Here is a 72,089-nt window from a genome sequence, read left to right as displayed (position 1 = left end):
TGGAAATTTGTGAAGTTAACCCCCTTGTAGGTTATTTCCTATTGTTTTAATCTCCGGGTTACCTCCTTAATTGCATTCCTTTTTGCTTCCTCAAATTTCTCATGATTCATGTTACTTAATGGCCATATTAGGTCCCAACATACCTGCCGCCCGGGTGGTCCATATCCTTGGCACTTCTGAGCCTGGTAGCCCCTAGTTCCCTGCATAACCCCTGTCCAGTAGACCTTATTATTCCAGGTACACAGCCTTGTTTGGTTTTACACAGTCTGGTGGCATGTCAGTACTATAGGAAAAGGGGCTTCCTTCAACTACATATGATACTATACCCAAGAGTCTTATTTTCTCTCTCGCGGTGCTGCACTGGCACTGGGGAACTGTGATAACGGCAGGGGCGCTTATAGGAAGTAAACTATATACCCACACAAACAAGCAAAACTGAGGTATAGTCCCCCAAGGGCTACCCGCCCCCACAGGTTCCAGTCCTGAGGTGCCGTCGCCGCCAGTCCTACTCCGAAGATTGTAGCGAGGAGCCCAGCAGCTGCGAGCTACCATTCTGGACAACGATCCATTCGTGGGTCGGTACTTTCCTTAGCTTCAAGGAGGGTAGCCGCGGCTGGGGCCGGTCCTCAGGTTCTCCGTTGACCTCAGGATCAGCTGCCCTCTTGACTCGGGTGTGATGGACCCAGGGCGCTGCTCCTGCAATCTTAAGGGCAGTAGGGGTTGTTAATATGACTAAGTGGGATCTGGTCCAAGCTGGCTGGAGTGGCTCCTTCCTCCAGTCCTTAACCCACACGTAATCTCCTGGCCTAAAAGGGTGCGCTGGCCCCCCTCTAGGGACTGGGTCTGGGCCTAGTCCGGCCTTGTGTACCTGTTCTAGTGTCTTCCCCAGTTTCTGGAGATACCTAGTCTGATTGGCTTCCCCGATTACTTGTAGTTCTCCCCTCAGGATGGGCAATATTGCTGGTGGTCGCCCGTACACGAGCTCGAAGGGTGTGTAGCCTGTGGAGTTAGGAGCGTTTCAAATCCTGAACAAAGCTAAGGGGAATAAATCAGGCCATGGCAGGTTAGTCTCTTGATGGAATTTTGCTAGTGTCTCCTTCAGAGTTCGATTCATCCGCTTCACCTTCCCTGAGCTTTGAGGTCTGTACACCGTGTGTAGCCTCCAGGTTATTCTTAGTTGCCTTGCTAGCTCCTGGATGACTTTGGCGACAAAGGCTGGCCCATTATCACTGCCGATGGAGGTCGGCAGTCCAAAGCGGGGAATTATTTCTCTTAAAAGGGCTTTTATTACCTCTCAGCTTTTCTCAGTCTGGGTGGGGAAAGCCTCTACCCACCCCGAAAAGGTGCAGACAAGGACTAGCAAGTACTTGTAACCCTGGCTTGGCTTTATTTCTGTGAAGTTGACCTGAAAGTCCTCAAAGGGCTGCTGTCCCCTGTGTTGAATGCCGAAGGTCCTTTGTGGGTGTGGAGCAGCGTTGTTCCGAGCGCAGGTTGTACACCGGGCCACAGTTGTAGCGCATATGCTGGCCAGGTTGGGGAAATAGTAATATTTCCTTAACAAGGCCTCCAGGGACGTTTTCCCTAGATGAGTCAGGGTGTGGCATTGCCTCACTAGATTGCTCGCCTGGGTCTTGGGCACATATAGCCGCCCATCTGGCAGTTCCCAGATGCCAGTCGTAGTCTGAGTACACCCCGTCTGGATCGCCCACTTTTGTTCCTCAGAAGTATAGTCCGATTGCGTAGGGCTGAGCTCTAACATGGCTCCTTCTAGAGCTGGAGCACTGGCTGGGGCACTTGCACCCTGGGCTGCTTCCTTAGCCGCTCGATCTGCCCGCCAGTTTCCTTTTGCTATTTCTGTTCCTTCTCTCTGGGGCCCTCGGCAATGGATTACTGCCACCTTGGCCGGAGCCCACACTGCCTCTAGCAGCCTAAGTACTTCAGCCCTATTTTTAATGTCCTTCCCCTTGGCGGTAAGCAGTCCTCTCTCCCAATAGATGACGCCATGGATATGTACAGTGGCGAAGGCATCCCGAGAATCTGTGTATATATTGACCTTCTTCCCTTCTGACAACTCTAGGGCCCTGATTAATGCCCACAGTTCTGCCCTCTGCACCGACCACCTGGCTGGTAGGGTTTTTGCCTCTAGTGTTTCTTTACCACTTACTACCATGTACCCAGCCAGGCATTTCCCGTCGGTCATGTAGCTGTTGCCGTCCGTATACAGAGTCAGGTCTGGCTGGCTTAGGGGCTGGTCCTGCAGGTCTGGCTGGCTGGAGTACACTTCCTCCGTCACTTCTAGGCAGTCATGGTCTGGCTCTCCGAGTTCAGTAGGGAGGAAAGTGGCCGGGTTCATCCGCTGCACCGTATTAATCTTTACTCGGGGGTTCTCATGCAATATTCCTTGGTACTGGGTCAGCCGGGGGTTTGACAACCATTTGTGACCTTGTCCCACTAAAAGGTTAGATACAGCATGCGGGACAAATAGGTTGATTTCCTGTCCCAAGGTTGATTTGTCCGCTTCTTGTAGGAGTATAACTGCAGCGGCTATCGCCCGTAAGCACGAGGGCCATCCAGCGGCGACATTGTCCAGCTGCTTGGACAGATAGGCGACTGGCCTCCACCATGGTCCTACTTTCTGCGTCAAGACCCCCCAGAGCTGTCTTTTTCTTTTCATGCATGTACAGTTCGAAAGGGCGACTAGGGTCTGGCAGGCCTAAAGCGGGGGCTTGACCAAGGTGGTTTTTGATGATCTGGAAGGCGTCTTCCTGTTCTGCCTCCCATAGGAAGGGGGCTGTGTCCGGACCCTTCAGTGCCTGGTATAGTGGTTTTGCGAGGGCGGCATATCCAGGTATCCAGATGAGGCAGAACTCAGCTGCTCCTAGGAACCCACGTAGCTTCCTTCTGGTTGCAGGGACAGGCAGGGCCTGGATCACCTGCTTCCTCTCCTGGCTTAAGACTCACTTTTCTTGGGAGATTAGGAACCCCAACTATTTTACCTGGGGTTGGCAGATTTGGGCTTTTCTCCACGAGACTCGATATCCTGCCTGGGTTAAAAGTTCTAGTAATTGGCAGGTCCCTTCCCAACATCGGTCCGACGTAGCCGCTGCCAGTAAGGGTCGTCTACATACTGTAGTAGGGTCAGGTCAGCTTCACTGTCCATGAACGGCCTTAAATCCCATCCTAGGGCTTCCCCGAAAAGAGTAGGGGAGTCCTTAAACCCTTGGGGCAGCCTAGTCCAAGTTAATTGTGTTTTGGCCATTGAGTGCAGGTCCTCCCATTCAAAGGCAAAGAGGGGCTGACTCTTCTTAGCTAGTCAGAGGCAGAAGAAGGCATCCTTCAGGTCTAGGCACGAAAACCAGGCAGCCTCTGGAGGGAGTTGGCTGAGCAGGGTGTATGGTTTCGGAACTACTGGATGCAGGGTGGCCGTTGCCTCGTTTACGGCCCGTAAGTCCTGTACTGGCCTATATCCCATCCCATCTGGCTTCTTTACCGGGAGCAGCGGGGTGTTCCATGGGGACTGGCAAGGAATGAGTATTCCCTCCTTCAGGTGCTTTTGGATAACTTCTGCTATGCCAAGCCATGCTTGCCACGGGATGGCATACTGGCAGATCTGCTTTGGCCCCGCTCCAGGCTTCATATCTATGATGAGGGGGGCATGGTTTCTGGCCAGTCCTGGTGGGTTATCTTCAGCCCATACTTGGGGATACTGTGTGCGGAGTTTGGCCATTCTTTCGTCTGCGTCTGGGCCTCTTGCGCTTCCTTCTAGTTTCTCATAGAGGTGGTACTCCTCTCCCCTGGGAATGAGGACTGCCATCACAGACAGTGCCCTGACCTGTAAGTGGGCTTCCCCTGATAGCTGAAAGGAGATCTGGGCCCCTAGTTTGGCCAGCAGGTCCCGTCCCAGGAGTGGGACTGAGCACTCTGGGAGGTACAGGAATTCATGTCTTACTTGATGGCCCCCTAATTCTACTGTTAGGGCTTGGCAGAACCTCTTCGGGCCACTCGATAGTCCGGTTGCCCCTACAATGGAGATCTCACGCCCTGACGGGGGGGCTATGGCAGTGGTTACCACGGAGTGCTCAGCTCCTGTGTCTACCATGAAAGGGAGAGTTTGACCCCCCACAGTTAACTTGACCATGGGCTCGTGGGGGCCAAGATTCAGGGAGCCCGGTCTGTCCTAGTCTGAGTCCATGCCCACCAGGCTGAGGACAATTGGGGTGGGAGTCTCAGGCTGAGGAGCGCCCTGAATCTGCCTCTTCTTCTTCCTGTTGGGGCACTCCCTTTTCCAGTGGCCCCTCTCCTTGCAATAAGTACACTGATCAGCTTCTACCCGGTGGTGCCCAGCCCTTTCTTTAGTCAGGGGTCCTCTCGGAGGCAGTGCAGGTCGTCCTAGGGCTGCCGCCAGGAGGGCTGCTTTCTTCTCCATTCTCTTTCTGGCCTCCCTTTCAGCCACTTCCTCCAGTTGTTGTAGACCTTATTGGCGATTTCTATGAGCTGACTAATGTTCATTCCTGCAAAACTTTCGAGCTTCTGAAGCTTCTTCCTGATATCCGAGGAGGACTGGGAGACGAATGCCGTATTTACCATCCTTTGATTGTCTGGCCCCTCGGGGTCAAATGGCGTATAAATTCGGTATGCCTCACACAATCACTCATAGAAATCTCCCAGGCATTCATCTGGTCGTTGGGTCACATTGGCGACTTTAGACATATTGGTGGGCCTTCTGGCTCCTGCTCGGATGCCACGGAGGAGGGCTTCTTGATACCTCTGTAGTGCCACCCTGCCCTCTTCAGTGTGGTGGTCCCATTCTGGCTGGACTTCAGGCGCAGCCGTTCTGGCCCACTGCGCCGGATCTAGTGTCCCCACTAGTGCCGTGGTTTCTAGGTATTGGAGGGCTCCCTGGAGTATGCGCCGGTGCTCCTCTGTATTGAATAGGGTGAGGAGTAGCTGCCCGCAGTCGTACCACGTGGGCCGGTGAGTTTGTATAATCGACTCCATAAGGTCGATTAAGGCCTGTGGTTTTTCAGAGTATGAGGGAGTGTGATGTTTCCAGTTGAGGAGATCTGTAGTAGTGAAAGGCTGATAGTAGACTATCGTACACCCTGGTAGCTCAGTCCCATCGGGTCCGACTTGCGGGGACCCTTGGGTCTCCCTTAAGGGTAGCTGTAGGGCCTGCTTGGGATGGCGTCTGGTTGCCATTGGTGAGGCTGGGACTGCTTCCGCCTGACACCGCTGTGAAACTGACGGTGGGGGGGTTTCTAGCTCGGGGGCCTTTGGTTCTGGAGCATTCGGTTCCGGCGCTCTTGGCTCTGGGGCATAAGGCAGGGATATGCTAAATGGCGGCTCTTCCTCTGGGTCACTCTTGTAGATTGGTGGGTGCTGGCCTTCCTTAGGGTGGGCCACTAGTATTCGGGAAGCCTTCTTCTTGGCCCCGGCGACCCCGATGGTTCTGGGCGTCCATTTCTGGCACTGGCGAAGCCAACTCGGTAGCTCCCGGGCTAGTTCCTGCCACCTGTCTATGTATATGTATTGGTCGGGATGTCCTGGCTTCCCTGTAACTACTAGGTGTACTTCCCGGATGTTTCCCAGATTAAGAATTCCCTCAGGGGGCCAGCCTACCCTGAATGAAGGCCACTCAACCGAGCAGAAAGTGTCGAGCTGATCCGGGGTCATTGAGGGGTCCTGTCCCCTGAACCGGTCAAAGTCCTTAAGCATACAACCTAATACTGTTGACGAGGTGCCCCCCATAGCCCTTCCTTCCCACGTTGGTGCAGACAAACAGGGAGGGGGTATTCAGTTCACCCGCTTGGCCGCTCCCCTCGTGGGGATTTAGGTGCTTCTTAGCTTTGGCAGGTCAGTATAAACCCCTGACCCGGATCAGACTCGCAAGGAGGGATGGGGTCCCCCAGAGTCTGACGCTGCCCTGAGCCATATGAGGTGCACCACGGAACTGCAGGTTGGGGCCCACTCAGACTCCGTAGGCGAGTGCCAGTGGAGCCACACAGACATTCACTCACTCACACTCACGCTCCACTCAATGGAGTTTAGACATTCCCGCCTGATAGGATGTCCCTGCCTGTGGCCAAAGGGCCAAGAGAGGTGATCAATCTCTCTTTCCACCCATAGGGTGGGCCTGATCTTGGGCTCCTGGTCCACGGGGCACTCACCGGTTCTGAAGAGATCTCGTCCCGTGTCCGGATCCATTTGTCCTCCCCTGGCAGCCCGGGTGGGTGGACTCCGTGAGTGGCTGTCCGCCGGAACTCCGGACGGACTGGGACCCGAAAAGACTGGGGCTTGCACTTCCCTCCCGCCTCTGAGCTCCGCAGACCCCTGAGGATCCCTCACCAGTGGCAAAGCACCTGCACGCATGAGTTGTTTCCCGGTCAGAGAACCAAAATGTAGCAGAAAAGACTCAGGCTGTACACCAGAGGAGGCTAAAGGATAACTTTATTTAACGCATGCCATCCCAGAAGAGGCAGTCTCCAAATTCTGGGCCCCAAACAAAGGGCTTGGGTCAGCTTTATAGGGTCGTAGGTTGGGCCTGCTTTTTGGCATGAAAATAGTGGGTGGGGTTACAGAGGTTAGATAAGGTTAGATATACATTCAGGCAGGTAATCTGATACCTGAAATGGGGAAATCTTCCTAAAATGGTGGCGGTTCCTACCTCATTACTAAATTTCTGTTTGTTTTTATTCTGTTATCTGTCTTTTATTACAGAGAGGGTCTCAGCCAAGAGCCCAGAAAGATAAAGGGAAGATTAATTTTCCTCCTCTACATAGGGATGTCACAGAACTGCAAAGGGCCCTGACTTGCATTAAGGGTTCTCCTTGACACACCCAGAAGGATGAATGTGAATGTGCAGAACTATGGATCCTCTCCAAATTTTTATATTTACATTCTAAAATCTTACTAAGTCACTTTCTCTAAGATAACCCAACACAGACTCACACTGGTTTGCACACTTGATTTGGAGTCAAACAGTCCTAGTTTCAAATCTCAGTCTGATACCAGAATAGGCAAATTACTCAAACATAAAGGAACCTTGGTTTTTTTGTTTATAAAGCTGGAATTATATTAATAATTCATAGATTTTAAGTTTTACATGGAATAAGGAATGTAAAACATGTTAGGACAGCCCCCAAAATGACAGCTGCTATTATTACTGTTCCTATTATTGCTAGTATTATTAAAATTATTATGCCTACAGACTACACTTTGAATATACAATAGAGTGGGTATACTTCATGTCCTTCAGATAATAACAGACAGTTCTCTAAAAAGTTATGTGGTCAAGGATTGTATGTTTCTCAATATACATAGGTTTCACAAAGTTTAAACCCCCGAAGTTGTATCCTTTCAAGGATATGTTTTTCATTGATTCTAGAGAGAGAGGGAGAGAGAAACATGAATGTGAGAAAGAAACATCGATTATTTGCCTCCCATATGTACTCTGACCAGGGATCAAACCCGCAACCCTGGCATGTGCCCTGATGGGAAATTGAACCCATGACCCTTGAATGCACAGGAAGATGCCCTAACCAACTGACCCACACTGGCCAGAGCTCCTTTTGCTTTTAAGAATTCCATCCTACTTGTCCATGAGATGTGCCAATGAAATATTTGAATCTAAGAGCAGTATTATCTATAAAATATCATTCTGGATAATTTTTCTTACATAGGTATAAACAATATATTAAACCTACCAATCCTCTATGATAGTTTATGGCTAAAATGATTTGGTCTTTGTAAAATAGGTAAGTAGTAGCCTGAATGGTGGCCCATAAAAATCATAAAGTATCTAAATAATGCTATAATAAATATCTGATTTTGAACAATGGTTTTCCAGGGAACTCATTTGCATGATCTGGGTGCAAAATACATCTTTAATGATAACACGTAGTAATCTGGTACATTAGATTAAAAGAAAAACTTATTACACTAATGGCATCACCTGGAATTCTTTTGTTTTGAAGTATAAAGGACAGATATAAAAATAAAGAAAATAAAAAATAATTTGGTTTTGGAAACTTTATGATACTACCCCTCACTCCACAACTCTTGCATTCCTCTACCCACCCCCCACTGTTGAGCAAGCCAGATGGCAAAATACTAATGTTGCATGAAATCATAGTCAATTTGCACTTGGCATTCTATGCAAATTTCTGTTTGTACCATATAAAAGTGAGCTTTCAGAAGTAGAGGAAGTTTAGGAGAGGACAGTTCAGTCAGATGGCAATAGACTTCTTCAAAGCAACATTGTCTGGAAGCAGTCTTAAATATTTTGCCTCCATTGTATCCCTTTTTAAGTAAGCAATGGATGTGTTCCACCAAATAAGTGAGGAAAGCTAGAAACAGAAATAAATGGGATCCAGAAAGAGGGGATCATTGAGAGAGACTAATACTTAGATAACAACCAATCTGAGTGGACATAGAATGATGGAGGGGTCTAGGAAAGGTATCTCCAAGAAAGGGATAAAATTAACAGATTACCAAAAGTATTTGTATGTATTGAAAGAAAATTTGCACTTCCTTTGGAGAATTAGTCATAACTATATAAATTTTTAAAAAGGAAAGAACAGTGATTCTAGGAAATCCAGGAAATGAAAGATTGTACAAAGAAGGATGTGTAATTTTTCTCAGTTCATGGATCATGTATAATTATTCTCAATTCATGTGAATCTAATCTAATCATAATATTTACACCTTGAATGCTGAAGTAACCATGCCAATAGACAATATTGGTGGAGAATTTCATATTTAACCTAGTAGAAGTATTTTACTTTTTAATTATGACTTTAATAATTTAACAATGTAAAATGTCACCCAAAGAGTTTAGTTCAGAATTTCTGGGTTTCTACATTTAAGAGTCAAATAGATTTGCAGTAGAGATCAAACCCACAAAATCTTCTGTCGTTCTGGCTCAGGGTGATTCTGCCTTTTTAACTAAATACATTCCATATCATTTCTATATAAAAAATAGATTGATCTGTGTTGTTATTTGCTTTAGAAAGCAGAAATTAATTTCAAGACAGTTATCATCTTCCACCGGGGCCACTTGGCTTTGCTTTGTTCTGTTTTTTTCCCTATATATTTTATACAGTTTTTATGTAGTGTTTTATTATGTGATTTTTTTGACTTTTGAGTTAAAAGACATCAATGGAACTGTTAATGCATATGTAAATAAAAAGTTCATTTGCATAGCTAAGCATCACAGAGCCAGGATATACAAACAGGACCACAAGTTCTTTTGTCAATATCAACTTGCATAAAATCAGAGACACAGATAAGCTATTTATTTAGAAGCACAACTGCTAATCCTGTGGACACTGAGCACTTGTCCTTTGGTTCAAGTAGAGAAAATGTCTACATTTGAGGGATTTTGTCTTGAAATATGTAAGTTTAGCCATGGGTGAATTTCATATTCTAGGATTAGCACGGGAGGCAAAGAACAGAGAAAAACCTTGTTATTTGTATAATAGAATGAGTCTCAATCCTAAATTTGCATGAGCAAGGCTAGCCTCAAAGGCAGATACAGTCAATAATTAATTACCCACATGTTAAGATTCAAACAATTTACCCACAATAGTCTCCATCTAGCAGTGCAGAAAAAATCCAAAGCTAGAAATTCAGTATTGAATGTTATCCTCTCAATATGTGAAAATCTTTTTAAAAATGAGAGGGGTTCCATTATTATTCCTAATTGTGAATGCTTTCATGAGATTTATTTCCTCTCTAACATGAAAGATGGGTCAGGCAATATGAGAGTAATGGGATAGAAACTATGAAATGTAGGATGGTAGCAGGAGGATAGCTACAATAGGTGAAAAAGAGTAGGCTATTAATAAGTTTTTTCTAATTTCATGATTTTGTTTCTAATTTCATTAAAGAATGATCCCAAAATAATATAAATCACCCCAAGATAGATCTTAGGGGCTAGTTGCATTATGATACTTATACTAAAAAAATAAAAATAAAAAAAGGCGCGCGGCCGGGCGTGGCTCAACGGTTGAGCGTTGACCTGGGATCCAGGCGATCTGGGTTCGATTCTTGGTCAGGGCACATGCCTGGGTTGCGGGCTTGATCAATGACTCTCTCATCATTGATGTTTCTATCTCTCTCTCCCTCTCCTTTCCTCTCTCTGAAATCAATAAAGATATATTTAAAAAAAAACCTTAAATTAAATAAATAAATAAGTAAATAAATAAATAAAAATTTTAAAAGGCCATATAAAGTATAGATAGTTGTAAGGTGGCTGCAACAGCATCAATCATTAGGTAAGTTCTTAGTTGGGTAATATTTTCTACATGTTTCTCATTCTACCTCCTGTCCCAACACACATCCTATAAACATTTACTGAGTCCTGTTCCCCACACCCTAAATTTACTACTTTGTTAGACTAATCTAGTGCCTTAAAATACATTGTTTTTTCTTCCCTTTCTTCTTCAGTCCAACCCTACACATGCTGAAGTTTAGGACAGTTTGAATTTTGAGACAGGCAAAGTTTATTCCAGAGAAATAAACACTCTCTTGCATTGTACACTACTAACTTCACGTGTGTTAGTTCTTTTAATCCTCCAGTGGGTCACATACTTGTGGGTAAAATCACATACTCTCCATAGCTGTGGTGATTTGGATTTTCAAAAAGCATATACATTTCAAATATCCTATCGCAATTGCTCCACAAATAAATTCACATTTATCAGATTATGTGTTCTAGTCAGAAATTTGGGAAATATGGCCATTTCATTAGTGTCCAAGAATATTGATTTTCTAACTCCTTATGAACTCAAATATCTACCAAAGTTCCAAATATGTCCTCCCTTGTATGCTCATTCCCTATTTTTTGTGATTTCCTCTCACCTGACTCCCTTTCAAAATGTTCAGTTGTGTCCTCTAATTATTGACTCACTTCTGTACATTCTCAACCTTATCAAAAAAAGTTCGACCCTTCTCTTTGTTCTGAAAAGAAGGTTCTCACTCAAGGATGTCACACCCCCTTGCTCCATCCCTCTTGTTGGCTCCTGCATAATTGCCCATTCCTCACATACAGCAGAACAATGAGAGAGCAGTTATGACAAGGCAGGAGTTGTAGAAGTGTTCATTTGATTTTTCTTCATTGCAGTTTTTAAACCATCACTCTTACACCATTTTGAAATGAAAACATCCTTTGAAGTCTGTTGAGTTGAACCAAGTACTGTATGTAAATATTATATGCTTAAATTAAAAAAAATAATAATAGATTGACTTCACAAAACAAAATTTTTGACCATAATTTCAACTCTAATGATTAGCAGGTAATGTAACTTGAGTTTCATGCTTGAACCAAAGCTTTGAGAGAAGTGAAATTAACTTATTAGAATGTGATTATTGATATAAATCAAATGGAATACCTGCATGTTTACAAAATGGGTATAATCTTTAGTTATTCAATTAAATATCAGATGCATGCATATTTTTAACTTAAAGGTACTATTCTAAATTAGGATTTATAAAATTAAATAAAGGTTAGAAAAGTGGTTGATTGAAGTATTACTAATAACACAATTCACTTTCCATTGCAGTTTGAAAAGTTCAAAAGAAGAGTTTAATTAAATCTAAATTTACTTTATATTCATGAAAATTACATAATGACCACTTCAGTGATGTTTAACAGATGAGACAAAATTATATTAATATATTTAAGAAACTAATCCCATTTGAATAATTATGTTTTAATAAATGAATAAGCACCATGTATGTGCCTGAAAATTTGATCAAAACTTATTTCATTCTTAATGTCCCAGAAATATGGCTCATTATCTCTCTGCAGTCCTTTTTACAGACACTTTCTATTGGAAATCCTCAGTTCATAAGAAAAAGTGTCAGTTACATCGTCCTGAATTTCATAGAAATTTTCTTTCATCTCTGTCCTAGTTTGGGTTCCCTCAGAAGCAGTCCCATGGATTAGTGTGCAAGTGGTTTATTAGTGAAGTGATCCCAGGAAGTACCAGTCAAGGAGAAGAGAAGTGAGACAGGAAAAGAATGAAAGTCAATATTGTGTTTTAATTAGCAGATCAGGGTATGGGTAACTGGTGCTCAATCTTGCTAAGGACCTATGGGAACAACCCAATTCTGTTGTTCCACTCAAGCGGGAGGAAGCTGGGTTATTCATCTTCCAATTCCTATCCGTCACTTATTTAGGGTTGCCACTGATTTATTAGTTTCCCATGGCTGATTTAACATTGCCACAAATATAGTGGCTTAAAACAACACAAATTCATTATTATTATTAGTCATCTTACAATTCTGTATGTCAGAAGTCCAAAATGGATTTCATTGAACTAAAACCAAAATGTCAGCCAGGCTGTGTATTTCCTTCTGGGGGCTCTAGAGAACACATTTTCCAGTTCTAGAGTCTTTCCTTGGCTCAAAGTGCACTTCCTCCACCTTCAAAGCCAGCAACACTGAGTTAAATACTTCTCATGTATCCATCTCTCATGTACCCATTCTCTCTTCTGCTTCCCCCTTCCACTTATAAGGACCCTTGTTATGACATTATCCAGATAATCCAGGGTACTCTTCCCATCTCAAGGTTACCTGATTAGAAACCTTACTTTTCCTTATTTGTGTTACTTGACATATTCACGTTTCTAAAATTAAGATGTGGGCATCTTTTGGGGGTCGGGGGGAATTATCCTGCCTACCAAAAGGTTGTTTCCTGATCATTAAATCCCCACACCCTTGGCCACAGAAAGTCCTAAGGCAGAAAGTTAAAGTTGTTTGGAGCAGAAATCCGTTGGTTTATAAGGGAATGGTGATTACCAAGTGGATATGGGTGGGGCACCAACCTTCTCTAATACAAATTCCTTGCCTTAATTGTAACTCAGATCTTTTCAAAGAGCACTATCTCACTTGTGGACTTCTAAAATAGATGCTATTAATCTCATTGCCTACAGACTTAATGTCCTGTATTGTTAGGAATTCAGGTATGCTACCCTCTGCCCCTCCTTGTCCAAAGTCTATGTACCATGGTGTATTAGTAAAGAACATGGACTCTGAAACCAGATTGTGCTTCAATCCCAGTTCTTTAATTTATTTAACAGTGTTACTAGGCAAGTTACTTAATATCCCTGTGTCTCAGCTTTATTATCTGTAAACTGTAAATATATCTTCCTATTAGCGAGGTTGTGAAAATTATATAACATAATGTCTGTAAAGTGCTTAGAATAGTCCCTAGCACTTAGTAAGAGCTGTATTAATGTTTGCCAGGTGATGATGAGATGATCTGTCAATATAAAGAATATTCTTCTGTATTTATCAATTTTCTTTTCCAATCCTAGTTCTTTCATTTTCTTAGATGACTGTAAGATTTATATACCACTCACAGACCCTTCACTCCCCAAACATTCACATGTACTGGATTTCAGCAACCCACTCCCATGGCTACATTATGACTTCTGATTCTACTATCCAACCACAATTTTATATGTTCTACCTCTTTCCCTCCCATTAAACGTGCTCCTTGACTTAGCCAATCTAGCTCGGTGGTTAGAGCATCGCCCTGCAGACTGAAGGGTCCCAGGTTCCATACCTCTGGCACATACCTCTGTTGCAGGCTTGATCCCTGGCCCTGGTTGGGGCGTGTGCCGGAGCCAACCAATTGATGATTCTCTCTCTCTTCCTTCCATTCTTTCTGAAAAAGCAAAAGAAAAAATATCGTCAGTTGAGGATAGAAAACAAACAAAAACCCCCCTGCTCCTTGAAACTATTGTGATTTTCTGGATGATTCTTCAAATTTTCTTTGTTCATCAGCTCCGAACATAATTTACTTTCTCCCAACCTGAATCCAATGGTCAATCAATGAACTAATCTATGACTAGCACCCTTAGTTCCTTATCATCTTGTCTTTTCTATCATGCCTACTTTAGGGATCACCAAGTTTGAAACAATCTTAAAATTAGTCTTCTCTGCTCTGATATTGGAGGTTGGGTGTTGATGGCTGTGCAAATGTTCAGATTAGTTTCTCTGAAAAATATTTTTTCCACTAATAGCTGGGGACATCAAAGTTGCTTACCAATCTCCTACTTTTGTTTAATCATTTGCTCTTCTGGTAAACACACAGAATTATAATCTTTGCCACTCTCTTCCAGCTTCCTATTTAATATCCAGTCTTCTCATTCATAGTAGAGGACTTTAACTCCTACTTAACATAGAAAAATACCCATTAAGGGAGAATTTCAATTTTCTATAGAGAATGCTATGCCATTTTTTATATACCACTGTCCTTTCTTCCAGTTTTAGAGGAAGCAGCATCACTTTCTTAACCCAAAGCTAACCTCACTAATACCATGCTAGGTCCCATTTCCTTCCACAAATTCAGGGCCATACTCTATCAATTAATCCATTTTTCCTGAAGTGTTCAGCTTTTCTTCTATTTTTTTCAATTATTTCAGCATAATAATACACTTAATTATCTCCCATTAAAAAAACAAAACCAAATAGACTATGTGTTGCTATTTAACTCAGTTTAGTAACAACTTGTCTCTCACCTTCACTTTATTGAAGTTGTGATAAAAATATTTTTACACTACCTCTTCTTGTTCTTCATCTCTAATTTTTTCCTTTTATGATTTTTGAATATTTTAATGTTTTTGTTTTTGTTCCTTTTATATTGAAACATAATTTACAAAGCATAATATTCATATTTTTAATGTGAACAGCAATTTTTATTTATTTATTTTTCAATTACTGTTTAGATTCATTATTATTTTGTATTAGTTTCAGGTGTACAGCATAGTGGTTAGACAGTCATATACTTTACAAAGTGTACCACATGATATTTCCAGTACCCAACTGGCACCATACATAGTTATTAAAATATTATTGACTATATTTCCAATGATGCATTTTACATTCCCATGACTAACAATCTGTACTTATCAGTCCCTTGACTTTTTTCACTCAGTCCCCCAACCCCCCTCTCTTCTGGTAACCAGCAGTCTATTCTTTGTATCTATGAGTCTTTCTGTTTTGTTTGTTCATTTATATTGTTCTTTAGATTCCACATATAAGTGAAATCATATAGTATTTGTCTTTCTTTGACTGACTTATTTCACTTAGATTAATAATACCTTCTAGGTCCATCCATGCTGTCATAAAAAATAATATTTTGTTCTTTCTTATGGCCAAGTAATAGTGCATTGTAAATATGTACCACTACTTTTTAATGCATTCATATATTGATGGGCACTTAGGTTGCTTCCATATCTGGGCAATTGGAAATAGTGTGCAATGAGCATACAGGTGCATATATTTTTTTGAATTAGTGTTTTGAGTTTCTTTGAATAAATACCCAGAAGTAGAATCATGAGGTCATAAGGCTGTCCCATTTTTAATTTTTTGAGGAAACTCCATGTTTTCCAAAGTGACTGCAACGTTCTACATTCCCACCAACAGTGCATGAAGGTTCCCTTTTCTCCACATCCTTGCCAACACTTGTTGTTCATTGATTTATTGTTGATAGCCATTGTGACAGGTGTGAGGTGATATCTCATTGTTGTTTTAACTTGCATTTCTCTGATGATTAGTGACACTGAGCATCTTTTCATAAGCCCGTTGGCCTTCTGTATGTCCTCTTTGGAAAAGTGTCTATTCAGGTCCTTTGCTCATTTCTTAATTGGATTAAATTTTTTTGGGCATTGAGTTGTGTTAGTTATTTATAAATTTTGGATATTAACCCCTTTTCAGATGTATCATTAGTGAATATATTCTCTCATTCAGTGGGTTGTCTTTTCATTTTGTTGAGGATTTCTTTTGCTGTGCCCACACTTTTTAGTTTGATTATAATGTGTCTTTATGTGAATTCCTTTGGGTTCATCCTACTTGTTATTTTATGTGCTTCTTGGATATGGATGTCCAATTCTTTCCCCAGACTTGGGAAGTTTTCAGCCATTATTTCTTTAAATAGCTTTCTGGTCCTTTCTTTTTGGGTGATTCCCATAATGTGAGTATTTGTTTGCTTGGTAATGTCTCATCATTTGCTTAAGCTTTCTTCACTCTTTTTTATTATTTTTTTCCTTTTGCTCTTCTGACTGAATTTTTTCAATATTGTGCTTTAATCTGCTTCATCTAGTCTGCTGTTGAACTGCAGTGAATTTTTAAAAATATATATATGTGTATTTTTTTATATATCTTTATTGATTTCAGAGAGAGGAAAGGAGAGGGAGAGAGAGAGATAGAAACATCAATGATGAGAGTCATGGATCGGCTGCCTCCTGCACGCCCCCAACTGGGGATCGAGCCCACAACTGGGGCATGTGCCCTAACCAGAAATCGAACCCCAATCGCCTGGATTCTAGGTCGACGCTCAACCGCTGAACCACGCCTGGCCAGGTGAACTCCAGTGAATTTTTCAGTTCAATTATTGTGTACTTCAGCTCTAGGAGTGCTGTTTGGTATTTTTTAATATTTTAGATTTCTCACTTTATTCATACATTGTCCCCCTGCCTTTTGAGCATTTTTATCAGAGTTATTTTTAATTTTCTGTCAGGTAAATCATATAACTCCATTTCATTAGGATTAATTTTCAGAGATTTATTTTGTTCCTATGTTTGGAATATCTTTGACTGATTATTTTTTTGACTCTCCATGTTGATGTTTACTCAGTAGATGAAGCAAGATTTTCACACTGGACTCATGCACAAGAAGTTCTCCGCCAATTATTCCAGCCAGAGATTCTGGGAATCTCTATCAACTCTTTCCCTACCCCGGAAGAGGCAAGCAGCTGTGGCTTTTGTTTGCGCACTCTGTGGTGAGATGAGCTAGCAGAGGAGCTATGGCATCTACGAGCCCTAGCTGCCACCTTCATTCTCCTCCTTTAATTGGTATATTTAGACCATTTCATTTTATGTAATTATTGATATATTAGAACTTAAATCTGCCCTGTTATTATTTGTGTTGTGTGTTTTTTTCCTCCTCTCTGTCATTTCTCTGTTTCTCTTTTCTTCCTTTCCTGTGAATTTCTTGACCATTTTCTTGGGATTCAGTTTTGATTTATTTATAGTGTTTTAGGGGTGTATCACTTTGCATAGTTTTCTTTCTGGCTGTTGTGAAAATTACAATATACATATGTGACTTATCACAGTCTCCTAGTATCAACATTTTAGCACCCAAGTGAAGTTTGGAAACCTTACTTCCATTTCAGTTCCTTTATCTTCCCCACTTTAAAATATATTTGTTATGAATGTCACATGATGTAATTTTTGTTTTAATCATTCTGTATAGTTTAAAAAATTCATATAGAGAATAGTTTATTGTATTTACCCATATCTGCTCTTCTTCCTTAGTGATGCTATGGTTTCCTTCCTTTATCATAATATTTCTGTTTGAGGATCTTCTTTTTTGATTAATTAATTTATTTAATTTTTGAAAATATATCTTTATTGACTTCAGAGAGAGGAAGGGAGAGGGAGAGAGAGATAAAAACATCAATGATGAGAGAGTCATTGATCTGCTGCCTCCTGCATGCCCCCCACTGAGGATCAAACCCACAACCTGGACATGTGCCCTGACTGGGAATCGAACTACAATCTCCTGGATCCTAGGTCAATGCTCAACCACTGAGCCATGCCTGGCCAGGCGGAAGATCTTTTTTTAACCATTCCCTGAGGGAAAGTATGCTAATAAATTCTTTTTACTTTCCTTTGTCTGAGAATGTCTTTATTTTATCCTCATTTCTGAATAATAATATTACAAGATATAGAAATTTTATCTGATATTTCTTTTCATTAGCACTTGAAAAAATTTGTGACACTTCTTCTGACCTCTATGATTGCAGATGAGAAGTCTGTTACCATTGTAATTGGTGTTTCCCTATAAGTAATACATAATTTCTTTCTGTCTGCTTTCATGATTTTTTCTTTGTATGTTTAAAAGTTTAATTAGAAGGCGCTTGGTGTGGATAAAATTAGTTAACATGAGGATGAGTCAATGGAATTTACCCAATCTGAAAAACAGAGACAAGCAGACTGAATATATATGTGTGTGTGTGTAAATATATAGATTATTTTTGTCATTGTTGACTGGACATTTTCATGCAAAAAAATGAATCAAGACACAGACCTTATACCTTTCATGTAAGTTGATTCAAAATAGATCACAGATCTAAACATAAAATACAAAATTCTAAAACTTTAAAAAGTTGCCCAGCCGGGTGTGGCTCAGCTGTTGAGCATCGACCTGGGATCCAGGTGACCGGGGTTCGATTCCCGGTCAGGGCACATGCCCAGGTTGTGGGCTCGATCAATGACCTCTCATCATTGATGTTTCTATCTCTCTCTCTCCCTCTCCTTTCCTCTCTCTGAAATCAATAAAGATATATTAAAAAAAAAATAAAAAAATAAAACTTTAAAAAGTCAACATAGGCAAAAATATAGGCAACCCTGAAGTTGGCAATTACTTGTTATATACAATACTAAAGGCATGATACATGAAAAAAAGTATTGATAAGCTGGAATTTATAAAAATTAAATGTTTCTGCTCTGCAAAAGACACTAAAAAAAATGAAAAGATAGGTAACAGATTGGAGAAAATATTTTAAAAAACCATATCTGATAAAGGGCTGTTTATTCAAAACATACGAAGAATTCTTAAAACTGAACAAAAAGATAATAAACAACCTAATTAAAAAATGGACCAAAGATCTTAACAGACACTTCACCAAAGAAGATATGCAATGGCAAATAAGCATATGAAAAGATGCTCCACATTATCTTTTTAATATTATCATTTTGTATTTTCTCTATGTCATTACGAAAATGCAAATTACAATAACAATGAGATACCACTACACACCTATTAAAATGGTCAAAATTCAGAACACTGACAACTTCAAATCCTGGTGAGAATGTCGAGCAACAAGAATTCTCATTCATTGCTGGTAGGATTGCAAAATATTACAGCCACTTTGTAAGACAGTTTGACGGTTTCTTAAAAACAAACAAAAAACCTAGACATACTCTTACCATACATACAATCCAGTAAGAACACTTTTTGGTATTTATCCAAAGACGTTGAGAACTATGTCCATACAAAAGCTTGTAAATGAATGTTGATAGCAGCTTTTTGCAAAATTTCTAAAACTTGGAAGCAACCAAGATTTCTTTCAGTATGTGAATAGGTCAACTGTGGTATATGCAGATAATGGATTAGGAGCTAGTGCTAAAAATAAATGAGCTATCAAGCCATGAGAAGACGTGGAGGAACCTTAAGTGCCTATTACTGTTGGAACAAAGCCAATCTCAAAAGGCTGTTTACTGTATGATTCCAACTATACAATGTTCTTTGAAAGAAGAAACTATGGAGACAGTAAAAAGACCAGTGATTGCTAGGGGTTAGGGAGAAGGGAGTGACTAATAAACAGAGCACAGAAGATTTTCAGGACAGTGAAACTATTTTGATACTGTAATGGTAGATGCATGTCCTTATATATTTGTCCAAATTCATAGAATGTACAACATCAAGAATGAACCCTAATATTAACTATGGACTGTAGGTGATAATGATGTGTCAGTGTAGGCTCATCAGTTGTAACAAATGTACCACTCTTGCGGGGGATGTTAATAATGGGAAAAGCTACACATAAATGGGAGCAAAGGGTATATGAGAAATTTCCATACATTCTGCTCAATACTTCTGTGAATCTAAGACTGCTCTAAAAAATAAAACCACTAAAAAATTACTTGTTGAAACATTTTTATGATAGGCCCTTTAAAATTGTTGTCAGAAAATTTCTACATCTAATTTATCTCAGTGCTGTTGTCTGTTTATTATCTTTTCTCATTCATATTGCTATTTTCCTTGATCTTGGTATTATGTGTGATATTTTATTGTATCCTAAATATTTTGCATATTCTATGTGAGACTCTGGATTCTTTTTTTAGTAGGCAGTTACTTTGTTGAGGTGTAGCATGAGAGCCAGGTGAATGTGGAGGTTCATCTTTCCACTTGGCTCTGTCAATACCACCCTGATAAAAGTAGATCATTAACTCACACTTCTAGATTATAAATGAGTAAGGTAGATGTTCAGCTCCCTACTCAATCCTGTTGACATTTTCCTAGTTAAGTAAGACATCAACTTGCACTGTCTTGTTGCCCAAGATTAAGGGAGGTAAACTCAACTTCCCATTCAGCCTTGCTGAAAACAAGGGTTGCCCGTGTTGGCAGTAGGGGCAGAGTTTCAACTACCCTGCCTTGCACCACTTCATTCTGCCTTGTTGATGTCTAGTATGTACGGAAGCTCAGCCCCAAACTGAGCTTAGCGGATGTAGGGGTGGGGTGGGAAGGAATCTATCTCTACTGGTCTCTACGCACTGTTCATTTTTATTGATTCCAGTTAAGGGTAGAATCTCAGCTTGCTTCTGGGCCCTACTGATAGGAGGTGAAGTATAATGGTGACTATTCTACTTCACATCACCTCATTAAGTCTCTTTGTTGCCCATGGAGAGTGGAGGCTTTGTTCACTGTTGAAACCTGTTGACACTACAGGCTGTGCAGTGGGAATTAAAACACCACCATCTTCTGCCAGGTGGGAGATGGATGTTTTGCTCCATGCTTGACTCTGCAATATCACTGGTTGGGGAAGGAGCATCCTGCCACCTACTTTTGTTGGGGCTGGGGATAAGGTGGAAGATGAACTACTACCCACTAAGCCCTGCTGAAACTACAGGGGAGTAATGTGTACTTTTTCTGTTCATGTTTGGCTGGAGTACTGTGAGAATTCCAAAAACTTTTCTGTTATTAGGCCATGCTTTTTCCGGTCCTTTTGCTAGGAGGAGGATTCTATAATACCTTGTCTTTCATATATCGGAGGCAAAAAGGAAACCTGGGGAACTCACAACCATGACATTCCTTAAGTCCGAATGTCCCTAGACAGACCATTTATTTTTTCCACTGTTCAGAATCTCCCAATGCTTGTTTATTGTGCTGTGTGCAGGGTTTTTAAAGAGTAAGACAGAGGGCATGGGAGGAATGGCGATACGCCATTTTAGCAGAAAACAAATCTCATTTCATATTATTTTAATTAACAAACATCTACTATGTGACTACTGAATGCTAAGCATCATGCTAGGTGATATGAATAAATTCAAGAATGCTAAGTCATGTCCAACCCCTCTAGAAGGTAATAATATATTTAGCCAACTAGAACATAATGGTATAAAATGAATGTAAGGTTTATATAAGTATAAATGTGAGATGTAAAGTATTACTACTATCAAAGTAGAAAGAGTTCAATGTGGGCTGATGTAGACAGAAGGGAAAGTGCAACTTAAGCTAAAGATCGTTATATTAAAAGCAATTCCATAAGGTAAAGCTGCTGATGTGTTTAAAAGGAATTATGGTTTACTACTATCCATTTGCTATGTTATTTGACTACTCATTTGCTTGTTTGAGTGGCAAGAGTAGCAGAAGTGGGAGCCAAAAAATCTAGGAAAGAGAATTTCATCTTGCATCTTCAATTTATACTTTTATTTGGAGAAAACTGATATTATATAAAACATTCTATCTCTAGGTAATGATAACTACCAATTCCTTGCATAGTCTCCATACCTACTTTTCTCCTTCTCTCCTTGCCTGCCTTTCTCCTTCCCTTCTTCCCATCCTTCTTTTATATTCATTCAACAAACATTTGCTGAGCTTCATTTTTTTGTGTGCTAGACAATATTGTAGGTACAATGTATAAGATCATTCTTTCTTGGAGTTTGTATATCAGTAAGAGAGATGAGCAAAGTACACAATTAGCTACAATACGAAACAATATAGTTAAAAAATATCATATATGTGGTACAGAAAACACATGTAGTAGGAATTTGGGAGACAATTGCACTGTTCTATTATGCTTTCTGAAATATACATTTTATCCAGAATATATTTCACTCTTCTTTTCTTTCTGCCACCCTTCCTAACCTCTTGACTGAACTGTTATACTCATACTTAAATTTTCATTCCAAATAAAAATTAGTAATCAAGCAAGGCCCATAAATCCAACCCCACATTTCAGTAGCCAAGATAAGCATTTTTTGGAACACTACAGAAGGAGGACCATGGAATACTGAAGACAAGGTGATCAAAGCTTTTATCCCAGAAAAGATGGGAGAAATGAACTGATACATTTTAGCATCATCCCAAATTAATTTAGAATTTCTCATTTCATAGTCCAATCACTCAAGTATTAAAAATCCTTCTATAAAAATTTGGTATAAAATGTTCCACACCACCCAGGAGTGAAATTTTTCCTGTATTTGAGAAAATGTGAAAAGAAAAACAACAGATGTTGAATTATAAGATTTCAGATGGTTTATTTTCTTTGGAATTCATGAACCTTTAGGATAGATCCATTTATTTAAATTACATTTTACAGATGGTTTGTCAGAGAAGAGATTCCTCCTGAGGGAGGAGTAAAGTGAAAAAAAAAAAGAAGGAAAATCTGAGTTCTCTTCTACGACTCTCCATGTCTTTGGGCAAGATACTCCTTATGAATAGATTGTTTACTTTAGCCTACACTTCTACCAAACATAGGAGGCCTTACCTCCATTCTTAAAGCATGTAGCTTGCATCACTAATACCCAGCAGAATCAAATCTTCTTTGCTCTTGGCAGCCAAATTTCCTTCTAGGCAGGTTTTTGCATTGGCATTCTCTGTATAGTTAACCCTTCCATGAGGGTCAAGTTCATTTTAGAAAGTAAGCTCCCAGAGTCCCTTCTGTATCAAATGAACCTTCTTGCCATACCCATTTTTTTTTTTTTAAATAAAGAGCTTTGAGAAAGATCTTGCTTTGAAGATGAAATTTGCTGGAGGCAACTGTATAAATTGTATAAATTTCAATCAGTGGGGTGTTAAAGTCCATGGCTATGACTGTATTGCTGTTGATCTTTCTTTTAAAGTCCTTAAGATTATTATTGATAGGTCCTTATTTATTATCATTTTAATTCTTTATGCCTATGTTTCTCTATTTCTACTTCTAATTACAGCAGTCCCTTTAACATTTCCTGCAATGCTGGTTTGGTGGTGATAAACTCCTTTAGGCGTTTTTTGACTGGGAAGCTCTTTAATTCATCATCTATTTTGAATGATAGCCTTGCTGGATAAGTAGTCTAGGTTTCAGATCCTTGTTTTGCATTACCTTGAATACTTCATGCCATTCCCTTCTGGCCTGTAGAGTTTCTGATGAGAAATCATCTGACAGCCTTATGGGAGCTCCTTTGTAGATAATGTATTGCTTTTCTCTTTCTGTCTTTAATATTCTCTCTTTGTCTTGACTTTTTTGCATTTTAATCATGATGTGTCTGGGCATGGGCCTCTTTGGGTTCCTCTTGCTTGGGACTCTCTGTGCCTCCTGAACTTATGTGCCCTTTTTCTTCACCAGGTTAGGGAAGTTTTCTGCCATTATTTCTTCAAACAGGTTCTCTAAGCCTTGCTTATTTTCTAGATCTTCTGGAACTCCTATGATTGTTACATACCATGTTGGCCCACAGCTCCCTTAGACTGTCCTCCTGTTTTTTAATTGTTTTTTTCTTTTTGGATCTCTGATTGAGTGATTTTTTTCTACCCTGTCTTCTAATTTACTGATCTGATCCTCAGCTTCCCCTAATCTGCTGTTTATTCCTTCCAGTGTATTTTTTTATTTCTGCTATGTCATTCTTCATTTCTGACTGGTCATTTTTCAGTTTCCATATCATTTTTCATGCTGTTGAGCATCCTTACAATCGGTATTCTGAACTCTATACCTGATAGATTGCTTATCTCCATTTCATTTAGCTCTTTTTCTGGAGACTTCTCTTGTTCTTTCATTTGGAGCTTGTTTTTTTGTCTCCCCGTTTTGGCTGCCTATTTGGGTTTGTTTCTGTGTATTAGGTAGGCCTGGTAGGACACTAAATCTTTTTGGAAGGTCTCTGGTGCAGGCCAATGTCAGATGCTGTTTGTGACTATCTTTGATTAACCTTGTTTGGAGCTATCAACAACCCATGGCTTGGAGTCCCCTCTCTTGGGGCTGGGTACATTTAGACAGGACCAAGATGCACACCAAAGTCTGCTTTTCCAAGGCCCAGGTCCAGAAGCAGATCAGGCAAAAACTCAGAGCCCTCTGAAGTCTGCTTCAGTCTGTAGACTGGTTAATCTGATTCTCTTAATGAGCCTCAGGCTGTAGAAGCTCCACAGGGTGGGGCAGCTGGTTGTTATCAGTCTCTTAACAAGCCTCAGACTGTAGAAACTCCTCTGGGCAGGGAGAGAGGCTCTCTAGCAGGATGGGGCAGTTGCTTCCCCCCTCAGGCAAAAGCAGAAAATTCCCCTTCCAAGAAAGATGACCCCTAGAAAGACGTCTGGGGGAATGACTCTCCCCATAGAGCTCCAGTCTACTCCACTCCCCCTCCGCCGGAGCCCAAGGTGAGTGGCTGCACACAAAATGTTGTGCTTTGGCTCTTTAAGAGGGTGCCTGCAGTTCCAGCAGCCTCTCCTTGGCAGATAGAAACCTGGCTGCTTTTCACAGCCAGATGTTATGTGGGCACCTTTCTCAGTTCTGGTGCTCTGGGCTGGGGAGCCCAGCCTGGGGTTTAGGCCCCAGAGTCCTCAGTGGGAACCCCCACAGCTGAGATATCCCTTCGGACCTTTAGCTGCTGCCTGTTGGAGCCCAGCAGCTCTCTCGCGTCTGCACTTCCTACCAGTCTCTTTGCAGTCTCCACTTTTCCTCTTTGGTTATGAGGGTGCTCTCCAGCTCGTCTTCAGTTGGATTTCAGGATGGTTTTCAGGATGGTTTTTCTATGTTTTAGTTATAAATCCAGATTAGTCCTGGGAGAGTGTCAGTGTAGCTTCCACTCTGTCCACTGCCATCTTGGATCTATCCAGTGTATTTTTAATCCCTTGTATTTTTATTTTCACTTCTGGAAGTTTGATTTGGGTCTTTTTAAAAAACATTTTTCATATCTTAACTTTTGGAACACATGAAAAATAATTTTAATAACTTCTTTAATTCTTTCTCTGTTGATTCTAACATCTGTGTCAGTTCTAGGGTGGTTTTAACTGATTTTTTTTCCCATTTATATTCATATGTTCTTGCCTTTTGTCATGGTTGGTTATCTTTGATTGAAGAGCAGATATTGTGAATTTTACCTTGTCATGTGCTGGACAATTTTTATTTCTATAAATATTATTAAACTTTTTCTGGGACTCAGAAAGTTTACTTGGAAACTGTTTTATCCTTTTGGATATTGCTGTTAAGCTTTGTTAGGTGAGATCAAAGAGGTGTTCAGGCTAGGGTTAATTATTCCTAGTTCCTGATGCAAGGTCTTTATGTGTACTCAACCTAATGTGACATGAATTATGAAGTTTTCTCATCTCTTTGGTAGGAAAAAACATTATTCCTGTCCCTGTGTGAATACCAGCCACCATTATTTCTAATTCTTTAGGATAGTTATTTTCCGTGTCTCAGGTAGTTTGCTCACATTCAAGAACTTATCAGTTCTCAGCTAAATACTAGCATGGAGTTCCCTGAGCTCTTTTGAGTTTTCCCTCCGCAGTTCTCTCCACTTCGCTATTGTCCTGTCTAGTTGCTTTGGTCTTCCTACACCCTCACCTCCATCTCATCTCTCAGAGTGTTGTGGGCCCTGCTTGGGTTCTGAATTTGAATGTGGAGGTCAAGGGACCATACTTGCTAAACACAGTGGGTCCAGAACAAAATGATTCCTCTTCAGGGTCACTGAGAGGCCACAATAACTTTCAAAGGGAAGTTCTGTCATGGGCAGGGGATTGGTCAGCAGTATTGTGCAGGCCAGAATCAGGGCAGAACATTCTAAGGTGACTGTTGAAAGTTTTCCACTTGATGGATACAAATTTTTTACAGCAAGAGTTAAGATATTTTTTCTCCTTGATTCATAGTTATACTAGACGTGTGCCTTGAAGCAGTATGCTAGAGAACACATGAGCATATTGTCTTTTTGATCAACCTACTGCAGGAAACAAAATGCCTCTGACAAAGACATATTGCTCCCTGAACTGAATGTCAGAATTTTGTGCTATGATTCTGATTAAATGTGGAGTCAATCTCTATTTCTGTCAGGACTCATCTCTGAAATTATGATAGATGTCTAAGGGACACCATTCAATGGACAAAATGTTTGTTTTTTACACATTTTGTTCAAAGGGTATATTCAAATGTGTAAAAAGCTTGCAAATTATATTCTGTTTTGGAGGGTGCATGAGTAATTCACATGTAATAAATGCATCTGCTCAGTAATTCCCCATTGTCAGATAAAGGAGTATTTAAAAATTACTCATGGTCTACCAAATATAGTACAAATAATTGAAAGAGTATTGTCATTTAAGTAAGTCTTAAAGCTTAGAAATAGGGAAATAGATGTCTTAAGGGGAATAGGATGGCTGCCTCAGATACTAAATGGCTGCCATGTGAAAGAGATTAAACTTATTCTGTTTGGCTGAAGAGGTCACAGTTCATACTAATGATTCAAAATTTATTTTGTTAAAATTGGTTTAGTTGAAGAAAGAATTTGTAATGACTTTCCTATCTTGGAATAAGTTTCTTCGTGTAATAATGATCACTTCTTTCATTCACAAATGCTACATTTTCAAAGAATTTTTTCTGCTGTTTCAATGCTTAAAACAAGCCAGGGAAGTGGGGTAAGCGAATAGTGTGAGCTTGTAAGAACCAATTTTGTGCATCTTTTCCCAAATCTGTGTTCAGTGATGTCATGTTAATATCTTAAAATTGGCCACAGAGGGAGTATTAACACCATCCTAATCTACAAATACTTACCTGTCCATGCCTCCCAGCCAGTTGTTAAATATTTATCAGCCCATCATTGGGTAAGGACAAATAAGGAGTCTGAGGCTTAGATAAGTTCAGTGACTGTTCCGAAATCTAACAGCAAACAGATGACTGAATGACTGAATCTTCTATACCTTAGGACTGGGGTATAAAACTACTTTCTGTGAGATTGCATCCTGTGTTTATGTGGCCCTCAAACTAAGAGTGGTTTTTGCATTTTAAAAGATGAGAAAAAAAGAGCATGCAACAGAGGACATAAGTCATAGGAAAGCTTGCCATGGGCAAGCAGACTAAAATATTTATTATTTCACCCATTACAGAAAATGTTTGCTGATCTAGAGCCTAGCTGTATCATAGTCTTGGTGGCAAACACTGCTGCCTGTCCATCAAATTCCATTGTCCACATTTTCCATAGTAATTGAGTTGTAGCTGGATACTTGATTGTCTGGCTAAGCTATATTTTCCAACATCTTTCATGGTAGGTGTAGCTAAATGTCTAAGCTCTCCCCAACCAGATGGTATGGAAGTGATCTGTAATTTAAGCGTCATTTTTTAAAAATGAAGATTGCCCTGGGATCACTACCCCTTTTCCTTCCTGGTAACTGAAAAATTTGAACGTTGAAGTAATAATGTTTGAAACCACTTATTGAGGATGGCAGAACTTCCCTGATAATCTGGGATCCTAGGGTTAATTTGTGAAGCAGAGCCCATTTACTCCCTGCCCCCAGGATTTTTCATGTGAATAATTTGTTATGTGAAAAATAAATCTGTGTCTTGTGTTAGCCATCATATTTTTTGATCTCTTTGTTACAGCAGTTTAGCCTTTATCCTCTGATACCTGCCTTTGCCCAAGGCTCTTATCTCCAAATTTCTTGTCAATGATTATTTAAGCTAAATGACTTTAGCTTAAGGCTTGCAATTGGTGAAGCTAACACTTGAAACCAAATGTTGTGACTTTATCATGATATAAAATAAGTGGTTCTATTGTATGTGTGTACTGACACTTAAATAAAAGGCTCAATTTTTTCTCTGAGAAGGAAACATGGAAAATAACTTCAGCTAGCCTTTGATACATTGTTTTCTTGATATGTTTTTGATAAGTAGAAAGGAAATGATCATACATTTTTAATCCTTACTGCTATATTGGACTTTCGCTAAGAAAATGTGTAACTAAACTAGTACTTATGACTTACTTTAAAAGAGAAGCTAATTCAGTGTACAAGGGTTATATTTTCTCCACATCATTGCCAGCATTTGTTATCTCATTTTTAAAAAATAATAATAACCATTCTAACAGGTGTGAGGTGCTCAGTGTGGTTTTGATTTGCATTTCCCTGGTGAGTTAGTGAAGTTGAGCACCTTTTCATGTGACATTTGTATGTTTTCTTTGGAAAAAATGTCTATTCAGGTCCTTTGCCCATTTCCTAATTGGGCTATTTGTTGGTTTATTTATTTTTTTGCTGTGGAGTTATATAAGTACCTCTTATATTTTGAATATTAACTTGTTATTGGATATGTGGCTTGCAGATTTTTAACTGAATTTATTGGAGTGACACTGGTTAATAAAATTATATAGGTTTCAGGGGAACAATTCTATAAATACACAGCTGTATGTTGTATTGTGTGTTTGCCACCCCAGCCAAGTCTCCTTCCATCACCATTTATCTCCCCTTTACCCTCTCCTCTCTCCCTCCCCCCTTTTCCCATTTAATAGGTTACCTTGTGTACTGTTGGTGGGAATATAAATTTGTCCAATCACTATGGAAAACAGTATGGAGGCTGCTCAAGAAATTAAAAAGAGAACTACCATGTGATTCAGAAATTCCACTTCTGGGTATATATCCAAAGGAAACAAATCCATTATCTCAGAGAGATATCTGAACTCTCATGTTCGTTGCAGCATTATTTACAATAGCCAAAGTATGAAAACAAAAGTGTCTATCAACAGAAAAATGGATCAAGAAAACACACACACACACACACACACACACACACACACACACACACACAAAACAATGGAATATTATTCAGCTTTTTAAAAGAAGGAAATCTTGCCATTTGCAACAATGTGGATAAACCTGGAGGGCATTATGGTAATTGAAGTAAGCCAGACAGAGAAAGACAAATGCTGCTTTGTATCAGTTATATGTGGAATAAATTTTAAAAAAGTTAAACTCAGTGAAACAGAGTAGAAAAGTGGTCCCTGAGGGTTAGGGGAAATAAGAAGTTTGTAAAATAATACAAACTTTCAGCTGTAAGATCAATAACATCTAAGGATCTAATGTAGAACATGGTAATTTTAGTTGATAAACCTATATTGTATGATTGTAATTTGCTTAAAGAGTATAATTTAAATGTTCTTACCAAAAAAAGGTAAGTATGTAAGGTGATGGATGTGTTAATTAACTAGATGAAGGGACTGCTTTCACAGTGCATATATGTATCAGATCATCACATTGTACACTTTAAATATCTTACAATTTTATTTGTTAATTGTACCCTAGTAAAAAAAAAAAAAAAGAGAGAGAGAGAGAGAGAAGCCAATTCAGTAAGCACTCTGAATTGTTCCTATAATGATGAATATGAAAAGGATCTTTGGTCTCAAATAAAATCTTTAAACGTCTTAAAATAGCTCACCATTTCAATCCTGCTCCCTGAGACCAACCTGTAAACTATATTACACCAACCTGTAATAGATAAAACATATTTAAAATAAAATAATGCTTGTTTGGTTAATGAACAAAGACTTTTTGAAATGAGAAATGAAATTTTGATTTAATTTGTTGAGGTACAAAATCAATAGATTGTCCAAGCTGAATGTAGGCTTCAGCCAAACTTTTAAATTAAAATCTTCTAATACTTACAAGCCCTGTCCTAAATCTTTTCTCTGGTTCTTGAAAATTGCCTTTGCTTTCCTCCCTAGTCTCTAATTTGGTGGAGTTTATCTCTCCTATGTGTTGTGTTTAGGTGTTCAGTAGCACAGGGGACAGAATGAATCTCTCTCTCTCTCTCTCTCTCTCTCTCTCTTTCTCTCTCTCTCTCTCTCTCTCTCTCTCTCACACACACACACACACACACTTTTTAAAGGAAGCTGGGGCTGGTCACTAAAGCACTAGAAAGACTTACTTTTTATCTAAATATGCTCCTGCATACTACTTACTAAAACGTACAATTTCTGTTATCTAGTGGAAGATTATGTTATTTGAACCTGGACCAGGGCAGTTATCAGTAGATAAGGGTACAAGACCAAGTCCATCAAATTGTTTTTTTTGGGGGGTAACTGCCATCAAATAAAGCTTATCTGGACAGCAAAGAGCTAAACAAAGGCTTGCTTGAAACCAAGATTACTAAGAAAAGCAGAGATAAACTTAAATTAAAATATTCTAATACTTACAAGCCCTGTCCTAAATCTTTTCTCTGGCTCATTTACTCCTTCATTTATTCAAAAATATTTATCCAGGGCTTACTCAGTGACATAGACTGAGCTAGTACTGAGAAGACAGAAAGGAGTGTTACCAGAGGGAAAGGGGATTGAGAGGATAGTAAAGGGTAAAGGGGCTCAAATATATTGTCACAGAAGGAGATTTGATTTTGAGTGGTAAACACACAATGCAGTATGTGCAGATGATGTATTATAAAATTGTACACTTGAATCTTATATAATTTTATTAACCCATGTCACCCTAATAAATCTAATAAAAAGAAAACAAACAGTATAATATTTAATAAAAATTAAGTGGTATAAACAAAAAGAAAAAAAGAAAAAAAACAAAAAAACATAGGCATGGTTCCTGCCCTCATAGAACTCATCATCTACTATGGAAAATAATATTGAGCAAATAATGACAAGTGAGTTAAGTGCTATGAAAAGCAAAACAGAGAGCAGCAGTGTGTATAGCAGAATGTCTTCCTTTCTCCAAGTAACCTCTTTAAAAGCAAAAATATTTCTGAAAGAGCTGAGTACTAATCCATTGTAAATTGTTCATTCCTTATTTTAAATTACTAGAATCAAGTGCATCTTCTTATGAGGGTAAGGTTCAGGAGAGAATGAACACATTGAGTGTCTTGGGGTTAAGGATACTGAAAATGAGGAAACTTAGATATAGAGAAACTTAGATAACCCTACATGCTAACTTTCTTACTGGGGATCATGGTCACCAGCTCAAATGCCAACACTGAAGAAATAGATAAACTAAGTGAAAGGAAGCTGGGTGAATGTAAGACAACATGGTGTGGTGGAGGTTGTAAAGAGCTGAAACAGGCCTCCTACAGAACATAGCTACTCCTCAGCTGCTGTTGCTGCCATAGTATGTGTGGTCGATACTACTAGATCTAATTTTAGATTTCTAGAAGTCAGAAGTCTAGATTGTTGTGTAAAATTTCCCAACTTTAAAATGTTGGCAGTTAATTCGTAACCTGTTTAGTCATTTAAAAATTTAAAAATATATATTTGTAGTTAGGATTGTAATAAATTATTCTTATAATTTCATTACTTCTTATTATAGTGTTATTATATATGTAGATGTATCAGAAATACAAGACCACAACAAATATTATGGGTGTTATAGACTGAACTGTAAAAAAATAAATTTCTTTTGTTTAAGCCACCCAGTCTGGGACAGTTTGCTATGGCTGCTCTAGCAAACTAATCCAATGGCAATAAGCAATTTATTATAGTAATCAGAACAAGTCAGAAAATATGGAAAAATTTGGAAAACTGAGCACATGTGACTGCTGAGGTTGTACCATGTAAGAAGATTTAGTGGAGAGTTCTGTGAAAACTGCCCTTTCTACAAAAGCTCTTTCCTTAGTGGAAACTGCTACTCTATAAGACCACAGCCAAGCACTTGGTGATGGACTTGAGCCTGCTGTTTATTAGTAAGGCCATTAGTCAGAAAGATAAACTAGGAATGAAACAGAAGAACAGAGCCATGGTAGGGTTATCTAAGTTTCTCTATATCTATCTGCCACTATATCTCACTTTAATAAACTTTCTAGTATATTGGCTTCTGTTTCACTTCTTCATCCCAAACAGCATACAACCAACTCAAATACAGAAAAGAGGATTCTTGAAAACAAAACTCTGTTTTATTTGGGAGGAGTAATGCTAAGTCACTAATACACCTGCATACACAAAACATCATTAACAACATATTATTTAGTTTCATTTTTTGAACTTATAAACAGTAACATATTGTATGATCTATGACTTGGTCTTTTCAGTCAACATTGTGATTCTGAAATCATCCATGTTTATGAGTGATGCCAGAGTTGCTTTCTTTTAATTCATATATAGTGTGCCATAATTTATCAATTCTGCTGATGTGCATTTGGGTTGTTTCTCACCTTTGGCTATTGCAAAGAGTAGTTAAACAATTCTGTATATGTCCCTGGCACTTGTGCTCGGGAATTTTTCTATGGTGCATACATAGGAGTGGAATTCCTAGGAATGTGTATTTTTGAATTTGCAAGATAATGCCAAATTATTTTCCAAAGTAGCTTGCCAATTTTGAATTCTAAGAGTAGTATATGTTATCCCATTATATAGTATCTTAGAAAACACTTGGGCCCGGCCGGGTGTGGCTCAGTGGTTGAGCATTGACCTAGGATCCAGGCGATAGGGGTTCGGTTCCCGGTCAGGGCACATGCCCGGGTTGTGGGCTCGATCAATGACTCTCTCATCATTGGTGTTCTGTCTCTCTCTCCCTCTCCCTTCCTCTCTCTGATATCAATAAAGATATATATTTTTTAAAAAAAGAGAAAACATTTGGAATGCTTAGGCTTTTAATTTTTGAAATCTGAAAGGTATAAAATTGTATTTCCTGTGTCCTTTTTTTTTTTTTTTTTTTAAATATATCTTTATTGATTTTAGAGAGAGGAAAGGAGAGGGAGAGACAGAGATAGAAACATCAATGATGAGATAGTCATTGATCAAGCCCGCAACCCAGGCATGTGCCCTGACCAGGAATCAAACCCTGATCATCTGGATCCCAGGTCGATGCTCAACCGCTGAGCCACGCCCAGCCTGGCTCCTGTGTCTTTTATTTTCAATTTCTTTATTACTAATGAAAATCAGCATCTGTTATATGATTTTTGAGCTTTGGTTTATGTGAAATTCTATTCATATAGTTAGTCCATTTTTCTACCTGGTCATTTGTGTGTTTTTTCTGTATTAAATTATAGGAATTTAGTATGTATCAATCCTTTTTCCCTCCCTTTTTCCCTCCCTCCCTCCCTTTCTTCCTTACTTCCCTTATTCTTTCTATTGTGATCCATTGTTTTACTTATCTAGCCCTAATCTAGTACTATATTGCCTCAATTCCTATATCTTATATATATTTTTGATATTTTGCAGTAGTGCTTTCATTATTTCTTCTTTAGTTGCATCTTCACTTTTTGTTTTGCCACATAAATTCTAGGAATATGTTCTCAAGGTCCAAGAAAAATTCTAATGTTATTTTGATTGAAATTGCATTGAATCTATAGATGACTCTTGGAAGGAGTGACATTTTATGATACTAATGGTTTCTATGCATACACAAGATAGATTTTACTATTTATATGTAATCTTCAATTACTTTAAATAAAGCTTCATATTTTTCACCCAGATTTTCTTAGATATCTTTTATTACTCTGACTATAGATACCTTATATTATCATTATTTAAAAAATATCTTTATTGAGATATAATTCACATACCATGCAATTACTCATTTAAAGTGTATAGTTCAATGGTTGTTACTATAGGCACAGAGTTGTGTGACCATCACCATGATCGATTTTAGAACATTTCAACTTACCCAGCAAGAAATCCCATACCCATTAGTCTTCACTCCCTAATCCCACCATCTCTCCCAGGCCTTGGCAGCAACTAATGTACTTTCTGTCTCCATAGATTTGCCTGTTTTAAACATTTCATATTAATGGAATCATTAAGACTGGTCTTTTCAGTCTGGCTTTTTTTCACTAGTATAATATTTTCATGAGTCATACAAGTTGTAACATTTGCTCTTTCTTTCTATTTTAATAAAATATACATAACATAAAATTTATTATTTTAACCATTTTAAGTGCATAACCAGTGGCATAAAGTATATTCACACTGTTGTACAAATATTACCAATATCCATCTCTAAAATTTTTTCATTATCCCAAACTGAAACTATCCCCATGAAACAATAACTCCCCTCCCTTCACCCTCTGGTGACTACTATTTCTATCTCTATGAATTTGAATATTTTAGTACTTTATATAAAAAGGATTATATAATATTTGTCATTTGCATATGGTTATTTCACTGAGCATAATGTTTTTGAGGTTCATCCATATTACAGCATGTATCAGAATTTCATTCCTTTTGAAGGGCAAATAATATTACATTTTATGCTATCCATTCATTTTATTGATGGACATTTTGACTGTTTCCACTTTTGACTATTGTGAATAATGCTTTTATGAACACTGAGGTGCAAAATGTGTGAGTTAATGTTTTCAGTTCTTTTGGGGAGTTGCTACATCATATGGTAATTCAATGTTTCATGTTTTTGAAGAACTATCATACTGTTTTCCATAGTGGCTGCACCATTTTATATTCCCACAGGTAATGTGCAAGGGTACTAATTTCTCCATAGCTTTGCTAACACATATATATATATATTTTTTGTAACGGCCATCTGTGATGATTAATTTTATGTGTCAACTTTTCTAGGTGACAAAACTCAGGTATTTAGTCAAACATTATTCTTCATGTTTCTTTGGAGGTATTTTTTAGATGAAATTAGAATTTAAACCAGTAGACATAGAATAAAGTAGATTATCCTCCATAATGTGGGTGGGCTGAATCAGTGTACAAGTCTTTTGCCTCCTTAGTTACATTTATCCCTAATGTTTAATTCTTTTAGATGCTATTGTAAATGAAATTACTTTCTTAATTTCCTCCTTGGATTGTTGCTAATGTATAGAAACCCAACTGAATTTGTGTGTGTATCTTGTATTGTGCAACAATGCTGAATTGTTTATCAGTTATAACAGTGTGTGTGTGTGTGTGTGTGTAATCTTCAGGGTTTTCTACATATAAGATTATGTTATCTTTGAATAGAGATAATTTTATTTCCTTCCCAATTTTGATGCTTTTTATTTCTTTTTTTTGCCTAATTGCTCTGTCAATTTGGGTTTTCTTTCTTTGTATCCTACTCAACCTAGCTAAAATTTGTCAATTTGTTGACCCTTTCAAAGAATGAACTTTTGGTTTTGTTGATTTACTCTATTACTTTCTATTCTCTATTTTATCTCTCATTGCTCTAATCTTTATTATCTCATCATTCTGTTATTTATGGATTTAATTTGTTCTCCTTTTTCTATTTCCTGAAATTGTAAAGTTAGGATGCTGATTTGAGATCTTTTTTAAAAAACATGTGTTTACAGCTTTAAAATTTCCTTTTAAGACTTCTATTACTGCATCCCATTAATTTTGGTGTGTTGTATTTTTGTTTTGATTTCTCTATAGATATTTTATAATATCCCTTGTTATTTCTTCTTTGACTCATTGATTGAGTGTGCTATTTAATTTTTACATATTTGTGAACTTTCTAGCTTTCCTTCTGTCATCAATTTCTAGTTCCATTCTATTGTAATCATAATGATGCTTTTTATTTTTTTAATCTTTCAAATTTAGTAAGATTTGTTTTGTGGCCTAATATATGGTCTATCCTAGAAAATATTCCATGTGCACTTGAGAAAAATGTGTATTCTTGGATTTTTAAGTGGATATTTCTGTATATGTTGGTTATGTCCAATCATATTGACTTTATTGTGCTCTAATTTACATAAAGTTAAGTATACACATTTTATGTGTATAGATTTATGAGGTTTGACAAATGTATATATCTGTATAACCACTACCACACTCAAGATGGAGAAGATTTCCATCACTCCAAAATTTTCCATCTTAATCCTTTTTAGTTGATCCCTCCACCAACTGTGGCCTTAGACAACTACTGATATGCTTTCTGTCACTATAGATTTATTTGACTTCTAAAATTTCATATAAACTGAATCATACAATACACACACAGACACACACATACACACATACATTCACACACATGCCAGGAGCAAAATGTCAGACTAGGAAGCTACAACTCATCATTCTTCTGTGGAAACATCAAAACAAAAGCAGAAAATGGCTGAACATGCGTTCTGTGACAATATACATATTCCTTAAGCATAGATATATACTTACAATTCGAATCATGGCATTTATGGAGAATCTATGATTTACTTTATAAGAAATAGCCAAAATGGTATTCAAACTGGTAGTAACATTTTAGAGTTCAAAAAGCAACGTCTGAGCATTCTAGTTTTTCCAAATACTGTCCAGATAGAATTTTTGACCATTCTAGTGAGTGTGTAGTGATTTCTCATTGTGGTTTTAAGTTGCATTTCCTCTAAGAGCAATGATGTTGATTGTGTGCTTAATATATATGTACATGTATAATTTTCAGAATTGTCCAAATATTTTGCCCTTTTTATTAGTGGGTTGTCTTCTTAATATAGAATTTTAAGTGTTCATGTATTCTGGTTAAAATGTTCTTTTTCACATATGTATATTACAAATATATTTTCTCGTTCTGTGGCTTGCCTTTTCATTTTCTTCATGGTGCTTTTAAAGATATAAAAGTTGAACTTTGATGAAGTCAAATTTATCATTTTTTATAGTTTTTCTTTATGTGACCTATTTTTGCTCATATCAAGAAAATCTGTTTATTTAACTAAGGCTAGATAAAAATTCATTTCCAAAAATGTTGGCTCAGATATTCTGTGGAATAGGAATTAATACTGAACATAATAGAGATGCCTTGGCTTTACTTTGTGGTTTCTAGTCCCTCGGCTGGTAGATTCAATGACTGATTATTATAAACTTCTGAAGACACTTATGTTATTAATGTAAGTTGATGCTAGCTATCCATTGAAACCTTACTTTGGATTTTCATTTGGTAAGCCTAAATATGACCTCTCCATATGACCTGGAGTTCCTCAGAACATAATGTCTGGATTCCAAGGGAAATTGTCTTGAGAAAGAGAAAGACCAAACAGAAGAAATTGTATCCTCCTTATGATTTAGCCAGAAATCATATAACATTATTTCTACTACTCACTATTGGCCAGAAAAGTTACAATTCCCAACCCAGGCTCAACAGGGAGAGGACAGAAACTTCATAGCTCAGAGGGAGGAGGTGTCGCTCACACTGCAACATATATGTGGTGTATATATGCCATGGGTCTACTACCATCTACCAGAGTCTGTACTCTGGTCAAAATAATACACATTCCTTCTACATACAAAATTCAGAAGTGCCCCCCCCCCACCAACTCTCATCCCATTACAGCAACAGGTTCAATCTCAAGGCCTAGGCCTAGGATCTCCTTCACCTACATCTGTTCTGTTGGGATGAGGCTCCTCAGCTGTTGTTCCTCAAGTATAACTTTTCAAGTATGTCTTCTCTTGATTTAAAAGTCCTGTGAATTAAAAGGAGACTATTTATAATACACACACACACACACACACACACACATATATATATATCCTCCAACATGAAATGTTTGACAGGAATACATCTTCCTTTCCAAAGAGAAAAGCAGGAAACATGCTGGAATCAGTGGCCCATAGAAATTCAGAAATACAGTTAGGTACATGTTGCCAGTTCTTGATTAGGGCTTAGTCTTACTGCCTGTGAATGATTCAACAAAGCTTTTGATTCTATGCTTTTATTTTTTATTTTTTAATGTTCAAAATATTACAGATGTCCCCGTTTTTCCCCATTGACTCCTTCCACCTCACACCCACTCCCCTCCCCAGACCTTCACCACACTATTTTTTGTGTCCATAGGTTATGCATATATACGTATAGATTCTTTGGTTAATCTCTCCCCACCCACCCCCACCTTCCCTCTGAGATTCATCAGTCTGATCCATGCTTCCATGTCACTGAATCTATTTTATTTATCCTTTTTTTTTCAATAAAAAGTAGCATGTGCTTATAGCTCCCCCCATCCTTCTTATTCATAAAAGGTTGGGGTTCCAAAGATCTCTTTTAAGTTTTTAATCTGAGCTAATATAAATCTTTTAAAAAACTTAGTGATTTTCTTATGAATTAGCAATCTTCTCCATTAACGAAAGCCACACTCACAAATTTCTTTGAGATTAACCCTGCTCTCATTGAGCACTCTATAAGACTTCTGAAGAATAATGAATGTTCTTAAGATATTACAAACTTTATTGCTCAGTTGAGAAGATCTGTGAGACAAGTCATTAAGATCTTCAGGAGAGCTTTTGTTCAACTAAATGATTCTTGACAGTACGACATTGGATCTTTCTTTATTTGGTTTTACAAAGAATTTTATATTCTTACTATATATCTTCTCTAAAACCCTTCCCTAATTATAGAATCTTTGAAAGCCTCTTTGTATTTAACAATTCTTTCTGTAGATTATCTCTCTAGCATTTTTCTATAAGCATCAACGAGAAGGCAGGTGTCAGCTTTGGCACTTTACCTTGAAACTCCTTAGTTACATCTTCCAGATAGTTGTAGATGACAGTGTCTAAACTTCCCACCACTGCATAACAACTTTTTTCTTTCTTCCATACTTTGATAACAAATTCCTTGCTTTCTTTTAATCCTTAAATGACACATTTTATGAAGGCTTTTATGCTTCCACTAATAATCTGAAGGCTTTCCAATTTAAGACTAACATCTGATTCTCAAACTATTGCTATATTAGTTTTTTGCTTTATGGCAGAATGCCACGTTCATGTAACAATTATCTTCTAGTTAGTATAGCTGTGTGACAAATTAGTCCAATATTTATGGTGTAAAACAATCATTTATTATGACTCATGGATTTAATGGGTCAGGAATTCAAAAGGGGAAAAGTGGAGATAGATGTCTTTTCTCTGCTCCATGGTGTTTGAAGCCTCAGCTGGAAAACACCACCACTGTATGTAGAAATTTCTGCATTCTTCTCCAAATAAAGTTAACCCCTCCTACTGCCCTAGTAGTATTTCTGCACTGTGGAGTTGAGGAAATGGTTGTGATGGGAACAGACCCAGAAGAAAATACCATAAATTCCACTGTTCTAATCATGATTCAGTAAATTTTCTTGAATAAACAGTTCTCAAATTGTTTAATGCCTTTGGCCAGTTCCCAGTCTTTGAATTTTTAAAAATAATTTTGTTCATTTTTATTATTGCTTTTATTGCTTTTTCAGCACAGGATTTGCTAAACTCCTCACCCAGCCATTCTGGAAGTCCCTTCCTCTCTACTTTCTTCACCTTCATTTTTCAAAGACATTTTTGCTGAGTAAAGAATTTGTGCTCCACTGTGTTCTACCTTGTATTATTTTCAATAAGAAATCTACTGTCACTCTTATCTTTGTTCTGGTGTATATAATAAGCTTTGTCTTTTCTCTAAATGCTTTTAAGATTTTTTTCTCTATTGATATTTCAAGTAATTTGATTATAGCATATCCTAGGGTCATTTTCTTGTGCTTAGAGTTTATTGAGCTTCTTGAAACTGTAACTTAATTATTTTAATCACTTTTTGACCATTTTAGCCACTAGTTCTTCAAATATGCTTTCTATTCCTTTACTTTCTCTCCTCCTTTAGTGACTCCAATTCTGCAGCTTGAATTTTTTTTATAGTGTATTTATGCCCTATTCATTTTTTCTTTCTGTGCTTTATTTCAGATATTTCTTTCTGTGCTTTATTTCAGATAGTTTTATTGAAACATTCACATTCACTAATTATTTATTTTGCACTATCTGCTCTGTTGTTAATATTCAGTGTGTTTTTTTATCTTAAGTATTTGGATTTTCATCTCTAGATATTCTATTAGGGTCTATATTTTTCATGTCTCTATGTAGTATATTCAATTTTTCTTTTGCTTCTTGAAAATATGAAATACTATAAGTATAATATCTTAATGTCCTTTTCTACTAAACCTATATGTCAATTCAGGGTCATTTACAATTGATAAATATTTCTTGTCATTATTTTACTCTGTTTCTTATTCTTTGCATGCCTGTAAATTTTGATAAGATAACAGACATTGTGAATTTTATTTTGTTTGATGATGGATATATGTGCATTCCTAAAAATACTCTTCAGCTTCATTCTTTTTTAAAACATATTTCACTAGTATAGAATTCTAGGCTAACTTTTTTTCTATTTCTTTCAGCATTTACACTGAAAGTCTCACTGTCTTCTAACATGTATATTTTTCTGATCAAGTATATGCAGTCTTTTAAAACATTTCTTTCTCTGTGTATTATGCATCTTTGGTTGATTAAATGATTTTCTCTTTGTTACTGGTTTTCAGCTATTTGATCATGATATGCTTTGGTGTTTGTTTTATTTTTTTGCTGTTTGGGGTTTGCTGAGATTCTTGGATCTGTGTTTATACTTTTTATCTAACTTGGAAATTTTCAGTCATTATTTTCTAATTTTTTTGCCTTCCTTCACTTCTGATATTCCAAATATACATATGTTAGCCAGATTCCCTGTTGCTCTTCTAACTTTATTATTTTCTCTCACTGCTCAGTTTAGATAGTTTCTATTCTGTGTTTTAAAGAGTTTATTCTTTATTATTTTACTAGCTGTTTTCCTCATCCAGTGAATTTTTTCATTCTAAATAGTATATTGCTCAGCTCTAGAAGATCATTTGGTTCTTTTTGTAACACTGATTTCTCTCTTTATTACTGTTATGTGTTTTGTTAATTCTTTGGGCATATTTATACCAGCTGTTTAAAATGTTTGCAAATTCTATCTCTAAATTTCTGAGCCTATTCTTAGTGACTTATTTTCACTCAAGTCATAGGTGACATTTTTCTGCTTCTTTACATGTCTATTAATATGAATTGGATGCTTGAACAGTGTGAAGTTTACATTGCCAAGCACTGGAATTTTTTAACTTGCTTAAGTCAGCATTGGACTGTGTTATGACTAACATTAAGTGTACTTTGGGATCAGCTTGATTCTTTTGAAGCCTGTTTTAGGCTTTGTAGCATGGGTCTAGAGTGGCACTTACTCTAGGTCTAGTTTAGTCCTATTACTAAGGTATGACACTTGTGAGATTCTCTACTGCATTATCTAAGTGCACAACAACTCTTCATCCTGGCTCCTTAGAATGAGAGTATCTCACAGCCCTGGAAAAGTGCTCAGAATTATTCATCTTACAGCTATCTTTTTTTTTCTTTACCATGAATTTTCACATTTCTCATGGATGTCTTAGTATTCATAAGGGGTCACCTATGAATATTCTAGAAACTTTTCTTTGAATAGCTCCTTCTTATTCACAAATTTCAGGTATCTCAGCCTCCTCAAATTCCAAATTACCTTTTCAAGTCAATAAGATCCCTGTTCTCTGTTTGGTTTTCTCTTCCTCATACTTTTGGTCTAAGAATTGTCTCTAGGAAGAAAGCCAAGGTGATCATAAAGATCATCTCATTGTTTTCCATTTTTTCTTGGATCATTCACTTTCTATTGTCATTGTCTGTAAACAGTCTTAAAATATTTTGCCCGGTTTTCTGGTGGTTTAGAGGAAACTATTACCTGTTACTCCTAATTTTAAAAATGTTCTTTTATAAATTGTCTCTTTTTAAATTGTATTTCCAATTTTTGATGTTGGTATATAGAAAAGAAATTTAATGTTTTAATATTACATTCAGCAACCTTACTTTCCTAAAATAGTTCTGATAGTTTATCTGTGGTTATTCTTTCAGTTTTCTACATAAATCATTTTTATCATGTATAAATAATAACTTTTATTTCAGGCTTTTCACTTTGTGTTTCTTTTTGTCGTTGCCTACACTGCTAAGATTTCTGGCCTGTGATTAATAGAAATACTGATAGTGAGCTATGCTATCTTATTCCTGATTTTAAAGCAAATACTACTACCACTTCACCATAATATCTGACCTGTTATATAGAGTTTTCTTTTTAAAAAAATGTTTTTATTGACTTCAGAGAGAGGAAAGGAGGAGAGAGAGAAGCATCCATTGGCTGCCTCCTGCACACCCCCTACTGGAGATTGTGCCTGCAACCATGGCATGTGCTCTGACAGGAACTGAAGCCTGACCTCCAGGTTCATGGGTTGATGCTCAGCCACTGAGCCACACTGGCCGGGCAGTATAGGGTTTTAAAAAAATGCTTTATGTTAGTATAGCATAAGGAATATAGTCAATAATATTGTAATAACTATTTATGGTGCTAGGTAGGTACTTGGAATATCGGGGGGACCACTTTGTAAAGTATATGATTGTCTAACCACTATGCTGTACACCTGAAACCAATACAAAATAATATTGAATGTAAACTGTAATTGAGAAAAAATGCTTGATATTAGATTGAGGAGATCTGCTTTTATTCCTTTGTATTTCTTAAGTGTGTATATAATATGGTTCCTCAGATCACTAGGGATCAGAAATAAATTAAAGAACAACTGGGCCCGGCCAGGCATGGCTCAGTGCTTGAGTGTCGACCTAGGATCCAGGCAATCAGGGTTCGATTCCCGGTCAGGGCATATGCCCGGGTTGTGGGTTTGATCCCCAGTTGGGGGCGTGCAGGAGGCAGCTGATCAATGACTCTCTCATCATTGATGTTTCTATCTCTCTCTACCTCTCCCTTCCTCTCTCTAAAATCATTAAAGATAATATTAAAAAAAAGAACAATTGGTCAGCAAGTAAAGATTGAGGTAGGAACTCCTAATTATACTTGCAGTTAATCAAGGCCAGAAAGGTTGAAGCATCAATGAATCAAGGTAGATGCACCCAACAACAGTATTCTGAATTCATCAATGAATTTGAGCCTGGTACTACATTTAGTTTCCAATGGTGCTGTTTATGTATCCCCAGCTTAGGTGGGAAGTAGTGTCAGGGTAGGGGTGTTGCTACCTCCTAAGAAGCAGTCACTGTTGGCTAACAGAGCAGTGCCTATAGGTGAGTTGTGATATAATCAAGTACATACTATCCATATTAGATTCCTAGAGAGAATGAGTGAATTCATCGACTTTATTTGCCAGCTGAGGAAGCTGAACTATTGTTATAATGCTAGAAATAGATTCCATTCATTCTCTTTCAGAAAATGTTTGCCCTGCCAAACAATATGCTAAGATCTGAGAAACAACAGGAGAATTAGATTCACTGGCTCCCTATCCTCACAGAGCTTGAGGTCTAACAGATTCATGGGTAATTTGTATCTACAGTTTTACATTATTTTTATTATTTTTTTTAAAATTTTATTTTTGTTTAAAATATTACAGATGTCCCTTTTTCTACCCAATGATCCATTCCAGCCCGTCTCATCACCCTCCCCAGTACCTCTCCCCACCATTGTCCGTATCCCTGGGCTGTGCATATATGCATATAAATTCTTTGATTACTCTCTCCCCCTCCACCCACCCACACTCCTCCATCCCTCTGACATTCGTCAGTCTGATCTATGCTTCCATGTCATTGAATCTATTCTGTTCATCAGTTTATTAAGTTCTTTAGATTCCATGTATAAGTGAGATCATGTGATGTTTGTCGTTCGCTGCCTGGCTTATTTCACTTAGCATAATTTTCTCCAGGTCCATCCATACTGTCCCAAAGGGTACGAGATTCTTCTTTACAGCTGCGTAGTATTCCATGGTGTAAATGTCCCACAGCTTTTTATCCACTCATCTACTGATGGGCACTTGGGCTGTTTCCAGATCTTAGCTATTGTAAACTGTACTGCTATGAACATCAGGGTGCATATATCCTTTCTGATGAATGTTTCAGGATTCTTAGGATACATTCCTAGGAGTGGAATCACTGGGTCAAAAGGCAGCTCCATGTTTAATTTTTTGAGGAACCTCCATACTGTTTTCCATAGTGGCTGCACCAGCCTGCATTCCCACCAGCAGCGTACTAGGGTTCCCCTTTCTCCACACCCTCGCCAGTACATGTCGTTTGTTGATTTGTTGATGGCAGCCATTCTGACAGGTGTGAAGTGATACCTCATTGTGGTTTTAATTTGCATCTCTCTGATGATTAGCGACGTTGAGCATTTTCTCATGTGTCTCTTGGCCATCTGTATGTCCTCTTTGGAGAAGTGTCTATTCAAGTCCTTTGCCCATTTCTTAATTGGGTTGTTTGTCTTCCTCTTGCTGAGTACTATGAGTTCTTTGTACACTTTGGAAATTAGCCCCTTATCAGATACATCCTTGGCAAACATGTTTTCCCAGACCGTGGGGTTTCTTTGTATTTTGAGGGTGTTTTCTTTTGCTGTTCAGGAGCTTTTTAGTTTGATGTAGTCCCGTATGTTTATTTTTTCTTTTGTTTCTCTTGCCCTAGGAGATGTATCAGTGAAAATTCCACTATGTGGGATGTCTGTGACTTTATTGCCTATGTTTTCTTCCAGGATTTTTATGGTTTCGTGACTTACATTTAAGTCTTTTATCCATTTTGAGTTTTGTTTTTGTGTATGGTGAAAGTTGGTGGTCTAGTTTCATTTTTTTGCATGTATCTGTCCAATTTTCCCAGCACTACTTATTGAATTGATTGTCTTTACTCTGCAGTTTTACTTTAGAACTACTCCATCTCCTTTCTGCAACTCTTTCCTCTCATCCAGATGCCCAGTACTTTCATGGCGCACTGACTGCCAGTATGAATATAGGACTTTTACTCTTTCTATCCCCTACCCACAAAATTAAGATATAATATCTGTTCACAGAGTCTCTCAAAATTTCTCTGTTCACAGATCACTTAGTGTCTCAATTTAGTATTCATTTCCCCTCTAGGCCAAAAGAATATTTCAATTTATTATGTAGTTAATTTCAAACAAATTAACAAGTGTTTATGCCTTAACAATTCAGTAGCAACTTAAAAAATTATACACATAAATTGGAAAATATTTTTATTTTATTCTAAAATAATCATAATTACTTACTATTGGGATACGTGTATGTGCCCAAGTTCGTAAACTTTTAGAATCATATTGAACATCACCACTTCCTGTTCACAATGATTTCCACACAGTACTTACCTTTTAAATCACAGGAACTGCCAACATACTATTTAGCAAATGCATAATGTTGAAAATAATTATCTAGTGTTTTAGCACAATGTACTGTTGAAACTGAAATATTTTGAGCTAGTAGTCCAGGTATCTGACATATGTAAACCATTGTACTATTTCCCTTTATAATTTAAAATATACCACAGCACCCCTGTGAGTTCACTGTGTCTTCCCGGGGTACCTTGGTGTAACCATTTGGAAACCATATACTATGTCTTTTTTTTCCTGTTCTATTGGATGAGTGTTCCTTAATTTGACTAATAATTTAATGAACAGTAACTTGGTAATGGATAGCAATGGCTTAATATACTACCATTCCTGTGTAAATTTTTGTTTTAAAAGTAGCTTTACTCACCTTGTTCAAAGTAAAAAAATTATACATATGTATATGCACTGTACTTGAGTAGTGAGGAGACAATTTTTTAAAATTTATTTTATTGTTGAGAGTGTTACAGATGTCCCCCATGTCCCCCCCTTTGTCTGCCTCCACCCATCTCCCACCTCATCACAGGTCTTCACCTGTCTGTTGTGTGTGTGCATGGGCTATGCCTTAGTTGTACTTTTAAATCCCTTCACTTTTTTCGTCCATACCCCCAACCTCCACCCCATCTGGCAAACATCAAAATGTTCTCTGTATCTATGAATTTGTTTCTGTTCTGCTTGTTTATTTTGATTTTTAGATTCAGTAGTTATATATATATATATTATTACCATTTTATTGCTCATATTTTTTTTCTTTCCTCCTCCTCCTCCTCCTCCTCCTCCTTCTCCTTCTTCTTCTTCTTCTTCTTCTTCTTCTTCTTCTTCTTCTTCTTCTTCTTCTTCTTCTTCTTCTTCTTCTTCTTCTTCTTCTTCTTCTTCTTCTTCTTCTTCTTCCTCCTCTCCTTCTTCTTCTTCTTCTTCTTCTTCTTCTTCTTCTTCTTCTTCTTCTTCTTCTTCTTCTTCTTCTTCTTCTTCTTCCTCCTCTCCTTCTTCTTCTTCTTCTTCCTCCTCTCCTCCTCCTCCTCCTCCTCCTCCTCCTCCTCCTTCTTCTTCTTCTTCTTCTTCCTCTTCTTCCTCTTCCTCTTCTTCCTCTTCCTCTTCCTCTTCCTCTTCCTCTTCTTCAAGAAGACCCTTTAACATTTCATGTAATACTGGTTTGGTGGTGATGCACTCCTTTAGCTTTTTCTTGTCTGGGAAGCTCTTTATCTGACCTTCAATTCTAAATGATAGCTTTGCTGGGTAGAGCAATCTTGGTTGTAGATTCCTTGTTTTCATCATTTTGAATATTTCTTGCCACTCCCTTCTGGCCTGCAAGGTTTCTGTTGAGAAATCAGCTGACAGTCGTATGGGTGCTCCCTTGTAAGTAACTAATTGCTTTTCTCTTGCTGCTTTTAAGATTCTCTCTTTGTCTTTAACCTTTGGAATTTTAATTATGATGTGTCTTGGTGTCTCTTTGGGTTCCTCTTGTTTTGGACTCTCTCTGCTTCCTAGACTTGTATGTATATTTCTTTCAACAGGTAAGGGAAATTTTCTGTCATTTTTTTTTTCACCTAGGTTTTCAAATTCTTGCTCCTTCTCGTACCTCCATGATGTGAATGTTGGTTCACTTGAAGTTGTCCCAGAGGCTCCTTATACTATCTTCATATTTCTGGATTCTTTTTGCTGTTTTGATTGGGTGTTTTTTGCTTTCTTATATTTCAAATTCTTGATTTGATTCTGGACTCAAATCAAGTCCTCTACTGTTGATTCTCTGTAAATTATTCTTTATTTCAGGTAGTGTATCCTTCATTTCTGACTGGTCCTTATTTAAGTTGTTGATGTTCTCACTAAGATTCTTAAAGTTCTCACTAAGTTCCTGAAAGTTCTCAGTAGGTTCCTTGAGAATCCTTATAACTATTGTTTTGAACTTTGTATCTGGTATTTTTCTTGCTTCTATTTCATTTAGTTCTTTTTTTGGAGATTTCTCCTGTTCTTTCATTTGTAACATGTTTCTTTTTCTCCACATTTTGGCTATTTACCTGTGTTCTTTCTATGTATTAGGTAGATCTGCTATGTCTCCCGGACTTGGTAGAATGGCCTTATGTAGTAGGTGTCCTGTAGGGCCTAGTGGCTCAGTTTCCCCAGTTACCCGAGATGGGCACTCCAGGTGCACCCCTGTGTGAGCTGTGTGCACTGTTCTATTATGGTTCAGCCTTGGTTGATGTTGGCATCACTGGGAAGGATTGAACCCCAGGCCAATCGGTTGTGAGGATTGTCTGTGACTACAGTGGAAGGGCTGCTGTGCAGGAGCCAATCCTATAGACCAGAACATGCTTCAGTGGGGCCTTGGTGCTCACCAAGTCTGCCCCTTGAGGGTGTCACTCATGGAGATGGTAGGGGTGTAATCTGGCATGGTCTGAAGCTGTCTGCCTGGTGCACTGGCTCTGAAGCCTCCCTGGAGGTGCACAGTCAGCCACTGCCTATGCCCTGGCCTGCATCCCCAGGCATGAGCTACAAATCTATCTGCTGATGGCTGCAACTTGTGTTGGGCTTGGAGGTGCCCAGGAGAGGTTAAGCTATAACCCAAGGAGGGCTTCCACTAGCGCCAGGCCTGGGGCCACTTTTCAGGAGGTATGGGCCACACTGAGGTCAGCTGTTGCTTGTCTAAGAGATTTTAGGAAAATCCAAAGCCTGAGGCAAGAGAGGCCAGTAGTGTGGAAAAACAACTGGAGATGGCTTGGATGAGCCTCCAAGTAAGGAGGGGCGGGGCCTCAGGGAATCACCAGGGAGAGGTAAAAGGTGTAAGCCAGGTTGATGGAGATTCAGATATGGTGCCTGTCTGCTGGCTCTGTGGTGGGAAAGGCTTAGCAAAGGCACAGTGGATTCTGTCAGCACTTCTGTCTCTGAGAAAGCTGCCCCTCTAGCTCTTGCCCTGATTCCACACAAGTTAGCTGTTCCCTGAATGTCACAGGTTCATTTCAAGCTGCTGCCCCAGTGCTGAAGCTCAGAGGGAGTGAGTCTGAGTAAATCTCACTCATGCCTGGGCCCTTTAAGAGGAATTGCCTGGGACTCCAGCAGCTTCTATGTCACTCAGCCACAATCCCTGCTGGTTTTTACAGTCAGAAGCTATGAAGATTTCTCTTCCCAGTACTGGAAACCTGGGCTGGGGCTGGGACCCCCTCCCTCCTCAGGGAAACCTCCACAGCTTAGATATGCTTTCCTATTTTAAACCTCCCCACATGGGTGTGGCACCAGCTGGTTCCTCGATTCTGCCCCAAGTCGTCCCCCCGCCCCCCCCAGTCTCAATGTGCTTCTCCTTTAATTCCTAAATTGTAGGGCTTCTGTTCAGCTAGACTTCGGGAGGTTCTGAATATGGTTGTTCTGTATTTTCATTGTAATGTTGATGAGGTTGTGGGAGGCTGCAAGTACTGTGTTTACATATGCCACCATCTTGACCAGAACCCTCTGGAGACAATTTTGGATGTGAAATGGACATTTCTGGACTCCCTTATTTATACCAGGTAGAAGGCTATTTCATCCTTCAAAAGGACAAATTCTGTTAGGACTCCTATCAGCACCAGAGAATATCCATGTTTCCATAAGGATTTGGTTCATATAGGGGACAGACTGCTGCATTCAAACCATGGCTCTGTCAGTTACTAACTCTGTGACCTTGCAAGTAACCTAACTTCCTTATACCTTACTTCCGCCCCCCCCCCCTTTTTTTTTTTGCCATGGAGATAAAAATAGCACTTATTGCATAATTAAGGGAAGAAGATTAAATGAGGAAATGCATGCAGCACATTTAGAACAGTGCTTGTCACAGACTTAGTGCTGAATAAGTGTCAATCATTATCATAGGCAGAAACAATAGAGATTAGTGGCCTCCCATAAATACAAGATATATGAATGAATGGATGTATGTCCTCTATCATTTTTCTAGACCTAGTAATAGGGTTATAGGATAATGGGAACTCATAGTCTTTACCTGTAATACAGTGATCCCATCAAGTGGTTCTGGTTATGTGGGTTATCCTGATTTTTCTGGCTGTATATACTGACCAAATTTTTGGCAATATTAATTCATTTTGAGTTAAGGAAAGAGGAATTTAAGACATGGATACAGGTGTTTGAAGATCTGCCTCATTTGGCTTTGAATTAAAATAAAACTAAGATAAAGGGCTTATTAAGGGCTGATAGGCATTCAGTTGAAAATAAAAGTAGAGGAGAAAGTAAAAATCTATACAGTTTGAATTTTTGAAAGGGCTTAATTCTAGTTGCTCTATCATTAGATCCTTGTCTCAGTTTACATTAAAACTACAAATGCAAGGGGAGAAAAAAAATCAATTCAGTAACTTGAAAGTCTTGAGTGATATGGCATTTCTATTTTATAATACCCAGGAGTGCAGAAAATCATAAAATCTCCTTCCACTGATACTGGTTTATTCAAAATAGCACACCACTCAAGATAACTGATAATCTCAAGGCTCCTGGAAGTCCCACTGTATTTCTTAAAGAAAATACCAATAATACAGCCAATTCAAAGTTGTTTTCTCTAGGAGTCTCTAGAGAATTCACATCTTATTGAAAAAGAAGTAAGACACCAAAAGAAGGAGTCATAAAGAAAGAACATAGTAAAGATCTTTTGTAGTTCCCCCAACTATATATTGAGTATACTTTTGCTACTAATATGACCCATCTTATACAAGTTATGTGTACAGGTTTATGGGTATAAACAGTAATAACCAAGAGATAAAATAATAATTAAAAAGAAGTGCAGTAGAAAGGAAAAATATATTAGGAAAAATATATTAAGACTGAGATGTTTGGGATAAAACAAATGAGTCAGGAAAAAATAGAAAACCCAGGATAAAGTGGGTTAAGCCTTCCTCAAAGCCTATTTGGAAAGATGTGAGTATAATAAGAAAATAACATAAATTAAATCTGGACACAGTAGGAGGCCAGTTTGGCAGTTGAGACAGCTGGAAGCTTAATAGTAGTTATGTCAAGGAGATTTCTATGAGAGAGTAAAGTAAATCACTGCCTTATTGTCAAGAGGCTGACTGGAACATGACCTTGAGTATCCAATGAAAGTAAACGTGATTCCTCAGGATTCAGAGATCAAGCACAACCACAGGAAGTGATAGTTACTGTCATGAAATTTTAGAACAGGTAGAAAACTTAAAAAAGGCTTTAGTTTACTACAATGTTTTTTAGATAAGAAAATGTATGCTCAGAGGTTGAAGAGTCTTGTTTCAGGATAATGAAGTGAGTTAGTGTCAGGGTGAGGTCTCTTAACTTCCTCTCTATGCTCTTTCCTATCTTAGAATCATCTTCAGAAGCAAGGAATTGAATGGACAATTTCATTATGCCATAGGTAAATTTCTCTTTGTTGTCCTTTTATTTAGCATGTCTTTATTCCAGGTTTGTAACCTTTATGTGAAATGCAATTGACTAAATGCCTTCCCACAAATATGCAGGTCATCACTTCCAAGGAAAATTTCCAGAACTCAACCAGAATAAGAAATGTCTTATTTTTCTTAATCATTCAATACTACCAGAGAATATTTCAGGAATGCCATTAGGGAAAAATGTTTATCTTCAGAACGTTCCAGTTTTAATAATCTCTATTAAGATAAATAAGCATAAAGAAATATCCCCAGCCTCCTTAAAGCCTTGCCTTACTGCAAAATATTGTATCTTTTTGGATTAAGGCATTGAAAGATACTGCTAAAACTCAAATAGGTTTTCTGAGAGCAGTATATTGGCAAAAATGCACTTAGAAAATCTTTGAGGAAAAGGTGAATTGCAAGAGATGTGAGTTTGGGGGAAGAGAGGGCCAGGGAAAGGAGGAGGTCAAAGAAAACAAATGTCTCAGATGTGGTTAAGTTTTCTGGATGCATTCTAACTGCAGTTAGGACCTCATGGTGGGAGGATGGTGATGGAGGTTAAGAGGAGTTGTTAATTTCTCACATTTGTTTCTGGGGGAAAAGTTCCCCATTATCTCTGAATTGGCTCTGGGGCTGAGCCATGCCTGGCCAGGCTCCAAAATAAGTATTTTTAAATCAAATTTTTTGTTAAACTTGAATATTTTAGAAAAAAGCCCAATATTTCCAAGTATTATTTTTAAAAGACCTCAGTTTCTATATTATATAGATAACTGTCATTCATCCTTCAATGCCATGAATATCCTATCAATCTGACACTATTTTTCTCGAGGAAAGCTGAGGAAATGCCAAGCTAAAAAGCATTAGGAATATATTAGCAGAAAATTCCAAGCCAACTTTGTTAAGTTATATGTTCTGTTGACCTACTTGTGTTCTGGATCTTTAAATGCATCTACTGAGAAAGATTATGACTGACTACAACAAAAGGGAGTGCTTTCAATTTTCCATGTGAGCTTTCACTAGTTCCATTAAAATGAAAGCAGTTTTATGGAACATGCCTGTCCCTCAAGATAATAAGATCACTAAAAAAGAGGCAGAGCAAAGCATGAAAAAGGAACTCTGACAAAAAGGAAACTAACTACTCAGGATGCCTTTTTATTAATGTTTAAAAGAGATGTAGATGTAAGTTTGTTGACAGTGTTCTATAGCTGGACCATGCAGATGATGGTCTCAGGGACAGCCCTTCTGTGGTCAGCCTTTATTTGAGTATTTATAAAAGGGTGTGGCACTACAGTCAAAATAACTTCTTTAAAATAATTTTTTTTAATTATTATTTTTTAATCTTCCCCAAGGATATTTTTTCTATTGCTTTTCAGAGAGAATGGAAGGGAGAGAGAGAAACATTGATGTGAGAGAGGCACATTGATTGGTTGCCTCCTGCACGTGGGGACTGAGCCTGTAAACGAGGTATATACCCTTGGCCAGAATTGAATCAGGGACCCTTCAGTCCACGGGCCAGTGCTCTAACCACTGAGTAAAACCAGCTAAGGCTAGATTTCATTTTTATTCTTAAAGAATTGTGATTGATTTGAACTCCGTAGTGTCTCATGAGTACAAGCACATAAACTTGCCTTTGGTTTGCCTGATCATGAGTATTCCGATGGCAGGAGTGACTTCCTGGTGGTATTTTCCAAAAGCATTTAAAGATTCAAATTTTAGCCATAGCAGACTTTGTCAAAGAATAAGAGCTGGGTCAAGTAATAGAAAAACCAGAAAATCTGGGAAGGAAGAGGTCAGGGGGAAAAATATGAAGGGGAATAAAAGTTTTTAAAAGGTCTCATATATATCATGGATTCTGGAAGGTCATGTGCATGATAATGAGTGCTCACACATTCAGAAAAGTCCAGACAAAACCAGAGCCTGACCTCCAGCTAATCTAAAGACTCAGTGCAAGTAGGAAGTGAAGGCTAAGGCAGAGTTTTAAATGGGCTGGCTTCAAATAGGTTGAAGAGTCCTAACACAGATCCAGTGTACAAAGATTGGGAGACCCTTTTCTTTCTTTCTCTCTCTCTCTCTCCCTCCCTCCCTCCCTCCCTCCCTCCCTCTCTCCCTTCTTTCTTTCTTTTCTCTTCTTTCTTTCTTTCTTTCTTTCTTTCTTTCTTTCTTTCTTTCTTTCTTTCTTTCTTTCTTTCTTTCTTTCTTTCTTTCTTTCTTTCTTTCTTTCTTTTTCTTTCTTTCTTTTTCTTCTTTCTTTCTTTCTTTCTTTCTTTCTTTCTTTCTTTCTTTCTTTCTTTCTTTCTTTCTTTCTTTCTTTCTTTCTTTCTTTCTTTCTTTCTTTCTTTTTCTTCTTTCTTTCTTTTCTTCTTTCCTTTTTTCTTATTTTTTCCCCCCAGGTACTTAAGAAAAACTGTCAAAATAATAGCTGACCATTAAATTAATGGAAGATGTACTTCAGTCACCACATATAAAAAAACACAGACTACAAAAACAGTTTAGAAAAATCACTAAACAAGCAAACAACAAACCACAAAAACATCAAAACAGATCCTAGGTATTGAGGAGAATATGATTTATACAGTTGCCACACTAAAATATTCAAAGTGTTCAATTTTCAACATAAAATAATGAAGAATACAAAGAAATAAGAAACTATGGCTCATTCATGTGAAAAAACAAGGCAATAAAAACTGTTCACGAGGAAGCCCTAACATTGAACATATTAGGGAAGGAAATTAAATTTAGTGATTTAAATATACCCAATGAGCTAAGAAGCCCATGGACAAAGAACTAAAAAAAGTCCCAGGAAAATTATATCCCACCAAATCAAGAATAAAATATAGAAATATAAATTATAAAAAGAAACCAAATAGGAATTCTGGAGCTAAGAGGTAAAATAACTAAAATTAAAAATTTAGTATAAGAGTTCAACTGCAGATATGAGCAGGCAGAAGAAACAAGTCAGCAAACTTGAAGATAAGCTCACTGAAATTATCTAGTAAAGAGCAGAAGGAGGAAAGAATAAAGAAAAATAAATCCTAAGAGACTTGTTAAAAACCATTGAGCACATGAGCTTCCATATAATAGAGGGAGAGGAAAGTGAGAAAAAAGCAGAATAAATATTTAATGAAATAATGTCTAAAAAACCTCCCGAAAATGATGAAAGCATAAATCTACACATTCAAGAAACTAAATTCTAGGCAGGATAAATTCAAAGAGCTCCACACCAAAACACATTATAATCAAATTATTAAAAAACAAAAACAGAGAAACTTGAAAGTAGAAAGAGAGAAGTGAGTCACTACAGACAAAAAATCATTAGTAAATATAATAGCCAATTTCTCATCATAAACCATGGAAGTCAGAAGGCAGTGATGTCACATAATTAAAACACTGAAAGAAATTATTTTTTTACCCAAGAGTTCTATACCTGGCAAAACTATACTTATAAATGAAGAAGAAATTAAGAAATTCCTAGATAAACAAAAACTGAGAGAGTTCATCACTAGTAGACCTTTTCTTCACACAATGCTGAAGGCAGTCTTTCAGGCTAAAATGAAAATACACCAGACAATAACTCAAAACCATTCATTTATTTATTTGTTTTTTTAATAAATTTATTTTATTTTTTATTTTATTTTTTTTAATGTTTCTTTATCTTTATTGTTGAAAATATTACAGATGTACCCTTTTTCCCCACTGATCCCCTCCACTCCACGTCCATCCTTCCCCAGGCCTTCCCCATACCAATGTCTGTGTCCATGAGTTATGATTATAAACATATAAGTTCTTTGATTAATGTTTCCCCACCCACACTCCCCTCCCCGCCTTCCCTCTGCGATCCTTCAGTTTGTTCCATGCTTCTGTGTCTCTGGATCCACTTTGTTCATCAGTTTATTTTGTTTATTATATTCCACATATAAGTGAGGTCATGTGGTACTTGCCTTTCTCTGACTGGCTTATTTCACTTAGCATAATACTTTCTAGTTCCCACCATGCTGTGCCAAAGGCTAAAAGGTCCTTCCTCTTTACAGCTGCATAGTTAGTATTCCATGGTGTAAATGTGCCACAGCTTTTTTATCTACCATTCATTTATTTATTAAGAAATAAATAAAAAAGTTAAAAATAGATATATAAACAAATACAAATACCAGCATTTTTAATTTGTGGTTCTCTATTTTTATATGATTTAAATGCAAGTGCATAAAGATAATCTAACAGGCATATGCTGTATAAAGAACTAATTTTTGACAATAACAACACAGGGAGGGAAAAATGGGGCTGCAGTGAAGCAGGGCTTTATATACATTTAAATGTAAGTTGATATTAATTCAGATATGATTGTTATAAAGTAGGGATGGTCATTGTAATTCCCTGATTAATTACTAAGAACAAATTTAAAATATAGAAAAAAATAACCAGTAAATTCAATGGTCCACCAGGAAAAAATTAATCACAAAAGGCAGTAATTGAGGAATTGAGAGACAAAACAGATATGACATATAGAAAACAAGTAGCAAAATGGCAATGAATTAAAATATCCAGTTAAAAGGCACAGAGATTGGCAGAATAGATAAAAGAAAACATGATCGAACTATATATACACTGTCCCTGAGGGACTCACTTTAGATCCAAACACACAAATTGGTTGAAAGTGAAAACAGAAAAAGATATTCCATGCCAGTATTAACCAAAAGATAGTTGGGGTGGCTGTGCTAATATAAGACAAAATAGAGTCTATGCCAAAAATTGTTACCAGAGACAAAGCATGACATGACATATTGATAAAAGATTTGATCCATTAAGAAGATACAACAATTATAAACATAAACACACCTAACCACAGAGCCCCAAAATATATGAAGCAAAAACTGATAGAATTAAAGGGAGAAAAAATACTTGTACAATAAGAGTTGGCAGTTTCAATACCTGACATTATATAATTGACAAAATAATTAGACTATCAATAAGGCAATAGAGGACTTGAACAGCACTACAAATAGTCTTTACAAATATAGAATATTCCACCAAACAATGCAGAATAAACATCTTTTCTCAAGTGGGAAACATTCTCCAAAGAACATTCTCCAAAGCAGACCATATATGGGTTCACAAAATAGGTCTCAATGCATTTTAAAAGATTAAAATTATACAAAGTCATTCCTTGACCATAATGGAATGAAACTAGAAATTAAACCTGGTGGACATTATGCTAAGTGAAATAAGCCAGGCACAAAAGTGTAAATAGTGCACTATTCCACTTATATGAATATATTGCAAATTTTAAAAACTTCATATTTTCCTGATAACCTCAACATCCTCACAGTCTGAGAACACCTCATGTAGATGGAGAGGTGCACTGGTGTGATAAGGCTGGTCCTTGACACACATTACCTTTCTTGCTCTTCCCTGACTGTGACTACATTCAAATGTACCAATAAAATCCCCTCATGCCTTTGCTTGTATACTCCCACCTTGACCCCCAACAAAGGCATGTGTTTACTGGTTCTCATTCTCTCTCTCGACTCCCCACTTGCTTGGAACTCCTTCCATATGAACCCCTTGCATGGCATGCCATGCCTCACTCTTTTAGGACCTGTGAGTATAAATAAATCTTCACTTTTCATACTCTTCTCCATGGTGTTATTCTGTGTCTGCACCTGACTAATCATAAAAAACAACATTTTAAGTAACAGCATTATTCCTTAAAACACTATTGATGACCAGAATGGAATAATCTATGTCATGTATAGAAAACCCTATAGAGATACCCTTCAATTGCTGGTGACTCACTAATTGGCTATCCTGATTTGGCTCCATCATTTGGAAAGGCTCTCTGTCTTGCTGGTGTTCATGTGCACTGCTATGCACTGCTTTGGGTTGCCCCTTATGAGTGCTGCTAAGACTCTCCATCCCAAAGTTCATGCAGACCCTGTACCAATACCAACACACCTCAGAATATCACTTCCCAGCCGTGATTTCAGAGATAAGGGGATAATTATCCTGTAGCTCCTTGGGATCCAGAGTCACTGAGCCATATGAATTGGCTGCTTTTCAGTGTACTTTGGACTGATTGTGATTTGAAGGACTCCTGTGGATAGAAGTGGAATTCCTTCCCCTATCACAGAGTCATGCTGGGTGCATATCACTGAGTGTTAGCCTGGAAAACAGGGGGGCAGTGGCCTGCAATACATGTGGGAGACTCTGTCAGCCCGATTCAATGTACCACTGAACAGCACTTGGGACAAAGAAATAATACACTCTCCTCCTTGACTTCAGGTGGTCCCCCTCCTTCAGTCCTCCATGGCTCATTGTAAATACTGATTTGCCAGGGACCTGCAGCTCCTCCTCTGCTGCATCCCTTGCTGCTGTTGTTTTTTGTCCCCTAACCTCATGGATCATTGCAGATCCCATCTATGGAGAAAGACTGGTGACACAATGTAAAAAAAAAAGGGGGGGCATAGGGGGAGGATCACTTTGAATCCTTCTCCCTGTAAGGCATCTGAGGAGGTTTCTCTGCTCATTTGAGATTACAAATTTCCTGGAATGTGCTTGGGCATTTTTTAGAGCTGCTCCCTATTGATGTGCTAAGAATTGCCTCCTTAAAATTAAATAACAAAATTAAAAAATATATATCAAACAATTTGAGGCTATTATTGCTGTCCCATATATAGACCCTAGACTCTCTGAGGTTGATTGGGACAACCTAGAGAGAGGTCATTCCTCATAGTGAACAGCAGGGGCCACTGATGACCACCAGGCGCTTGTTAGGTAAACAAAGAGAGGAAAAAACTTTATCTAGAGATATAAGCCACTCTAAAGATTTTGCTTAAGAAAAGAAAGTGAGGGAAAGGACTAATTATACTTGGGACTGGGGCCATCTTAGGGAGAGGTTGCCTACAGGCACTGGCCCCTTCCCCCTTCTTTTTTCTCCTCTAATAAGTCAGAGACACAATCTGAAGACAACAGCTTCAAGTGGCTAAAAACCTAAAAAAAAGCAAGGGGGGTGGGGACCACTGTAGCTTTAGACAGCTATTAGCCTAAAGAGGATGGGGGAAGGAAGTTGAAATCTTATGTACTGAAAATATTCTTGATCTAGCAAACATAATGCAAGCACTAGATTACTTATTGATTTAAAAATAATCCCCTAGCATCAGGGAGAAAAATGAAAAGTAATTAAATAAATTATTTATACATATATATTATATTTTAATATAAATGTATAATAAATTATATATGTATATCTAATATATAACTAAAATTTTTAAAAGTTCCATAATTTGATCCATTAGAAATTCAAAATTTATATAGAAAATTTATATACTAAAGGCTTTTTATAACAGAAAAGATGAAAAAGACACACTGATTGGCTTTTGTGAATTCTACAATCTAGGTTCTAAATCAACTTTAACATTTAATAAAATGCAACAATTGGCAAAATTTCATGGATTTAATACTGGGGCTCAAATTATACTTATACCTGGGGATCCCATTAAATTTACATATTGTTTCCCATATAATCTTTAAATGTAACAAAATAAAATAGAAGAAAATGGCTACTTTAACTGTAGCCTTGCCTAAATTTCACATAGTCATAGTGCCCAATGTCTTAAAATCTTCCATATTGAGCATAGATGCTCAAACATAATAAAAAATAAATTAAAATTAAAGTAAGTCTTTGGCATAATAAGACAATATCTCATGGACTTCTGGTTAAAATAGTTAATATGATCTAATGTAAGTTAAAAATAGAGGCTTCAAGGTTTAAAACTTATTATATAAAACATAATTAATAAAGGAGTGATTATTCCCACTGCTTCTCCATCTGAGAGCACAATCTTGTTGATTCCTAAATCTGGAAAAAAATAAAGGATGCCTCATGGTGGATTACTACAAACTTAATGCTGTGTTTCCATCCAAGGCTTTAATATCTAATGCCCAATATTATTAAAATTACTAATTCTCTTCAATCAACAACAGGTATTTTGTTTTTATAGATTGGATAATATATTCTATTCAGTGATTATTTCAAAAGCCTTTCAGCTACAATTTGCTTCTACTTCCAAAGGGATAAAATCTACCTTTTTCAGGATGTCCATGGGGTATGACAATAGCTTGGCTATCACACAAAATCTTTGCAGTCCCAATCATGAATATATCCATCTTTCTCCAGAAACACAAGCATGACATTGCGTTGACAATATCCTCCTCCAAAGAGATACATTTGACTCACATATTAATGACACATAAGTCCAACTTTTTTAGTCCTTTTGGGGTTCTGGTTGTCAACATTTTCCTCATTTAAAAATTGTACTTACAGTGTATGTGCTGTTGAGAAGATGGCAGCGGTGGGGGAGGCAGGGAAACAGAGGGACTCATTGAAAAGATTGGTAGAATTAATATCATTAAAATGTCCATACTGCCCAAAGTAATCTATAAATTCAATGCAACCCCTATTAAAATACCAATGGCATATTTCACAGATCTAGAACAAACACTCCAAAAATTTATATGGAACCAAAAATAACCCCACATGGCAATCTTGAGAAAGAACAAAGTTGGAGGAATCACAATACCAGATATCAAGTTATACTACAAAGCCACTGTAATCAAAACAGCCTGGTACTGCCACAAGAACAGACATACAGATTAATGGAATAGAACAAAGACCCTAGAAATTGACCCAAGCCATTAGGATCAATTAATATTTGACAAAGGAGGCAAGAACATACAATGAAGTAAAGACAGTCTCTTCAATAAATGATGTTGGGAAAATTGAACAGCTACATGCAAAAGAATGAAGCTAGACCACCAACTCACACCATACACAAGAATAAACTCAAAATGAATAAAAGACTTAAATGTAAGTCATGAAACCATAAAAATCCTAGAGGAAAACATAGGCAGTAAAATCTCAGACACCTCATGTAGCAATATGTTTGCTGATACATCTCTTAGGGCAAAGGAAACAAGAAAATAAACAAATGGGATCACATCAAAATAAAAAGCTTCTGCAGAGTGAAAGAAACCATCAACAAAGTGAGAAGGGAGCCCACTGTATGGAAGAACATATTTGCCAATGGTATATCTGATAAGGAGTTAATGTCCAAAATAGATAAGGAACTCATACAACTTGACAAAAAGAACACAATCCAATTAAAAAATGGGCAAAGTGGACATACGGATGGCCAAGAGACATATGAAAAAATGCTCTAAGTCACTAATCATCAGAGAGATGCAAATTAAAAGAACAATGAGGTATCACTTCACACCAGTCAGAGTGGCTACCATCAACAAATCAACAAATGACATGTGCTGGCGAGGGTGTGGAGAAAGGGGAACCCTCCTACACTGCTTGTGGGAAAGCAGACTGGTGCAACCACTATGGAAAACAGTATGGAGTTTCCTCAAAAAATTAAATATGGAACTTCCTTTTGACCCAGTGATCCCACTTATAGGAATATATCCTAAGAAACCCAACACACCAATCAGAAAGAATTTATGCACTCCTATGTGCATAGCATAATTTTCAATAACTAAGATCTGGAAACAGCCCAAGTGCCTATCAGTAGATGAGTGGAAAAAAAAGCTGTGGTATATTTACACCATGGAATACTATGCAGTTGTAAAAAAGAAGAAACCCTTATCCTTTGAGACAGATGGAACTGGAGAGTATTATCCTAAGTGAAATAGGCCAGTCAGGGAAAGACAATTACCAGATGATCTCACTCATATGTGGAATCTAATGAAGGAAATAAACTGATGAACAAAATAGATCCAGAAACATGGAAACATGGAACAGTCTGATGAATCTCAGAGGGAAGGTGGGGGCAGGGGAGTGGGCGAGAGATTAATCAAAGAACTTATATGCATATATGCATAACCCATGGACACAGACAACAGTGTGGAGAAGACTTGGGGTGGGAGTGAATGCCAGGTGGAGGGGATCATTGGAGGAGAAGAGGGGGGGACATCTGTAATACTTTCAACAATAAAATAAAATTTTATATATATATATATAATTTATATATAAAATTATATATAATTTATATATAAAATTATATATAATTTATATATAAAATTATATATAAACAATTTATATATAAAATTATATATAAACAACCTCCAGACATGGCCTGTGTTTTTTTTAGATTTTAGCCCCGATGAATTCAATCAGTTCTTTGTGACTCCTCGCTCTTCAGTTGAGCTTCCTCCATACAATGGAACAGTTCTGTGTGGCGTACAGGCTACAGTTGAACTACCTGATGGACAAGAATATCAGAGAATCAAGTTTGGTGTTAATGAATTGAACCCAATGACACTTTGCCTAGGGCTTTCAACCACAGTATTTCAAGCACATTGAATTCTCAGGCCACTGAATTTATTCTTAGTTGCACAACTTCCAAAAAGACCCCTGATGACATAGATAAAGAAGCAAACTACAGCTCCATTGACTAGCAGTACCCGAGCTCTGCCCTTGCTCTGGATGGCAGGTACAACGTGGAGGTAGAAGTTATGGAAAATGATGATGTCTCTGGTGGTCTTGGACAAATGAAGAGTAAAAGAAGAAAAAATGTTCACCTGGATATTATAGTTACTTGAAAGATGGCAGCAATGGTAATATTTCCATGGAATCCATGGTTAATGGCCATGCCAATCCAGCAGTCCTGAACAGCATAGGCACAGAGGATGTAGAGTTGATGGGAGACACACCCTTGCTGGGGACACCCAGGACTGTAGCAGTCCTCAGGTCTCCACAGACTTCGTCAGTGATGCTGTGCCTGGTGGTTCTTTCCCCAAAGCCCTGGATAGAAATGCTAGGACTGCAGGGCAGCCTGAGGGCTGCCAGAGGCCTGACTTTTAATAGTCCTGCCTCCCTGCAGACAGCTGTGGCTCACTATTATGTTGGGACTGCTGCTACTCAAAACCTTGGAGTTGCTAAAGGACAAATACTTGAACTCTTGAGTGGAAGGCATGACTCAGATCCAGCTAAATCTGAGAACGCTTCCCATCCTACTGATGCCCCAGCCTCTGTGGTGGGCACCACTCCTGTCAGTCAGTCTAAATTGTGGGCCAGTCTTTTCTATGATTTTAAGCCCTCTTCCTTCTCTCCCATGGCTTCTGTTGAAACTATTTCCTCCTGCTACATTACCCTGGTCTCTGAAGAGCAAGCTGAAGTCACAGAAGGTCTTGTTCAAGTTTCAGAGGATCCTGTAGCCATAAAGATTGCAGGATTACTAGAGAATGTAACCCTAATACATAAAGCAATATCATTGCAACCCTGTGGGCTGATCAATAAAGGAAGCTAGTGCTACATTAATGCTACACTGCAGGCACTGATTGCTTGCCTTCTGATGTATCACCTGGTGAAGTTCATTCCTCTGTATTAAAAAATGCAAAGACCTTGTATTTCAACATCCACGATAGCTTTGTTTGGCTATCGTGCCAGGTACTTCCAAAACACAGACAAGCTCTTGGGGATAAAATTATGAAGGATATCACTCTTGAGCTACTTTTGAACCCACATGTATTTTTTAGACTCCTGACAGTCATCAAATCGAGCCTGTCTGAAAAAGGTTGAAAGAAGATGAGGAATACTTAAGCTTCATTCCAAATGGACTTCATGAGGAAATGCTGAACCTAAAGAAACTTCTCTCACTCAGTAATGAAAAACTTGCTATTTCCAATGGACCCAAAAGCCACTCTGCGAATGTGGAACAGCAGGAAGAACTAGGCAACGGAAATGAGGATGAATGGTGGCAAGTGGGCCCCAGAAATAAGACTTCAGTCATTTGCCAGGTGGACTTTGTTCAGACTCCAATCACTGGCATTTTTGGTGGACACATCAGGCCTGTGATTTATTAGCAGAGTTCAAAGGAATCTGCCATTTTGCAGCCATTTTTCATGTTGCAGTTGGATATCCAGTCTGACAAGATACGTACAGTCTAGGATGCACTGGAAAGCTTTGTGTCAAGAGAACCTTTCCAAGGTTATTCCATAAAAACCAAACAAGAGCTTGAGATCAGTCGAAGAGTGACTGTGGAAAAACTTCCTCCTGTCCCTCTGCAGCACCTGAAATGATTTGCTTATGAGAAGACTGGTGGATGTCAGGATCTTATAAAAAATATTGAATACCCCGTGGACTTGGAAATTAGTTGAGAACTGCTTTATCCAGGAGTTAAACATTATTTTATTTTATTTTATTTTATTTTATTTTATTTTATTTTATTTTATTTTATTTTATTTTATTTTATTTTATTTTATTTTATTTTATATTTTATTTTATTTTATTTTACTTTATTTTATTTTATTTTATTTATTTATTTATTTTTTAAATATAAACATAATTTTAAATGCCACAGAACCTATAGACTATTTGCAGTACTCTACCATCATGGCAGCAGTGTGATGGGTGGTCATTACACTACAGATGTCTTCCAGATTGGTCTGAATGGCTGGCTGTGCATCAATGACCAGACAGACAAGGTGATTAACCATTACCAGTGAGTAAAGCCCACTGCTGACTGCATAGGTTACCTCATCTGTTATTGCTGAGTGGACTTGCTGCAACTGCCTGTGCGTTGTGTGTGCCTGACACCTACTTACAGAACACCAACTCTCACTGACTTCTTTCCTCTCTTTAGTGGCTCTTTAGAGAGAAACTCTTTCTCTCTTTTGCATAAATGGGCTGGAATGAAAAGGAGATGCCTTGGGGTTTGTGTGCAACATAGTTTATGTTGTCTTCTAACTTCCAAATCAAAATCATTTGGTTGAAACAGACTGTTGCCTTGATTTAAGAAAATACACAAAAACCCATAATTCTTAAATAATGCTGATTCCTGAGTAAGAAGGGGGGACTTGCATTTGATTCCTAGTCTGATTGGTTAGTAGTATAAATTCTGTACAAGCAGCAACACTTGTAAATTTGTGAAAATGAATTTCATCTTTCCTTAAAAAGAAAACTTTAAATCTATCACAATTTCTTCCCCAACAGTTTAGTTTTTGATAAACGATAAAAATGAGCCAATTACCAGAGAAGAAATAGTTACTCATGAGAAAAATAAACACAAAAAAATAAGTTGCTGGTTCCTAACAGGAAAAAAAAAAACATTTTAATGATTGTGGGATGAGAAACTGCTTACGTACACATTGCAGATCAAATGTTTGGAATTAAGGTGTTAATCATATAGATGGGTGATTGTAATTTTGTTGCCATCAAAAGATTTTAAATTGCATTCATGCTTCTGTATGCATATAATGAAATATGGGCAAAATAATGAAGATTGATCTTTCCTTTAAGTCTGTTCTGTTTAATTCTGCTGCCTGTTTTTCTACAATGCTGAGTTTCTAATTGTGCACAGTTTAGTAATACCTAGGAGTATAAAGTTGTTGCCCAGCAATAAAAATCACAAAATTAGTTTAAAAAAATTTACTTACAAAAATCAAGAGGTACTCTTGCTAGTGCCATCAGAAACTCCTTCACTAAAGAAGTTTTAACAACCTCTTTTCATGCCTCCTGGAGTCTCTGGTCCACCGATGATGGCCATTAGTTGCCCCAGTGCTTCTGATGCAAAAAATTGCCCCCTTTTCCTTGGCATCATACTATACATATTAAAAAAACAAATGAATGACTACCTACTGGGCTGTTCTGGAAATAGAGGCCTTCACAGACTCTGAAACTGTGACCCCCATACCCAGCTACCCATTATGCTTTGAGTCATGAAAACAGCAGGCCACAAGCTCAGCACAGCACAGCTAACAAGGCCTTTTTTTTTTTTTTTTTTTTTTTTTTTTTTTTTTTTGCTAGTGATTAGTTTATTTTATTATTTTTTAAAAAATTTTTATTTTTGTTTAAAATATTACAGATGTCCCTTTTTCTCCCCAATGACCCGTTCCACCCCAGTCCCTCTCCCCACCATTGTCCGTGTCCTTGGGTTGTGCATATATGCATATAAATTCTTTGGTTACTCTCTCCCCCTCCACCCACCCGTCCTCCTCCATCCCTCTGACATTTGTCAGTCTGATCTGTTCTTCCTTGTCATTGAATCTATTCTGTTCATCAGTTTATTAAGTTCTTTAGATTCCACGTATAAGCGAGATCATGTGATATTTGTCTTTCACTGCCTGTTAAGACAGGTTGGAACCAAATCTTGGCCATCTGATATATTCTACCTGCAGGTGGGGGTGGCTTCCCTTGTCTTCAGTCTCTTGCCAGATGCCAAGGTAAGAGAGAAGGTCACCCCTCCACCTGATCCCTTGGCTATCTGGCAGCCCCTTGGGATTAACTGAGTGAACAGCAATGGGAGTTCATAGTCTGTGCAAATGGTACTGTTAACTATCATATATGAATGGAGTTTAGTGGAATGTTGCAACTTTCCATCCCTTAGAAAGTCCTAATAAAGGACAGAACTCAAAACAACACACAAGGCCAAACTCCAGGCAGTTTTCTTAAGACAGAATACCCTTGTCAACAAATGGCATCATATTCACATGTATTATTAACTATTGGGCCATTACCTAAAGAGTGTCCCCTTTAAGGTAAAAAGTGCTAAGGATCTCTTACCTCACAGATACCCCAAATATAAATCAAAATCATACCTGTTTCTGCATGTACTAAAACCACAATGCAAGGCCTTGCAAGGATACTATTTGCTCTCTTCAGAGCTACAGACATCGCTGGTAGTACTCAAGACACAAGACACACATTTCACTTCTTAAAATACATAATGCTGAGCTCTTGGAAAAGGCATTCAACAGAACATTCGTGTCCATAATAATCTCAAATAGTCAGTTTAACTGAGAGACTTATTAGTGTCTTCAAACAACTTCTTTTCTAATTCTAGTCCAAAGAATAAACCTCTAAAGTTCTGTATCTTGCCCCAGGCTTTAATCTGTTCTTATACATTATCAATCTTATCCCCAACCTATAAGGGCTGGAGTCAGATGGAGGACACATACTCTCCTGGGATTCATTAAGCACAGATTGCCTCCAGTTCAGAAAGTTGCTCATCTGATACAGGACCCATTTGAACATAAACTTCCACCAAAAACAAACAATTAAAACACTGTCAAATTCAGCTGCACACCATTTTGTTGACTGTTGGTTTTGTTACTACTGGTTTGTATGCTTTCATTGGTTTACAATCTGGAGGCTCACATCAACCCAAGTGGCTATCCATTTGAAAAGTATACCTGAGTCCCACATCCCAGATGACATTGTCCTAGTCCAGAGGCTCACCACTGGAGATGACATTGCCTCAGAAGATATGCTCTCAGGCCAAGACATTGCCATTGTAGATGACTTTGCTCCCTAGGCCAGAAACAACTTCACCTGGCTACTAAGATCTCTGTCCAAACAATGCCCATGAATTAGCCACCTTTTAAGATATAAATTGAACACACTACATTATTAATTTTTTTTTGCTTTTGTTTCTGAACTCATTGCTTACCCTATGATTCTGGTATACTCTCTTCTCTCTGCTAAGGTGTACACCCTTTCACTTCTATGCTTAAAGGGATTTCTGGTGAAAATTACTAAAATTAATGATTATTGCTATCCCTAGAAGGAACCTACTTCATATTTATCAACTCCTTAACCCCCTGGGGAGAGGACTACACACTACCTGATGTCTGTTTTCTATACCTCTCCAGCTTTCCACCACAGTTTCTCACTTTGCATCTCTGGCCATGACCACCACAACCACTCTTTTCCCTTTGCTAAGCATGTCATTGTCTCATGGGTACATTATACCATGAATGATGGCACTTTTGGGTTCTGTCATGGCCCAAACTCACAGGCACAGCATCTTACTTATTTTTCCTTGCTGACTCCTCCATGTATTTTCTCTAAGGAAATCAAACCTCAGTGTGCAGTGATTACATTGGGGATCACCATAGTTCTTGATTCACTTGGTACATCCCTGTTTCCATCAGCCCAAATGGACAGTGTTTATTCATATCCTCATAGGATGTGCTATAGCCATGGGAGCCACTAGCAGTGTGGGGAGGGCTCTAGTTGGAGATAAGATTTTTTTTAAAAAAGTAGATTGGGACCAGTAGGTTAAAGGATTTAAATGCTGTTTTAAGAATCTAATCTGAATAATATTAGCAATCCACACTTTTTTTTTTAAACAGGGAAATGAAGTAATATGATTTTTATTTGTAGAGAAATTGTTTTGTAGGTAGTGTAGAGGATGGATTTAAGGGGATAAGACCTATTAAAAAATTAAATTAGTATCAGTGAAAAATGAATACCTGGTTGAGGCCAAAGGTCAATGTCACTACACTGTTAATGGAAGAAGAGGAGTCCCAATCGAGTGTTGCAACAAGCCTTTCACATGCATAAGTTTTTATATGCACAAAGACATAGGCTTTGATACTGAAACTGAAGATTTTATATACTTAAGAATCTTCACAGCTTCTACTGAACATATTCTTTTTCTTTTTAGGAATGAAGCAAAAGTCTCCCATTTTTGAGTGATTCTTTTATGTCAATTCTACAAAATTGCATGTAACTTTGTAAATATTTTTTTAAAATAGAAGGCTGGGGGCAGTCCTGGATGGAGGAGGTCAATCGGGAAAAAAGGGGACATCTGTAATACTTTCAACAATAAAGATAAAACACAAAAAAGGAAAAATATAGTTTTGTAAATATTTAATATTCTGATAATTTGATTTTGAATTGTAAATGTCAAGTGTTCTGTTTTGGGGGGTTTTGTGCTTTATTGTAACTTGTTAAAAAGGAAAAGTTGTGCACTTTTTAGAATTTTTTTTTTTAATGTATCTTTATTGATTTCAGAGAGAGGAAAGGAGGGGGAGAGAGAGAGGTAGAAACATCAATGATGAGAGAGTCACTGATCGGCTGCCTCCTGCATGCCCCTGACTGGGGATTGAGCTCGCAACCCAGGCATGTGCCCTGACAGGGAATCGAACCCTGATTGCATGGATCCTAGGTCAACGCTCAACCACTGAGCCATGCCCGGTTGGGCTAGAATGTTTTTATGAGTAAATTTAATGTACTAAAAACAAAAAGTGAAAAAAAGGATTATTTACTTTTTTCTAGTTATACCTTATAAAAATAATGCTTGACAAATTGATTTCTCTGGGGATAAAACTGTTTCTCTCTGTCATCTACAGAGTGATTATGCCCAAATGAGTTTGGCCTTATATATTACAAGTGGAGGAAGTCTTATTACTGTATACTTAGAGTTTAGCTTATAAGAAACCAGAATGGTAGTTGTCAGAGGCAGGGGGCCAGGGGAGTGCAAAATGAGCAAAGAGTTTCAAATGATACAGACTACCAGTCGTGAAAAAAAAAAAATGTTATGGGGATGTAATGTAGAGCATGGTGACTGTAGTTAATAATTCTGTACTGCATATTTGAAAATTACTAAGAGAGTAGATCTTAAAACTGTTCATTACATTGAAAATAATAGCCCTATGAATACCTTACTGGTAGAGCCAAATGCATTTTATACCAAGAGTTTAACACAAAGCTTCTCCAATAGTAGGGGTATAGTAATTACTTTTTCTTTATAAATGATTGAAATCATTAACTTCTCTAATGGCTATAGATAGTTTGTAATTATAGTAACTATATGTTATAGATCTTTTGGACCAGTTCCAAGTGAGGCAGCTGAAGTTCAAAACAACCTTTGCGATTTTGCTTAGGACTCCTGTATATCTGGGCATTTCATTTGATTTTTATTCTTTGTCAGTTACACTTCTGAGCACAGAGCCTAACTACTCAATAAATTTATTGATTAAAGGATTCTGTGTATAGAAAAAAGGGGCAGCAAGGAGGGAGAAGTGTTTGGCATTTTCTGATTCTAACCTAAAGCCCATAGTCCAAAACCATCAGAGCAGAAATAATTCCGCTCCCCCCCAATTGTGGACAGAGAGCCCACAGGTACATGTGAAAATGAGCAAAATGTATCTATGAATTAATGTGCTACAAGTATTTGCTTTATACTAGGTGACAAACAAGTGCCCTAAATCATCAGAACTACCCATTTAGCCCAATAGAAGCCAATGATGATAAATTGAATTTAGAGTCGATAAATCTCAAGAAAGAAAAACACGCAACTACCTAGAGATTTGTTGGGCATTCATTGTTGTTTTGTTGGTTGTTTTTAGCTGTTTTTTATGACCTGCAACCCCTAAAAATGATTGATACTGGAGAAAGTAATAGGACATCATAAGTACTATATTTTCATTTTCCTTGAGCCTTACACTCGACAATTCTTTTGATCGAAGTAAACTAAAGATAAATAAGAAAATGAATGCCTCTACTTTAGTCCTGAATAATCTTATTGTTCTTGAGATCATAAAAATTATAGTAATTTGTAATACCATCTCTAGGCAGCTCTAAATTAAAAAAAGAAAACCACATTTTGATTGATATATATACTGAAGGTTCATGTTTGGGGCTGTGTGGAAGAAAGAAAGAATTATATGAAGAGAGGAGAATGATAGTCCAAGAGGTATTCACCAATGACATTTAAGTAATAGCAAAGTTATTTCTGAAACAACAGGATAAGGGAGAAGTGTTTTATGTCTGCAGAGTAGAATAAAAAGCCTTGTGGAAAGTCTAACTGCTGCATTTCCAGGATGAAGTGCAAGAATTAATTGACTCAATAAAGAGCTCACTCTTCTGAATACTAACCGAGACTTCTCATTTTCCGCTCCTCTAGCTGATGGATTTCACATTTTTACTCAACTGGTATACTAATAAACAGTGTACCTTGTGGTCTCACTTTCATGGTCTTTCCACTGACACGTTGACATAAATTTTCATTATTCTTTTTATTATGCAACCGTAACACACCTTTGGTTCTTTTCCTTGAGTTCAAGATGACAAGAAAGACTCCCTGTCTGAATGTAGATTCTCAGAAAAACTTTTGTCAGTAGAGATTACAAAGGTAAATTTAACCTTAAAGTGTAATTGGAGGGGTGAGAGAATGAAGCTGCATTATATGAGAAAAATGAGAGGAACTCGGATAAAAATAGAGACAGAGAGGGAGAGAGGGAGAGGGAAAAAGGCAGACAGAAAGAGAGGAAGGGAGGGAGGGAGGGAAAGGGTAGGGAGGAAAGAAAAAAGGAAGAGAGGAAGGTAGAAAGGGGAACCATTAGAACTGTCAGGGCGAGAGAAAAAGAAGGCACTGACTACAAAATTGCAGGGTTTTGTCTGCCTTTGGAAAGAGTATATAGTAGTCAATGAGGAGGATTTCTCTACAGGAGGCAAATTGCTTGTAGATTCTGAAAATCACACAGTACTTATAAAACATTGAATATATCCCTGGTTACAAGTACTTAAGTATGCAATTTGGTACTTCTTAGGAAAAATTTTGTATTATGTAAATTTGTGTTTCAGAGCCTTCTGGAATTCTAGGTGCAGGCTGAATAGCCAAATGGGAGGCGACGGGCTTTTATATCAATCATTATGCAAATCTGCCTTTGGCTTTGCCTCAGGTTTAAAATATTTTCAAGTACGTAAAAATTATTATAGTTGGGGAAAGTAATGTTTTGCCTAAATAAATGTTCTGCCTCTCAAATCAGCCTACATTCTCCATTAATGACATTCTTTATATGAAAGTCAAAGGAGGCAAAATGGATGAGTGGTGATTTAAAGGACAGATTTTCTGTATATTTCCTTTAATACCAGAGCTAAAAGAAACCTTAATCCTACTAAGGTACAGAGCTTGAGGTAATTTTTCTAAGAACTGACATTGAATTAGTGACAGAGATGAGACTACATTTCAGGTCCTATCACTCCCAGGCCATTGCATTATACAAGAGCTGTCTGTGTAAAACTGCAAAGCAAAGGAGGCTCCCATTCAAACTCCAACTGCTCCCATTCAAACAGCATACATTCTTTCCCTCCTATTAACTGTTTCCTTATCCTAATATATCACCCTTACCACCTCCTCAGATCCTGTCATGTGCTGAGCCAAAATTTACCTCTTTTGTGAAACCTAACTCCTTTCTTCAGCCCACACTGATCACAGATTTACACCTTTGGCTCTCAGTTCAACATTCAAGTTTTAATTTTTATGTGTCTATGCCATTAATTATGTGGTATTTTGGAATTATTCTTGATTATTTCATGGGGTTTGTTTTGTCCTTTCAATTTAATTGAAAAGGACAGGGTCCATGTTTCCTGTTTGATTAATAACAACTCCCGATTATTTGCCAACTACCCACACACAATCTTACATAGAACAGACAATTGATATATCTTGTTGTTATAACTACAGTTTTAAGTGAACCACAGGCATTTTCAAATATGTTTTTAAAATGTGTTGTTTTCCTCTTTGTACAGTTCTCTATTTTTCAAATTCTATACAATGATTCATTACTTTTTTTTTATTGTTGAGAAGATTACAGGTGTTCCCCATTTTCTCCCCTCTACCCCCTCCCCCCATCACCCACCCCTCCGCAGTTCTTCCTCTGTCTATTGTCTGTGTCCATGGGCTGTGCATATATGCTTATAAGTTCTTCGGTGAATCTCTATGTGTGTATTACTTTTTAAGTAGAAAATTATATACCAGTAAAAATTGAGAGACACATATTTTGTTTTCTTTAATGATTCCTTTTCCTCACAACTTCAGCTAGCACCTCTATTCTAATACTTCCTAAAACTATAAATCTCCCTGGACTTTTCACCAAAGCCATATACATGTATATCTTAGTGCTCATGACCTATAAGTCTCTCTTCAAATTTGGTGTCTTAAATATATTTCATGTCAGTGTCTATTCAATCAGCCAACAAATATTCATTAAGCACTGGTAAGTTTCAGGGACAGCTTTAGGTGTTGGGTATACATCAGAAGTAAAACAGGTAAGGTTACTTAATGAATTTTAGTGGCAAAAGATATATAAGCAGATAAACACATTGATGCATCTGTAATTTCTAATTGAGAAAAGTAAATTACAGATTCAGATACTTTTAGAGGCTGATAGCTAGAATAGATGTGAACGAATTTTGAACCTTTCTATTTTTTTAAATCCTTACCTGAGAACATTTTTCATTGATTTTTAGACAGAGGGGAAGACACAGAGAGAGAGAGAGAGAAAGAGAGAGAGAGAGAGAAAGAAAGAATGTGAGAGAGAAACAATGTGAGAAACATGGATTGGTTGCTGATCACATGCACCCCAACCAGGGCCAGGGATTGAACCTGCAATATAGGTATGTGCCCTGACCAGGAATCAAACCCTTGACCTTTTCACTGTACAGGATGACACTCCTACCAACTGAGCCACACTGGCCAGGGCTCTTTCTCTTTTTTATTCCTATTTTTTATGCTGGTGCTATTTTGCTTACATGATACATGCATCCAGTCACCCATCCATTTAGATGGCAGCTCATCATCTCAAACACAATTTCTCATACAAGTATTAATTGAGAAACAAGATGTTCCAGGATCTGTAGTAGGTTCTAAGGATAGAGTAGTAAAATAATCAACAACATCAAAAACAACAAATGCAAATATCTGCCATTATGAATCTTACCCTAGAGAGTTTGAATCTTGACAGAAGTTTGCCTGCTTTGCTAGACTTTTCAGAGAACTAGGTTTTTTTGTTTGCTTGTTTGTTTTTAACTCTTTTTGTTACTATTTTTGGATTAAATTCTTTTCTTGTGTCTATTATATATTTATCATTTCCTTTTTTTTGGTTCTTTGAGTTGACTCTTTTACATTTTCCACCTTCTTATTTTTGCTACTAATACAAGTTTTGTCCTTAATGTCCTAAATTAGAAGAGAAGATTTTAAGAATATACATTTTCTTTTATGTGCCATTTTAGCTTCATCTCCAAACTGAAATATAGTGCTTTCA

The 72,089-nt window shown here is 37.7% G+C and overlaps 1 pseudogene; it reads left to right on the top strand.

The window, feature by feature from the left end:
* Window positions 1–30,962: 30,962 nt before the first annotated feature.
* On the top strand, window positions 30,963–66,709 carry LOC107529328 (ubiquitin carboxyl-terminal hydrolase 10-like; annotated as a pseudogene).
* The last annotated feature ends 5,380 nt before the right edge of the window (window positions 66,710–72,089 follow it).

The sequence above is a fragment of the Miniopterus natalensis genome, chromosome X (genome assembly GCF_054644295.1).
Source record: "Miniopterus natalensis isolate mMinNat1 chromosome X, mMinNat1.hap1, whole genome shotgun sequence".
Taxonomy (NCBI): Eukaryota; Metazoa; Chordata; class Mammalia; order Chiroptera; family Miniopteridae; genus Miniopterus; species Miniopterus natalensis.
This window is presented reverse-complemented; position numbering and strand designations above follow the sequence as displayed.